The sequence below is a fragment of the Strongylocentrotus purpuratus genome, unplaced genomic scaffold (assembly GCF_000002235.5).
Source record: "Strongylocentrotus purpuratus isolate Spur 01 unplaced genomic scaffold, Spur_5.0 spur5_scaffold_11, whole genome shotgun sequence".
Classification (NCBI taxonomy): domain Eukaryota; kingdom Metazoa; phylum Echinodermata; class Echinoidea; order Camarodonta; family Strongylocentrotidae; genus Strongylocentrotus; species Strongylocentrotus purpuratus.
In genome coordinates this window covers 29907813-29979901 of record NW_022145596.1, presented here as the reverse complement: position 1 = coordinate 29979901, position 72089 = coordinate 29907813, and the positions used below count along the sequence as shown (strand labels likewise).

At 37.7% G+C, this 72089-nt stretch overlaps 5 protein-coding genes across 5 annotated transcripts in view; 2 read left to right on the top strand and 3 right to left on the bottom strand.

Moving 5' to 3' along the window:
* LOC586457 (PDZ domain-containing protein 8) overlaps nucleotides 1-7430 on the bottom strand; it is an 18726-nt gene extending 11296 nt beyond the window's left edge. The window contains exons 1-7 of the mRNA XM_786238.5: nucleotides 7344-7430; nucleotides 4906-5106; nucleotides 3976-4167; nucleotides 3385-3477; nucleotides 2638-2814; nucleotides 1774-1854; nucleotides 864-1080 (exon numbers count right to left, since the gene is read on the bottom strand). Coding sequence (XP_791331.3) covers nucleotides 864-1080; nucleotides 1774-1854; nucleotides 2638-2814; nucleotides 3385-3477; nucleotides 3976-4167; nucleotides 4906-5052 — 907 coding nt within the window. The 5' untranslated portion in view covers nucleotides 5053-5106; nucleotides 7344-7430. The remainder of the gene's footprint in view (nucleotides 1-863; nucleotides 1081-1773; nucleotides 1855-2637; nucleotides 2815-3384; nucleotides 3478-3975; nucleotides 4168-4905; nucleotides 5107-7343) is intronic.
* Nucleotides 7431-23310: 15880 nt separating this feature from the next.
* On the top strand, nucleotides 23311-35668 carry LOC105446782. Its single transcript, XM_030981143.1, has 7 exons — nucleotides 23311-23442; nucleotides 27596-27673; nucleotides 28475-28729; nucleotides 29637-29858; nucleotides 31904-32000; nucleotides 33391-33499; nucleotides 34064-35668. Exons 3-7 carry the CDS (start codon nucleotides 28558-28560, stop codon nucleotides 34385-34387), a joined length of 924 nt encoding a protein of 307 aa, XP_030837003.1. The 5' UTR covers nucleotides 23311-23442; nucleotides 27596-27673; nucleotides 28475-28557; the 3' UTR covers nucleotides 34388-35668.
* Nucleotides 35669-37006: 1338 nt separating this feature from the next.
* Nucleotides 37007-43148, bottom strand: LOC115922125 (uncharacterized protein K02A2.6-like). Its single transcript, XM_030980215.1, has 2 exons — nucleotides 43058-43148; nucleotides 37007-41088 (listed from the first exon to the last, which is right to left on the bottom strand). The coding sequence occupies exons 1-2, from the start codon at nucleotides 43146-43148 to the stop codon at nucleotides 37007-37009; spliced, it is 4173 nt and encodes a 1390-aa protein (XP_030836075.1).
* Nucleotides 43149-46087: 2939 nt separating this feature from the next.
* LOC586474 (thyrotropin-releasing hormone receptor-like) lies at nucleotides 46088-49456 on the bottom strand. The gene is made up of 2 exons (XM_030981142.1): nucleotides 49433-49456; nucleotides 46088-48497 (listed from the first exon to the last, which is right to left on the bottom strand). The coding sequence occupies exon 2, from the start codon at nucleotides 48290-48292 to the stop codon at nucleotides 47165-47167; it is 1128 nt and encodes a 375-aa protein (XP_030837002.1). The 5' UTR covers nucleotides 48293-48497; nucleotides 49433-49456; the 3' UTR covers nucleotides 46088-47164.
* Nucleotides 49457-57885: 8429 nt separating this feature from the next.
* LOC752702 (probable protein S-acyltransferase 23) lies at nucleotides 57886-70380 on the top strand. Its single transcript, XM_030981141.1, has 11 exons — nucleotides 57886-58065; nucleotides 59214-59365; nucleotides 60730-60851; nucleotides 61524-61656; nucleotides 62071-62141; nucleotides 63973-64178; nucleotides 65274-65370; nucleotides 66706-66858; nucleotides 68004-68176; nucleotides 68802-68967; nucleotides 69711-70380. The coding sequence occupies exons 1-11, from the start codon at nucleotides 57914-57916 to the stop codon at nucleotides 69903-69905; spliced, it is 1620 nt and encodes a 539-aa protein (XP_030837001.1). The 5' UTR covers nucleotides 57886-57913; the 3' UTR covers nucleotides 69906-70380.
* The last annotated feature ends 1709 nt before the right edge of the window (nucleotides 70381-72089 follow it).

The window sequence follows — 72089 nt, the reverse complement described above, 5'->3', positions numbered from 1 at the left end:
AACCGCAAACTTTGCTCACATATACACATGTACTTCATTTAGCACTCACATAAAGAAAACACAAGCAAGGTTTTTATGTTTAATACAAGGTGATAGGCAGTTTTATAATCACCACTGAATGTAACCATTAACTGTGCTGCCATGGAAACAACATATTATTATTTAATTTGAAATATAACATACTCTAGTACATGTTCCTGTATGTGGTTATTTGGACATGATAAATTGCTAGCCTATTAGGTACAATCTTGGGGTTTTAAAGGATGGAAATAAAGTGTCATGTCACCTATGGGGCTTGAAGATGAACCTCATTAGGACTAGTGGGTTGTAACTGACTCTGATGGGGGTCTACTGGTTTTTCAAGGTGACTTTCAAAGAGATGATTGACTTGAAATCAGCCTTCCTTGGTAGAAAGCCTATCTTAAAGGTAAAGACCAGTTTTGGAAACGCCCCCCTCTCAAAAAAATGAAATGGAAGCTCTTATTACCAATCATGTGAAAGAATATGTTTTGACTAATATGTGATCAAACAAATTTTGATGAGAAACTGCCTACTAATCAATATATTTGGTACATTATTATATCTATTTGGACCTGATAGATAAAACGCATGTGCCATGCATGTGTAGCATATTACCATAGGTATACATCTTTCTGTGTACAGTGCTTGTAACTTTACCAAGACTGGGCCAAATTTCTTATCATTGTGATGATTCCAGAACCTTGCAGTACACACCAATACTTATATGCTAGATGATTAACCTTTTCTGATCGATTACACAACAATTCTTTCACAATGCAATCGCATGACCATAACTGGTCTTTATCTTTAATCATAATTTGAATCAATTACTGCAATCTTACCCAGACATAGTGTGATGTAAAGCTCTGAGTTCATTGTCTCTTTACTAACAGGCAGACGACTGCATTCTATAACAGTGACCTGCATACGTCCTAAAGTGATCTTAGAATCATGGACTCTGAAGTCATTGTCTGAAGGTGGCGTGGGCTTTGGAAAGAACGGCTTGCTGCGAATCTTGTAGGCAGGCAGTGTGTGTTTCTTGCGCATTGTTTTACGAAGCTGAAATTGGAGAGACGACATGGAATCAATGGTTGTTCATATATAGATACAGATATAGACAAAATGAAAGAGTAATTATATTTTATCAGCTTCTAGCCAACTCAAGGAAGGCAAGAAACAAATTGTATTTTACAGGACCATATTCAAATTGAAGCTTTGTTCATTCACAAAGATCTAAAGTGACTGATCGATGTATATTCTTGTGCTGATGTCATGTTTGACCAGAAACACAACAAAATGAATGGTGCGATACTTGAAAACAAGCTCACAATGTCACTTATCCTCCACCCCCCCCCCATTTGCTATTCATTTAAAACATTAACAAGATTAAACTATTAGTATTTCCCATGCGAAATAGCTGATGCTACACTGTCCAGCAAAAGGTATATGTAGAATGGCAATTTCTTCATGTCATTTCTTTTTCAAAGACTATTAAATATAAGCTTATCATTCGTCTGTGAAAAGCAGATTAACATTTTTCAAATGTTTGAATCTTGCATAAATCTTTTCACCATGTGAGAACCAGAATGCTCCCCAGGGAGTGGAGAATGTGCATACATTGTGTGAAGGTAAGCCTGAATCCGATGACTGGGGTAAAAATATACCTGTAAAAAGCTTCGACACATCGTTGTATGGATGTATTGGGCGCTATATAAAAGCTGAATATTATTATTATTAATTTTATTGTGTCACCTGATTTAAGATGAGGGATCCAAGCTGATGGACTGTACGACCTTCAAAATGGGTCTGAATGTCAAACTCTAACTCTGGCTCCTGGAGGATAAGGAAAAAAAGTCAGTGAGTAACACAATATAGAAGGAGGCATGAAGTGTTTGAGTTAGGAAATATACCAGGTAAATGTGCAATATTTAGGTCTATTCTCAAAGAGTTCTAAATATGCGGAAGGAGTATAATATTCCACACAAGCAAAGATTCATCCATAGAAATTAGATCAGGAAGCTCAGTGATTTAACAAGCTAGATAATCAAGAAAATTCTTTCTCCTCTACTGCTCCCAAACAATGCAATAGGCTCCCTCCTCAACTTAAATCATCATCAACAGTAGAACGATTCAGTGTCAAGACATATCTATTTGGAAACCATTCACTGAACTGACGCGGTCAGCGTGTGTGAGCAATTTAACTCTAACACTGATTAGTGGATCGCATCTCAAAACCTTTTGTATCCAGTGAAAAAGGTGCTATTTAAATGTCTCAACTATCATAAATGCTTTAATATTTAAGTGCGCAACATCATTGTCTCAAGGTTTCTCTGTACAGGCGGATGCACCCATTAGTGGGATATTTTTAGTTTCCTTCAACAAAAGGTCAAATTTCCATCTACCTTACAAATACAATGAAACCTGTATAAAGACCACTAAAGGGAAACAAGAAAAGTGCTCTATAGTATAGGCCAGTGCTCTTTAAAGGTCAGTGATATTTATGTACAGGTTCCTTTAGTATGGGTTTCAATGAGCAACCACCTTCAAGGGAAACCCAACAAGTGGTCTTCATAGACAGGTGGTCACTAAAGCAGGTTTGACTATATTTAAACTGACCTCATAGAAAGAGAATGACCAGTGACTATATGGATTTCGTGTGAACTCAAGCCGGGCTCTTCCTTTCAGTTTTGTGACTGTCACCGAGACATACGCTGATGTTCCGAATACCAGGTCCACATCCACAGACACTCTGAATCCACCTCCATAGTCTATATCAACAGCTACATCAACAGTCTGTACAAAAAAAAGACAAAATATCACAAACAGGTTTTTTTTTCTTCAAATAATAATGAATAAACTGAAAGGGTACCAGTATCTAATTCTCTCTCAAAATTTTTTAAAACATAATTTGGAAGGTCTCAAGGAAAAATGATTAATTGAATTTAGTTGAAGGTGTAATTTAGCTTTCTCTGTTTCTCTTTGTTTTATACCTCCATAATTATACCTGCATATGTCCAATCTACATTCCTCCTTGTTTACAGGCAGGATGCAATATTTAATTAACTGAAATGTACAAATGTTCAAGCTTGGCATCTGCACCACCTGATGTTTGAACATTTCAATTCTGGTATTTTTGTGTAATCTACAACATGTCTATGCAAGCCACCTATGTACATTGACTTATGTACATTTCAATTCCATATTTCCTGTGTAATATACAACCTGTCAATGAAAGGCTTTCTGCCCTTGTGACCCACACATATACTATCTCCTTTCTACATATATAAGGTATGACAACGTTCTTTTAACTGCAACTACATTTTCAAGTCTATTCAGTACAATTATTATAAAGCCCCATCTTACCTCTGGCATATCAGTGCCTTCTACTGTGGTAAACTTCATCAGCGTCACACCCGTCAGGGTTGGAAAAGTGGGCCCAACGCAATAATCTCTCACCTGGAAATGAAAAAGGAGTATCTTGCATATATAAATCAATGCATATTGGGAGATTGATGAAGGCTCATTGATTCCTGAAGCTACCCGAGGCAATTTAGGAACAAGGAGATTGAAAACTGTATGTACGTCAGAGCACTAGCTCTTCGGTAAAACACTCTACCGGTAGTCAATTTTTAGAGACACTAAGCTAAGACTAGAAAGTAAATCCATATGACTTTTGGATACTATCAACATGCATACGCTTTTATCTGCATTCCAAGTGCTCAGGTAAAAATAAAGAACGGAGAGGCAAGAGAAAAGCAAGGAAAGGAAACAAAAACAAGAGCAGGAGATAGAGAAAGTCATGAGAAATACAGAGATGGAAACAAAGGCACAGAGATGGAAACAAAGGCAAAGAGAGGGGTAGAGGCAAGGATGAGAAGACAGTGGATGGGAATTAAACAAAAAGAAAGAGAGAAAGAGAGGAAGGTGAGAGGAAAGAGTCTTGTTCAAACTTACAGTGATCTGTTCCATTATTTTTCCAGCAGTCTTGGCATTCAAGAGTTCCCCAAACTCCACGTTCATCTTCTTAATGATCCATCTGCGTAAAGCTAAGGTGTCCTTAAGCTCATTGAAGAGGAAGGATATCAGTGCATTGGCAGTATTGCAACTCTCTTTCTTGAAAAGGATTGAGGAGGGATCCTGCAACTCCTAAAAATAAAGTTATTCATAAATGTCTGTGATTATAAACATATTCAAATTCTAATCATGCTATCCATAAGGTCTGTACTACATTTATCAACAAGTCTAAATTTTAAGAATTCAAATTATGATATCATCATTAATTTTCAGTGATTTTGAAGATTTGAATGAAACAGAGGTTATTTATTGAATATGCTTTGTACACAAGAGTGTGATTGCAATAAAAAAATTCAAATACCATGATGATATAACAAATGCATTTATAATGAAAATAATTATTTTTATTCACAGTTATCATTGAAGAACAAAACAAATCATTTAAACTGATATTTAACATCAGTTTTAGAAGTATACAATACAATATCTAAAATTACCCTGCCAAGTTTGTATCTCAATTGCATTTGTTTTCAGATATACCCAAGTATACTGTACAGATTACCAACTATATTAAGTTTTGTCTTTTGCAAAATGAGAAGTACAAATATTATCTCCTTGCTATCTAAAGGAACTCTCGCTATATCTGGACATAATTTTTAACATGAAATTCCAGACTCCTTTAAGCCAAAATGCAATGAAGTTTGCAGATGTTGCCATTTAGAGCTCGTTTCATTGCCTAGAAATATGTATGATTACTGCGTATTTGTAAATTGTTCCTGGGGTGATTATGAACATCACAAACATAACATTTGGTTTGTTATGTCTTCCAGTGAAATTACTAGACAAAATTAATTAAGGAAATAAACCTACCCCAACTTGTTGGACTCGATCATAGAGGTGCTTTCGGGGTACCTCTTCTTTGGGCTGGCGTTTAATGTACCAGTAGAGCCATGACGCCTGTATGGCCAGCATCAACACCCCACCAAACAAGATAGAGAGGAGGATGATGAAAAACATGTCGATAGGGACTGTTCTCAGTTCACGGCAAACACACTAGTGATTCATTGAATCCTGCAAGAGAATATGAAAGAAACAATTAGTGCTGAAAGTCAGGCGCCATGCACGGGTTCGATTCAATTCGGTGCGGCAGAGTTCGGTAATTTTGTACACAAACTTGGTTCGGTTCGGGGTTTGGTAATATAATAGCAAGCAGCATTATAGCTACGGCGGACTTCTGCCCACCACTCCTGATGGAAATCACTGCTTCCAACTGGCACAAATTTCACATAAAAATTGTTTAAAACGTAACTATTTTTGAAGAAAAGTAGTACTTACATTCATATTTCCGTCTTTAATCGTGTTTTATTTGCAATTTTACAAGAATCATGTTTTCAATTTGACAATAAATGACATTTTTTAAAGATTTGCCCATACAGTTGTTGTATAATGTTACGATTTATTGGATTTATACCTTTACCTTTACCTTTACCGCAAATACTGGAAGAATGCTGAGACAGCAGTCGAGCTTCCAGGTCTATCTTCTTGGTCTATCTTCTTTTACTCATACTCTTTAATAATAATTCTCATTATATGCAAGGGAGGCAGAGGGGCAAGAGGTTGCATCTTGACTGGACAATGTACCATGTACAATGTCCCAGGAGCAAAGAAATTGAAAAAATCAGTTCGAGTATTGAGAGATATGACACTGTTCCTTCCAGCAATGATCAAGCCTGGTTTTGAAGGCGTCTATGGTGGGAGCCTGAACTACTACTTCAGGCAGAGAGTTCCAGTCGTCAATCACTCTGTGACTAAATGCGTTCTTCCTTACATTTGTCCTACACCTCGGCTTTGAAAGCTTGAGACTATGCCCTCTTGTTGGTGTGTCTGCTAGTTGGAAGAAGTGGTCAGGGTTGAGTCTGTCATGCTCATAAATGATCTTGTACACCTGAATCATGTCTCCTCTCCTTCTCCTGTACTCAAGGGATGGCAAGTTTAGGTATTTAAGTCTCTCTATGTAAGGTAGGTGTTTCATTGTGGAGATCATCTTTGTTGCTCTCTTCTGTACTCTCTCCACAGCTTTTGCGTCTGAAATGTACCTTGGCGACCAGATTACATTTCCATACTCAAGGAGGGGGCGCACTAGTCCTTTAAACAGCTTGGGAATGGTGGATGTGTCATATTGGATTTACTGATGTTTAAGTTATAATACATAGAGAAAGCAGCCCAGGCTCGTTGATTACCGTTCTTATAAATGTTTATTTTTAATAGGATAAATACAAAAAATACAAAACGTCAATGCTATTACATGCATCTTACCTCTAGCGCTGCACTACGTTTATAGGCAGCAATTACACACATGAATAGTCAATACACAAATAACACACAAATGCACACAATGATACCAATGTGGCTGTAAGCAAGTTTGACAGTAGACTCACGATTTTAGTTTTTAAATAATTCTTTTTTAACATCGGTGAGTTGAAAAAATTGAATTTTACTGCTATTTTAGGTGTCATCAATTGTCACTGAAGTACAGATTTTGAGTGAAATCAGTTAAGTTTGTACAGTGGTGTTTGAAATGTTGAGAATCAATAGAACAGGTTTTAATACACAGGCAGGATAGTAATGCAGCTATGTGTGATGTGGGGTTGCTTGCCTGCGTCTCTCCCCTTAGAGGAGAGACGCAGGCAAGCCCGATTAACCATGCTTTACAAAGCCATCAACCACCTAGTCGCAGTACCAATTCCAGACTACATCCAACCAAGACTCCGTTCAACACGTCAGCAACACCGACACAGATTCATGAGACCCAGCTCCAACTCTGACAGCTACAGGCAAAGTTTCTTCCCAAGAACACTCCGGGACTGGGATGAGCTCCCTACCAACTTCATTGAACTGCCCTCTGTGGAGAAGTTCAAGGGAGCCATCAGCGCCTAAATCATAGGAGGATCTGTTTTTACTCGCACAACTTGTATATACGCACTATGCACTAATCAATCATGACCACTATGAGAGACACCACACCACAATATCCTCGTTTAGTTGCTGAAAAGGCTTTGGACGAGTACCAGCATAGACGTAGACGTAGACGTCATACACAATTGTACAAAACTCACTCACTCACTCAAGAACTTATGCAGCAACACCATTCCTAAGGTGTGGGCACAGTATTAGGCCACATACAGTCTACAGCCCACTTTTTTTGCGACACTTTTGTGCTTTGTCTTAACGCAAACCTACTTTCATGTAAGATTCATCATTCATCAACAGGTACCGAACATTCATGTACTTAATGTGCATATACTTACATGGAATTCATTATCTATTGCGTTGCAAAAAGAGATAACATCATATTTCTGAGCGATATGTGACGATCTTTTTTCCCTTCTCGACCTGGTAGCATATATTGGCACCAAGATTAACGGCGATATGAATATTCATTATTCCCTACGTCACAGACGTGCGGCGTGCGTACTCTGTCTATGGATCTGTCTTATACACAGGTACATGTACTGTACTAGTACAAGAGTACGTTCGCAAGCATTACTACATACATTGCTCCGGAATGAAGAGAATCATTATAAAGGACGAATTACTCCGTGAAGCCAAGTACAAGCAGGGAATTGAAATAGCAAACGTTCCTCGGAGCGGCTATACAATCCCTAATCTAGCTAGTTTTGTAATGACAGTTTATAGGAAAATGGACATTTAGTAGGCCTACTGTTTAGTTGTTCAAGAAAATCACTCAGTTTGATTTGATTCGAGATATATCTCATTAATAAAACAGTATAAAGGCTGTATGAGTCTCCGACGAACCATCGCCACTAATCTTGGTGCCAACACCGTTAATCTATGCTCCAAATTTAGTAATACATTTTGTGTGCCCTATAATGACCCGGGGTTGGATTATTTAGGAGAACAGAAGATTGATATTGTTAAGTTGTTTCATAACATCTCTCAGTTTGATTTGATTCGAGATATATTTCATTAATAAAACAGTATAAAGGCTCTATGAGTCTCACACGAACGATCGCCACTAATCTTGGTGCCAACACCGTTAATCTATGCTCCAAATTTAGTAATACATTTTGTGTGCCCTATAATGACCCGGGGTTGGATTATTTAGGAGAACAGAAGATTGATATTGTTAAGTTGTTTCATAACATCACTCAGTTTGATTTGATTCGAGATATATCTCATTAATAAAACAGTATAAAGGCTGTATGAGTCTCCGACGAACCATCGCCACTAATCTTGGTGCCAACACCGTTAATCTATGCTCCAAATTTAGTAATACATTTTGTGTGCCCTATAATGACCCGGGGTTGGATTATTTAGGAGAACAGAAGATTGATATTGTTAAGTTGTTTCATAACATCACTCAGTTTGATTTGATTCGAGATATATCTCATTAATAAAACAGTATAAAGGCTGTATGAGTCTCGGACTAACCATCGCCACTAATCTTGGTGCCAACACCGTTAAACCATGCTCCAAATTTAGTAATACATTTTGTATGCCCTATAAAGACCCGGGGCTGGATTGTGTAGGAGAACGGATGATTGATATTGTAAAGTTGTTTCATAACATCTCTCAGTTTGATTTGATTCGAGATATATTTCATTAATAAAACAGTATAAAGGCTCTATGAGTCTCACACGAACGATCGCCACTAATCTTGGTGCCAACACCGTTAATCTATGCTCCAAATTTAGTAATACATTTTGTGTGCCCTATAATGACCCGGGGTTGGATTATTTAGGAGAACAGAAGATTGATATTGTTAAGTTGTTTCATAACATCACTCAGTTTGATTTGATTCGAGATATATCTCATTAATAAAACAGTATAAAGGCTGTATGAGTCTCGGACGAACCATCGCCACTAATCTTGGTGCCAACACCGTTAATCTATGCTCCAAATTTAGTAATACATTTTGTGTGCCCTATAATGACCCGGGGTTGGATTATTTAGGAGAACAGAAGATTGATATTGTTAAGTTGTTTCATAACATCACTCAGTTTGATTTGATTCGAGATATATCTCATTAATAAAACAGTATAAAGGCTGTATGAGTCTCGGACGAACCATCGCCACTAATCTTGGTGCCAACACCGTTAAACCATGCTCCAAATTTAGTAATACACTTTGTATGCCCTATAAAGACCCGGGGCTGGATTGTGTAGGAGAACGGATGATTGATATTGTAAAGTTGTTTCATAACATCTCTCAGTTTGATTTGATTCGAGATATATTTCATTAATAAAACAGTATAAAGGCTCTATGAGTCTCACACGAACGATCGCCACTAATCTTGGTGCCAACACCGTTAATCTATGCTCCAAATTTAGTAATACATTTTGTGTGCCCTATAATGACCCGGGGTTGGATTATTTAGGAGAACAGAAGATTGATATAGTTGAAATAGTTGAAATATTTTATTGGTTACTGAATCATCATAGGTTATAACAATAATGTGACAATGTCTTTACATGAGTATAAAACATAAGTTAAATTACATTTCCACATTCAGTAAATCATAGATACATACGCTCGAAGAGGTGATGATACAGAAGGGCTACAGCCTAAGCGTGACAGCTTGATACGCTTGCAGCCCAGAAACATTTAAAATCATAACGATTGTAAAGTAAAGTAAATTACAGAACATAATTGGGGGAAAATAACAAAAAATAAACAGTGACTTGCAACCAAAAAAAAAAAAAAATGGGATAGAGGGTGCATGGGAGGGGGATTTTCCTGCTATATCAAGGAAATGCTGACAAACATATATGATATCATGTGTTAATTTAAGAGATTTGTCAATATTTGCTCAATAAAATTGATTTCACACTTTTCTTGAAAGTATATACTGACTTCAAGTTACGGATGTCAACGGACAGTGAGTTCCAAATATCCGGACCAGAATGTCTTATAGATTTCATAGCCATTGTTGTTTTAGGATTACATAAATGGTATTTATTTGATTGTCTGGTTGGGTATGTATGAATATTTCTATTCAAACAAAACATTGGTGGGAAGTGGGAAGGTAGGGAATCATTATGTAGACGGAACATGAACAGTGCTTTTTGTAAAAAGTTAATATCAGTTACTTTCAGAGTTTTTAACCTCGCGAATAGGGGATCAGTGTGATCGCGATATCCAGCATTGGTACACACACGAATCGCTTTCTTTTGTAAAAGTAGCATTTTATCAGTATATACTTTTGAGTCTGCCCACAGTATATTGCAATAAGACATGTAAGGAAGAATCAAGGAATTGTATAGCATATATAGAATATTCAAAGGCACATAATGTTTTAACTTATACAGTAAACCAACAGTGCGTGACACTCTCTTTGAAACGTAATGTACTCACTCCATTTCAGATTTTCATTGATGATAGTTCCAAGAAATTTAGTATTTTGTTTTTTCTCCAAATATTCACCATCCAAGACTATTTCAGGTATAGGTTTATCAGTTGCATTTTTCCTGCTTTGAAAATGAATATAATTAGTTTTTTTCAGATTCAGAGACAATTTGTTGCTCCTAAACCACAAAGACAGCTTAGGTAGCTCGGTGTTCAGAATTCTCTGAAGTGATCGAAAATCGGAATTGGAGCAAAACACATTAGTATCATCAGCAAATATAATATATTGTAATGATGTAGTTGAGTTCGAGATATCATTAACATACAGTAGAAACAATAAAGGACCGAGTATCGATCCTTGTGGGACACCACATTTCATAGGCAATAATGATGAATCTACAGATTCGTAGCTTACATATTGCTTTCTACCTGACAAATAATCATTAAACCAGTCAAGAGCAACTCCTCTTACTCCGTAAAAATGAAGTTTGCTTGATAGTACCTTGTGATCAAGAGTGTCAAATGCTTTGCTTAAGTCCATGAATACACCAATAACATGCTTTCGAGACGCCAAAGCGTTCGAAACCTTATCATATAATTGTGCAAGGGCTAAATCGGTTGAGTGGTATTTCCTGAAACCATATTGATCCTGATTCAGTAAGTCATTTTCTGTTAGAAAACAATATAGCCTATTGTATATAAGTCTTTCCAATACTTTGGACAAACTCGAGAGAATAGAAACAGGGCGATAGTTTGAGACTTGGGAAGAGTCATCCTTTTTGTATATCGGAACAACCTTAGCAATCTTAAATGCTTCTGGAAATGTACCTGTCGTCATAGAGAGATTAAAAATATGCACTAGTGGTGTTATTATATTTCCTATAACTTGTTTCAAAAGATATGTGCTTATCCCATCATGACCGTTAGCATAGCTTATTTTAAGAGAACGTGCAATATTCAAGATTTCAATCAAGTTTGTTGGTTTGAGAAATAATGACTTGTTGCAGGGAGTTTGAAGAAATTGTGAGAAGTCGACTCCGTTCGAAGCTATTGTATTGGCCTGATTGGGGCCAACCCCAACAAAGTAAGCATTGAAGCAATTTGCTATTTCTTTTGAATCAACCATTGTATTATTATCTTTGGTAATATGACACTTTGATTTACTCTTTTGTTTTTTGAGGGCTTGATTGATCACATTCCACGTTGATGATGCATTTCCATTTGCATTTTCAAACTGCTTGGCGAAATACATTTGTCGAGACTGTCTAATAATGGTGGTTAGTTTGTTCCTATATGATTTGTAATTATTCAAGCTTTCCTCTCCTGGGTGTCGAAGACTATATTTATATAATCTATTCCGTTTTTTAATAGAGCAAAAGATACCTTTAGTTATCCATGGCTGCTTGATTCTATTTCTTGCCGATCTTTTTTTAGTCATTGGGATATGTTTATTTAAAAGAGAGGAGAACAAGTTCCAAAAAAGTGCATATGCCTTATTGGTGTCAGTACACGCGACCACGTCATTCCATGTTACTTTGAGTAGTTCGTCATTAAACATGGCTATTTTTTCAGCTGTGATTTTACGTATCATAGCTTGATTCTTTTCGTCCTCAGGATAATTGCTATTGTTAAGTTGTTTCATAACATCACTCAGTTTGATTTGATTCGAGATATATCTCATTAATAAAACAGTATAAAGGTTGTATGAGTCTCGGACGAACCATCGCCACTAATCTTGGTGCCAACACCGTTAAACCATGCTCCAAATTTAGTAATACACTTTGTATGCCCTATAAAGACCCGGGGCTGGATTGTGTAGGAGAACGGATGATTGATATTGTAAAGTTGTTCCATAACATCACTCAGTTCGATTTAATTAGAGATATACCTCATAAATAAAATATATATATATATATATATATAAAAGCTATAGTCTCAAACTAACTTACTTGTACCCCATTAAACTTGGTGCCAACACCATAAAACCATGCTCCAAATTTAGTAATACGTTTTGTGTGTCTGCAAATTAAAGACCCGGGTTGGATTATTTAGGAGAACGGAAGATTCCTATATTGTTAAGTTGCTCTAAAACACAGGCGCGGTTCCAGGGGGGCAGCGCCCCCCCCCCCCCCCGCAAAAAAATTGTGTAGGAGAACGGATGATTGATATTGTAAAGTTGTTCCATAGCATCACTCAGTTTGATTTGATTCGAGATCTTTCTCATTAATAAAACAGTATAAACGCTGTACAAGTCTCAAACGAACCATCGCCACTAAACTTTGTGCCAACACCATTAAACTATGCTCCAAATTTGGTTATACATATTGTGTGTCTATAAAGACCGAGGCTTCCCAGGATCATTTAAGAGAATGGAAGATTGATATTGAGAAGTTGTTCGATAACATCACTCAGTTTGATTTGATTGCGCATTATGTCTCTTAATAATGGTGTAAAAGTCTCTAAAGAGAAGAAAATAAAGAGAGAAAGAGAGAGAGAGAGAGAGAGAGAGAGAGAGAGAGAGAGAGAAGAAAAAGATGTGAAAGGGAAAGAGGAGAGAAAGGAAAAGAAAGAAGGGGAAAAAGAAAAGAAAAAGGGGGAGGGGAAGAAAGAGATCAGGGGGAGGGGGGCCGAAATGGGCCTTGCCTCCCATGATGTTGCTTCCACTTCCCCCTCCCAGCAAAACAAAAAGAGAGAAGAAGGAAAGGGAAAGCAAAAAGGAAAAGAGGAGATAACGGAAAGGAAAAAAAAAGAGGAAGAAGATAAGAAAAGAAGGGGAATATCAGTTACTATTTTTTCCGCCAACAAGTTGTGGATCCGGGGGGGGGGGGGCAAAAGGCCCTTGCCTCTTCCCCCCCCCCTCCCCCACCGCCAAAAAAGAAGGGGAAAAAGGGGAAGGGAAAGAGGAGAGCTAAAAGGGAACAAAAAAGAGGAAGCGGGGGGGGGGGGGGGGGGGGGGGGGTAAGAGGACACTTTTTTGGGGGTCTCGAAATTTGAAAATTTGACATTTTGTTCCGTAGGGGGGGGGGATGTTGAGGTCACCTTTTTTTAGGACAGCCAATTTAAAAAAATAATTAAAAGAGGGGGGGGGGGGGGTTGCTCCAAGATACACACATAACAAAAAACCGAAGAACAGGGAGGTTCAACCCAAACCCCCCCCCCCCCCTCCGTACGCGCCTGCTCTTCTGATTACAGTTTTCGACTCTAATCCTCGTTTGTTTTCAGTCCCCCTCCCCTCCCGCGCGAAGCGCGGAAGCTTGTACATTTCATTAAATCATTAGAGAAAGAAGACGATTCGTTGTACCGTTTTCGACTCTTAATCCTCGTTTGAATTCAGTTCCCCCCCCCCCTCCTATCCGCGCGCGCGAAGCGCGGAAGCTTTTACGTTTCATTAAATCTTTAGAGAAAAGAAGACGATTTGTTGTACCGTTCCCGACTCTTAATCCACACCTCCTGCGCCAAGCGCGGAAGCTTTGACATTTAATTCAATTATTAGAGAAACGAGACGATTTGATACCTTGTCCGCCCCCGGAAACTCATGGGTTGAAGGCAAATTACGGTCAGATAAGTATTCAGGGGCCGCCTCAGGGCCCCTGGTGGGGGTCGAGGGTGCGAAAACCCCTGAATCTCAGGGGTTTCAGGCATTTGATTACGGTCAGATGAACATAATTTTTATACCTTATTTGTGAAACTGGTGGGACACTGATTTGCGTGAGGTCCAGCGAGCGGAGCCCAAAGAAGCTCAGGGGTTTAGGCATTACATTGCCGTCAGATTAGCATCCAGTAGGGTCTAGGGGCAGAGCCCCCGGAAGCTCGGGGGTTTAGGCATTTGATTACGGTCAGATGAACATATTTTTATACTTTATTTGTGACACTGGCAGGACACTGATTGGCGTGAGGTCCAGCGGGCGGAGCCCCCAGAAGATCAAGGGTTTTAGGCACTAAATTTTGGTCAGATGAGTAGGCAAGGGCCTGCCCAAGTGCTCTTGGTTGGGTCCGGGGACAGAGCCCCGGAAGCTCAGGGGTTTTAGGCACTAAATTGTGGTCAGATGAGTATCAAGGGGCCTGCCCAAGGGCCCTTGGTTGGGTCCCGGGGACAGAGCCCTCGGAAGCTCAGGGGTTTTAGGCGTCTAATTACGGTCAGATGAGCAATTTTTTGATACCTTATTTTGTTGTGACACTGGTAGTTAACTATTTTTTCTTTCTTGCTCTCTTTCTTTCTATTCTCTTTAAAATGCTTTTCCAAAAAAAAAATTGGGGGGGGGGGGGAGCTGGAGGCTCCCGATCCCCGCCGTTCAGCGGGCCCTGACATGTAGGCATCTCAAGAAGCATATTCTTGCCTGGCTGTTAATTTACAAACGCATACAAAAGTATAATTTACTAAAGAATGAGGACAAATCTCGGAAAATTATGTCATTTCAGCATTATTTGTAAACCACCGTTATGGAATTAGAAATAAACTACGTTTAAATTTTATTTCCCCAGAGCCCCTCCTCGATCAATACGCCAGTTCCCCCCCCCGATCTACTCTTTGTTGGCGGAAAAATCGCAAACTGATCTCCCTTACCTTTCTTATTTCTCTTTTTTTCTTTCCCTTTCTCCCTCTTTCACTTTCCATTCCCTTCCTTCTCTTTCTGTAAGATTTTATGGGGGGGGGGGGGGGCGAGGGGGAGGTAAGGTCATTTCGGCCCCCACCCTTCTCCACATGTGTTGGCGGGATTAACTGCAAATGATCTATTTCCCCTTCTTTCAGCTTTTTTCGGTCCCTTTTAGCTCTCCTGTTTCCTTTTCCTTCTTTCTCTCTTTTTTTTTAGCGGGGCAGGGGAGGCAAGGCATTTTGCCCCATCCCTGCCCCGATCCACAACTGGTTGGCGGAAAAATTGCAACTGATACCCCTTCTTTCTATTTCCTTCCTTCTCTCTTATTTTTTTTATGGGGGGGGGGGGGGGGGGGAGAGGGGGAGGCGAGGCTCTTTCGCCCCCCCCCGATCACTTCTTCCCCCTTTCTTTTCTTCTTCCTCTTCTTTCTTTCCCTTTCTCTCCTCTTTCCCTTCTTTTCCTTTTCTCTTTCTCTTTCTTTTTTTGTCCTCCTTTTTTTCCCTTTTTTTTTTCCTTCTTTTTTGTTTCCCTTCTTTTTTTCCTTCTTTTTTTCCACAGGGGAGGGCGCCCGGGCCCCCTGGATCCGCCACTGCGGCCAGGCACTAGTGTAGGAAAACTTCAAATGTTAATCAGTTATATGATAAAATAAATTGTCTGTGGCCTCACGAAAAAGTCAGGCCTAAATTGAGTTGCAAAACAATTATTGTGTTAAAAGGAAAAAACATATTTGATGACATTCGCAATACCACAATTGCCGATACAATTGGATTACTCGTTTTTGTTCTTTTTCAAAACTTACTTGCTGAGCCCCATGAAACTCAGGGATTTGAGTCATTTTATAACGGTCAGATAAGCATTCAGGGGCACACCTTAAGCCCCGGAGGCTCAGGGGTTTAAGGCATTAAATTACGGTCAAATGAGCATATTTTATACCTTATTTGTGACACTGGCAGGGTCACTAATTGCGTGGGGTCCAGGGGGCGGAGCCCCCGGAAGCTCAGGGTTTTAGGCGTTTAATTAATACGGTCAGGCAAGCGCGTAGCTAGGATTTTATTTTAGGGGGGTCGGAGCACGCGATGCGTGCGAATCACTTACAGAGCACGTTCACTGGGGGGGGGGGGGATGCAGGGAGGGGCGAGTTCCCCTCCCTCATACGCGAAGCGCGGAAGCTTTGACGTTTCATTAAATCATTAAAGAAAGAAGACGATTTGTGTACCGTTCTGGACTCTTAATCCTTGTCTGAATTTCAAAATTGTTCTTTGTCTGCTCCTTTTTCTTCCTATGACCTCTTCCCTTTTCTCCTCTCTTTTTTCTTTGGGGGGGGGGGGGGACTTATTGTGACACTGGCAGATCACCAATTGTCGTGGAGTTCAGGGGGCGAGGCCCCCGGAAGCTCAAGGGTTTTAGGCATTAAATTAAATGAGTATCAAGGGGCCCGCCTTAAGGCCCTTGGTTGGGTCTAGGGGCAGAGCCCTCGGAAGCTCAGGGGTTTTAGGTGTTTAATTACCGTCAGATAAGCATTCAGGGGCCCGCCTTAGGGCCCTGTGGTTTGGTTCAGGGGCAGAGCCCCCGGAGGCTCAGGGGTTTTAGGCGTTTTATTACGGTCAGGTTAGCAATGTTTGATAACTTATTATTTTGTGACATTTGCAGGACACTATTTGGCTTGGGGTAATGGGGCGCGAAGCCCCAAGAATTACAGGGGTTTTAGGCATTAAATTACCGTCAGATGAGCATTTAAGGGCCGACCTTGGGCTCTAGGTGGAATCCAGAGGGTAGAGACCCCGAAAGTTCGGGGGGTTTAGGCATTTAATCACGGTCAGATTAGCATATTTTGATACCTCATTTTTTCTGTGACACTGGCAGTTCACTATCTTTATTTCTTGCTCTCTTTAATATACTTTTTCAAAAAAGAGGGGGAGGGCGAGGGAGCTCGAGGCTCCCGATCCCGACCGTTCCGCGGCCCCGACATGTAGGCATCTCAATAAGCATATTTTTCTTGCCTGACTGTAAATTTCGGAATATGTCATTTTCCAACAAACGCATAAAAAAGTATAATTTAATAAAAAGTGAGGAACAATCTCGGAAAATGATGTCATTTTAGCAACATTTGTAAGTCACCGTTATGGAATTAGAAATAACCCCCCCCCCCCCGAACCACAACTTATTGGCAGGAAAACTGATATCCTCCTTCTTTTCTTTTCTTCTTCCTCTTTTATTTCCCTTCCCTTTATTCCTCTTTTCCTTTCTTCCCTTCCCTTTCCTTCCTTCGCTCATATTTTTTTTTTAATTGGGGGGGGGGGGCGGGGAGGCAACAGCCTGGAAGGCAAGGCCATTTCGGTCCCCCCCCCAATCTCCTTCTTCCCCCTTTCTTGTCTTCTTCCTCTTCTTTCTTTCCCTTTCTCTCCTCTTTCCCTGTCCTTCTTTTCCTTTTCTCTCTCTCTCTCTCTCTCTCTCTCTCTTTATTTTTGCGGGGGGGGGGGGCGCTGCCCCCCTGGAACCGCGCCTGTGTTATAGAGCAACTTAACAATATAGGAATCTTCCGTTCTCCTAAATAATCCAACCCCGGGTCTTTGCAGACACACAAAACGTATTACTTAATTTGGAGCATGGTTTAATGGTGTTGGCACCAAGTTTAATGGGGTACAGGTAAGTTAGTTTGAGACTATAGCTTTTATATATATATATATATATTTTATTAATGAGGTATATCTCTAATTAAATCGAACTGAGTGATGTTATGGAACAACTTTACAATATCAATCATCCGTTCTCCTACACAATCCAGCCCCGGGTCTTTATAGGGCATACAAAATGTATTACTAAATTTGGAGCATGGTTAAACGGTGTTGGCACCAAGATTAGTGGCGATGGTTCGTCCGAGACTCATACAGCCTTTATACTGTTTTATTAATGAGATATATCTCGAATCAAATCAAACTGAGTGATGTTATGAAACAACTTAACAATATCAATCTTCTGTTCTCCTAAATAATCCAACCCCGGGTCATTATAGGGCAAACAAAATGTATTACTAAATTTGGAGCATAGATTAACGGTGTTGGCACCAAGATAATTAGTGGCGATCGTTCGTGTGAGACTCATAGAGCCTTTATACTGTTTTATTAATGAGATATATCTCGAATCAAATCAAACTGAATGATGTTATGAAACAACAATATCAATCTTCCATTCTCCTAAAGAATCCAACCCTGCATGGGTCTTTAGCATATAGGGCACAAAAAAGGTAGTACTAAATTTGGAGCATAGTTTAACGGTGTTGGCACCAAGATTAGTGGCGATCGTTCTTGGAGACTCATAGAGCCTATACTGTTTTATTAATGAAATATATCTCGAATCAAATCAAACTGAGAGATGTTATGAAACAACTTAACAATATCAATCTTCTGTTCTCCTAAATAATCCAACCCCGGGTCATTATAGGGCACACAAAATGTATTACTAAATTTGGAGCATAGATTAACGGTGTTGGCACCAAGATTAGTGGCGATGGTTCGTCCGAGACTCATACAGCCTTTATACTGTTTTATTAATGAGATATATCTCGAATCAAATCAAACTGAGTGATGTTATGAAACAACTTAACAATATCAATCTTCTGTTCTCCTAAATTATCCAACCCCGGGTCATTATAGGGCACACAAAATGTATTACTAAATTTGGAGCATAGATTAACGGTGTTGGCACCAAGATTAGTGGCGATATGGTTCGTTCGAGACTCATACAGCCTTTATACTGTTTTATTAATGAGATATATCTCGAATCAAATCACACTGAGTGATGTTATTTAACAACTAAACAATAGGCCTACTTAATGTCCATTATCCTAAATAAACTATCATTACAAAACTAGGTAGATTAGGGAATGTATAGCCGCTCCGAGGAACGTTTGCTATTTTCAATTCCCTGCTTGTACTTGGCTTCACGGAGTAATTCGTCCTTTATAATGATTCTCTTCATTCCGGAGCAATGTACATGACCTAATGCTTACGAACGTACTCATGTACTGAATACATGTGTATATGACAGAGTACGCACGCCGCACGTCTGTGACGTAGGGAATAATGAATATTCATATCGCCGTTATTCTTGGTGCCAATATATGCTACCCCTATTCTTCTTCTTCTTCTTCCATCAATCATAGTTGTGTAAGCTAGTCTCCCTATGTACACAGTCAAAATCAATGCTAATGATCATGCAAGAATAAAGGCAAAAATCCTTGCAATATTGTTTTCTTTTATCATCAACCTTTATTGTGTACACTTTAAAAGACGGTAGATCTATAGCAATAATTATGTAAAACAACAAATAGGCCTACATGTTCCCAAAAATAATTAAATCAGGGGGGTGTTTAATTCACTAAAATCGAAATCAGGGGGTGGATCTAGGGGTGAGTGGGCCCCCCTTTTTTTACCTTCATTTTAATTTTCATCTTCCATCCCCCCCCCCCCCCCCCAAAAAAAAAAAAAATGAATTAAAAAAAAATAAAAAAATAAATGTTTAGTTTACTCATTCAGAAATGCCTCAGAATGTACCCATAGACACATTTATTATAATAATATTTCATTTTTGCTATGCTAAAGCCGGGGTAATAATTATAGAGTGCCAGGAGTGTCAAGTATATTCTTTAATTTGAAAACACGTTTAGCCATTATTAACCTAAATTTGTTCGTTAAACCTCAAAAATGGTAAATTTTTGTTACGAAAGACTAAATTGATAGGAATATTTATAGTTGTCTTTGAAATCGTCTTCTTTAAAAAAAAAAAAGTGAATTAAATCCTGTCTTCAATATTCCTGCTTATACTGAATTTGAAAGTTGATTGATCTCAATTTTCTTTATTATTCATATATATATATATATATATATATATATATCCTTATATCCCCTTAATATATGGAGTTAGGTTAGTGATAGGGTTAGGGTTAGGGTAAAATGACTAAAAAAATGACCGGTCTTGCAGCGGGGTCGAGTTGTCCCCGGGCCCTAGTTAGCCCGGATCCCTACATGTATAACTTTTTGATAATTCACCTGTATTATCTTAAAATTAGCTATCAGTAGAGATGTCATGGTCGAGTGAAAACGTCGCCGGACTGTCGATCACAAGGTCCGCGGTTCGAGTCCCGCTTTGACACTAATGTCCTTTGGCAAGACAATGATCTACATTTGCCACACTCAACCCATGTGAATGTGAATGGGTACCTGGCGGGAATTAATTTTCTTGAAACGCCGTAATGGCAGCCGTGTTAAACCCGGGGTAATGATCTCCCTTTGCGCCTCAGAATAGTTTACCAGATCGATGGCACAATACAATGCTGGAGTATTATTATTATTATTATTATTATTATCATCATCATCATCATCATCATCATCATCATCATCATCATTATTATTGTTATTATTATTATTATTATTATTATTATCATTATCAATCACAATCATTGAATGTCTAGTTATCTGCTAATGAAATGAATTCATCGTGTAGCCGGAATTTAATTTTGTCCATACACATTAGCTTGTGTTGATTTATTTATATTTTGTTTATGAGAAGCATAAGATGCAGATTAATAGATAATACCTTTCTTAATCTTCGGGGAACGAAAATACAAATATTACAAGATGGCGCTGTTTTGATTAAGCCTTGCATAAACTATACCTCATTAATTGCTAATATATCATTCGTTGACTCGGAGAGGTTCCCCCTTCCCGATCTTTGTGTTTTGTGTTCAGGAATTAACAAATCAAACAACAAATTATTGTGCTTTCACGGCCCTTTCAGTCTAATCGTCAATACTATAGTCTATTACGTTATTATAAAAAAAATATTTTCCTATATACGGAAGTGGTCAATTTATTATCAAATTGCCAAGTTATCATTGCACTTTTTATTATCTATTTGGACTACCAAATTTTGGTAGTATATACGGTTTATGCCTGAATTACAAGTTAAAGATAATCATTTAACCCATTGACTAATGACATTTTTTATTCCCATAAGTTTTGATATATAGAAGGTTTTATTAGGTAATGGGTTGCTATGAAACGTATGCTAATATTTACACGACTTTGTTATCAAGTGCATGACATATATATATTTTTTTTATTTGGAAATTGTTTTACCCACGGCCGTCAAAGGAAAAAAAAAGAAGGCACACGAAACCACACACACAGAAATCACCCCCCCCCCCCCCCATCGAAATGGCGATATTCTGCCCACTAATAAGGCCGCATGGCTTAGAATAACTCAAAAATGTAAAGATTATTCGCTTTAATTTCCGAGCAACTATAATCTTCATCGAGTGAGTTTATAAATGCTACTACCGAGAAGAAATTACCCCTCCCCAGGGAAATTAGTCCTTTGTTCGTCATTCCGTATATAGTTATGATTATGGTATCGGATCATAATGACGTCTGATATAATACTACACGGAAGTATAACATGTAGTACTCTCATATCATCTCATGGTAACTGCACCTACCTAGAAATCATGGAGTCGGGACATTACTTGGATATAATCATTTTCTTCGGATTCTTACTACTACTACCATGGAGCAATGGTAACCGTAAATATAAATATTCGATTTATTACAATAATGCTCATTCCTTCGATTCCGCCTTTTTTTTTACTTTTCCGTGATTATGTATAAAAAGTAATATGAATGTTTGTACTAATTTTGTTTAAAATGTAAAATAATGAGTTAACTATGCATTGTGATGTTTGCCAAAAAGTAACAACAGTTGTTTAAAAAAAAATCTTTACACGATAACGTTATATACATTAGTATGCATGTTTTCTAACAGGAGAAATGATCAGCTTAACTTGCAATGAAACGAGGAGGCTTACATCTGGTAATTACCCCAACAAATATGACTACGGCGTAAATACCAAGTGGAATATCACAGCACCAACAAACAAGGAAATCGCCGTCGTCTTCGAAGATTTCAGTACCGAACAAGCGTATGACGTATTGGGAATACTGGATCCAGAGAGACACTTCAACAGCCGAAACTATTCTGGACAAGGCCTGAGTGTTCTTCCCTTCTTATCAACAGGAACCTCTCTTGTTGTCACTTTTAAATCAAATGGATTCACCTCTTACAAAGGTTTCCGTCTGGCACTTCATTGCTATGATAAATCAGGTGTGTGCTCATTCCATTTAGAAATAGGGCGGTTTGTGACAGGATCAGTAATGTCCAGAATTAGTATTCTTTTAAAAGGAAACACAAACCAAAAAAAAAATCAACATTAAGGGCTTTGGAGAATCAGCTCATTGAGAGCCGTATATGAATCAATGTGAGACTCTAAATAGGATTTTGTTTATTGAGGATGAACTTCATAAAATTGTATAGTAGTAATGTGCTTTATAATCTATACTTTCCCTTCTCTTGTGGAATAGGGGTTTCCTTTCATATTATGTCTCCTCATTTTCTGTCAAAAATAATCTATCCTAAAACCATCCTGTGCCACATCTTCGATATGCAGAATAAAAAGCAAGTTTTTTCTCTATACATGCAATGTCCTAAAAGTGAAACTTATTTTCATATCCTTGTAAGCCAATTTAATACCATTATAATTTTTTTACTGATCATACTCGCAAAAGTGGACCAACATTTTCAATATGTATACTCATTCGGTACGAAATTGATAGATTTAAAAACTATTACTTGTTGATAAACATGGTTCGAAGAAATGTAGCAGGATAAGGATGTTTTTCTTTTCCTTTTTTTCATGTCGAAAATTTCATAATCTTGCATTGACATGACGGATCAAACTCACTCAGTGCAAAAAGTAGGGAAGCTATATAAGTTACATATTCACTTCGTTAACCGTTATTGTGAAGTAGATTGGTAAATCGTCCACATCAAGCAAAGTTGCAGGAATGTAAAAGTTTTTAAAAGAGAGTAACAATTTGAATCATTATTTTATTAAAAAATTGCCTAATAAAAGTCAATTGTCTTTAGTGATCGACCCACGCGGTTTCCTTTTATGTTCAAACAAAATTTGATAACATGATTCTGATCTTTTTCTTCATCAAATCAAGTTTTTCGCTTTACAATTCACAAATTCTGCTTTGCTCATTATCTTTAATGTGAGGATGAGTATAGCTTTAATTACATTTTGTACTTATTATTTGCAATCCACTTCAACTTCACTTCGATTTTAACAAAGATTTGAATGTAATCTAATCGTGTAGAGAGAACAAGCAACATGAGACTCGAGAACAGCATTGAAGCTAACGAGGGAAGCTTGGAGGTTTATATCCAAATCCCCTAAACCAGTGGCTACCTGTTTGCAATGAAAGTTGGAGTTCAAACCTGGCGGAGTTCACCTGTAGGCAGTTGGGATTTCCTGGAGTCTATCGCTTTGGAAGTGAGGTAGAGGCACAATATAACAAATCGGCTTGTGCAAGCATTGTTTGCGATTATTGTGAGTAAATTGTATGAACTGTTATTTGATGAAATGTAAATTTTTCCCGAAAAAACTTAAGTAAATATTTGATATTCAATAGTCATCGGAGATTGATGGCCAATCAGATTTCTTTTCGATCAAATCATTTGATTTTTATTCTACTTCCATATGTACACTCGTTTCTTCTTTGTCCTGCTTTCTTCTACCATGTACACTATTGTTGGTGGTGCCTAATCCGGGTCGTAGAGAAAACCTCATCCCAAGAAATAACTTTACTAATATTTTGAGATATTTATTATATTCTCGCCCATTAATCTACAAGATTCACCACTAAAGTGTATAAGAGAGGCATAAAGCAAAGTCTAAGCACGACATGGGGCATCGCCATTTTCCAGGCGCGGATCCAGGATTTCTTAGGGGAGGGCGCCCAACTTTTTTTTTTTTGCTCCCGAAAATTTGAAAATCGCGCCGGCCGAAAAGCACATTTTTTTTTTTTTGATCCTCAAAAAAATTTCAATTTGCACCCCCCCCCCCCTTGAGCGCCAGGGGGGGGGGGGGGGCCCAACCCCCCAAAAAGGTAAAAATCACGTGATTTTACATGATTTTTTTTTCTCAAGGGGGGGGGGGGGGCTCGGGCCCCCGGGCCCCCCCCCCCCCCCTGGATCCGCCACTGCCATTTTCTATATAACGTGACGTACTATGTGAAGTCGTTTATCAAGTAAATGTATTAGTTATGGATGCTTCCTTTCCAGGTGAAGCAATTTCCTTTCCAGCTGAAGCAATTCATTCACCTGCTAATTGCATAAATAAGTTGGTGCTCTTCTGGGGTGACGGTTTTTCATAAATGAAATAGAATTTTCAAATGCTTTATTTTAGTATTTTTTATTGAACTCAATACAATCGTTCCCCTGTTATACGTTTTTCACCAAATATTATTTCTCAGCTACAGCGCTCAAAATACACGGGGGCGGTGGGCGATTCGCCCCCGTGAGCTACATAATCGCCCCCGTCAGGTTGCTCACGGGGGCGATTGCAAAATAAAAAATCGCCCCCGTGGAATTATAATATAAAGATTTTCTTTTCTGGTATAACTTTAACACGATATTGAGTTTCAATTTTCAAATGAAATGGAATTTAGATTAGCGTGCAAGATTTCTCGTTCTATGAGTAGGCCTATTATTACCGATTCAGCTCACAGTGCAGTGCCGCCGTCAGCAGTGGTTATAGGCCTACTGCGCCCTTAGTAGCGGTACGTGTGCACGCTGCCGCGCTATGTCTGCTGGAGCTGGAGGCGATCGCGCAAGGGCAGAAACATGGTCATGGAGAAGTTTTTCGTTGTGAAAGCGTTAACCCGCTGAAATCTGGTGATTTCAAATGAATAGCAAATAATGAACCTCGACCAGTAAATCAATATTAGGGACCTTTAGATTTGCACGATGGGAACGTGGACTGAAACGTGTGACCTCCTTTTAAGGCAGTGCCAGTGCTTAAAAGGACGTGACATGTGACTGCCAGTGCCTTAAAAGGACGTAACACGTCCACGTCCACGCAAATCTAAAAGTCCCTATTGAGAAGAAGAGGAAGACCAAGATGTCGTGGAATGATATGGTAACATGGGCAGATCTACGGGGGGGGGGGGGGGGGTTAGGGGTTTAACCCCCCTCCTCCCACCCCCGGCCCCCTTGGGCTGCCAAGTGAAAATGTGATATTAAAGCGGGGGGGGGGGGGGGGGTGCTGGAGAGGAGGACTACTAATCTATTTTATTTTTTTCATGGGGGGGGGGGGGGGGGGAGTGAAGCGCCGTTTTAGCATGACTTTCTTTTTAACTCTTACTTTCACCTATCTCAGATAACCCTAAGTTTTTGGTTGCTGCTTTATATGTAGTTGATAATGCATGATTAAAGTAAAGAGAGAGAGAGAGAACCACCATCATTTTGCAATGGTTCAGGGTTCGTGTAATGTACATTTGAAACCATTTCTTAGCGTCTCAACCCTAACAAAATGGCAAAACTATTTTTGAGGAAAAGCATTATACTGAATTAAATAAAGAATAATAGCTTTATATTGCATGATACTAATACTGATACGGGCTAAAGACAATGTGGTATTTGTTTAGAGGTATTCCAAAATGACATTCTGATAATCAACATTTGTTCTGGTATCATAATGTATATACGCATAATACAACTGATCTTTATGATTTCTTAACGTGACATAGCTTCTTTTCCCCCTGCAAACAAAAAAGAAAACAAGGTTATTTAATAAAAGGATCATGCGACAAATAATCATTGTGATTCAAATTGATGCAAGGATTTTTTTTTGAATAAGCAATGCTTTTCACCAGAATCTTCTTTGTAAAAACGACTTTTACAAATCTCAGCCATGCAAATCTGCCACTGTGTTGTAAGATCACTTTCAGATTAGGAGAAGTGTATTCTTTAATGAGTATTTTACATTGAATGGAACGTCTCAACTCAGTAAGCATGACTGAGATTTGTAAAAGTTGTTTTTACAAAGAAGATTCGGGTGAATAGCAGTGCTTATTCAAACAAATATTCGCATCAATTTGAATCACAATCATTATTTGTCGCTTAATCCCTTTTAATGACCTTGTTTTCTTTCTCGTTTGCAAGGGGAGAAGAAGATATGTCACGTTAAAGACATCATAAAGATCAGTGTTGTATGCGTATATATTATATACACAGGCCAGTAACAGCTACGGTATGTAGCTTGTAAATTTGTAAGAGGGAAAATGCTGATTGGAATGATAATGATGAAATAGCAAATAATTGAGGAGTATCATAGGTACCAATTCAATGGATATTTGTATAAAAAAGAGCCCCCGTCAGTACTAAAAGAGCCCCCGTGAGAAGGCTCACGGGGGCTCTTTTTTGGGGGGGGGGGAAGAGCCCCCGTGGACAAAAAATTAATTTGAGCCCTGCTCAGCTATGACTTTACCTCTTTGAAAAGTAACGATTTCATTATTGATTTGAAAAATTCCAACCCAAACTTGGTGCATGATTCATGTACAACTTCAACTAGTATGCCTACGTCACATTATCAACAAAATGGTTGCGCCTATGCTATGCTAAAAGGCATCTCATCATGCCAAGAATATCTTTATTTATATATCTCTTGTGCATGTACATATTTGTAATGAATATTGTTAATCAAAGGGCATCATGAATACACCTCATTATTCACAACACCTTAAATCATTCTTTGGGATGAGGTGTCCTTTAATCCCTTTTTTTTCCTTTCTAAACCATCAGTTATCAAGTTATCAATTTTTCCAATGTTCTACTTTCCATTTTGACTATTGGAGACAGATCTTGCCATATGTAATAATACTTCTATACTAGAATCGTTAAAATGATCATATATGGAGTTAGTCTTGCTGAAAACCTCATACATTGCACACACGTGGCATATAAATTTGGTACAAAGATTTCCAGTCATATTGATAAAATGGATTGATCAATATAGAGATGGTATAAGGAAATAAGGAACAACCATGATATGTTTGCGAGAGTGAAAGATTGGATACCAGCCTGACAAATCAAAACCATGATTACCAAATTGTTATTAAAGGTAAAGACCAGTTTTGGAAACGCCCCCCTCTAAAAAAAAAAAGAAGCTCTTATTACCAATCATGTGAAAGAATATGTTTTGACTAATACGTAATGATACAAATTTTGCCGAGAAACTGCCAACTAATTGATATATTTGGTAAAATAGTATATCTATTTGGACCTGATAGATATAGGGTAGTGTCACATACATCTTTCTGTGTACAGTGCTTGTAACTTTACCAAGACTGGGCCATATTTTTTTAAAATCATTTTGATGATTCCAGAACCTTGCAGTACACACCAATACATGTATTATGCTAGATGATCAACCTTTTCTGATCGATTCCACAACATTTCTTTCGCAATGCAACCGCATGACCATATTAACTGGTCTTTATCTTTAAATAAAAAGTGAACTTTATAAATCAGCAGCAGCAGCAGCAGCAACACATTGAAAAAATACATTGCTATTAGAATATTTATATATTCACTTCAAGAATCAGACATAACCCTCCCTGACCTGCAGTTTAGCTTGATAAAAGACCCCTAGTTTAACATAAATTAGTGATTGCGTACTCTTTTTACTCCTTTTCTTTCAGCCAACTTTTTGCTTCAGCAGTGCACTTGGAATGTTAAGAGGGAAGATGCGGTGAAAGCAAGCAGGTTACAGTGTTTCAGTAAGTACATATAGCAATTTAACTTCTCATATTTAATCTTAATACATCCAGTTCACAAACCGCTTTCACGTTATCACTCGTGATATTTCGACAACGGGTTTCAATTAATTTTACGAATATACTAACAAAGTAAATGATAACAACGTACGAAATATAGCATGTCAAATAATATATTGAAAGTTCGTCAAGGTTATTTCTATTATTCCCCTATGGATTTGATTTTAATTTTATTTACTAACAGCAATACAGTAATAAATTTCATACAATGTGTTTACGCATACAAGAAGAGAAACTATTGGTTGGTAAAAGGGGCCAGATAATAATTCATGTGCTAGTCGAACCTAACCCCTTAAACTGCTAAACAAAGCATTTTGCTACAAATCAGTTTAGAAAACGTAACAAAACAAAACATAATTTTGTTTTCATGAATTTACTATTACAATCGATACTTTAAAAAATAAGAATACCTAAAAATGTCTTACAATATACAAACTGATAATGTGAAATATATCTTTTGTATATATATATATGCAGACTATTTAACTTGAAATTTCATTCTTGCGTTCATTCCTGGCAGTGTTCACGCAATCCGCATGACATACACGTCGTTAACCCTATGATAATGTAATGTAAGCCGTTGCCACTTCATGCTCATTTCTTTACTTATACATGTATATGGTCCTTTCTATACCGTAAAATGTGTCGATGATTTAAAAGTATCATTTACTGCTGGATTTGTTTTGTGAATTTGCATTTGCGTGAGTATTGCAAGATTAAAGTTTTGTTTCATATGCTCCTCAGATTTTGCATATCGTGGATGCTTCCCGCTTCCTCGAAACTTCCCAACATACCAGAGATCCACTGACACTGATGTTGGTGACTGCATGTACACGTGCTCCTCGAATTCATTTGAGTTAGCAGCAATCATGTGGTATGGATGCTACTGTTTGAACATCTCTCAATCTGTAATTCACAATGTAATTCAAGATAATTACAGATGCGCTCTAGAAGGTGACCACAGCCTAGGAACATATTACTGGGCCTTTCATTACGATGGTATGAATCATTCGATATATTTTTTTAGTGGATGATTGCTGGGTTTACGATCTATGCTCCTCCGGCAATCGCCCGGTTGTCATTATCCTACATTAACCCTGAAGCAGACATCATATCTCACCCTAAAAAATTCCGGTATAAAACCTACTTGCATCCCTTACCGCATTCCTTTATCTTTGTCGAAAAAAAGTCCGGAAAAATGACACCGTGCTTGCCGTGCTTGCCGTGCTTCCACTGAGCTTGTTTCTGACTCAGTACTCCTAATAAATAAAACTAAAACAATTCAAACAAAGAGAATATTTTTGCCATAGACATTATTTGATTTTACCATAACATTATCAGTCTGTTCAATATCTTCCTTACGCCAGTGCCACTCATTCGGAGATTTTGGCCAATCCGGTTCTAGTCGGGCACGATATGGCGAAGAGTGCTTTGTTGGGCGAGCACAAAACAAAAGAAATAGCGCCAAGTGCCGTGTAACTAAAAACCAAGTTGGCCGAACTCTGTAAAAAAGATTAGTAGATGGTCTGCCTTCCGCTATGGTTGATGGCTAACAAAATGATTTTACCGGGTATCTTTTCATGGTCGGAAATACTAAATCGTCCGGTTCTTTCACAGTGGGTGCAATTATGGCGTATGATTTTATTTAAAGAAAATTCACATGATAACCTAGAAATACGTCCAGTCCACCATTCATTCATACTTTATATTAATCAATTATAAATCGTTTGATTTGTAATATCCTGAAAGTGATGTATGGTGCGTTTTCCTACTCGTAAATGATTGGTACAGGTTTATTGAGTGTAATAGCAAGAAATACTTGTAATTTCGTGCTGGCATTTGGGAAATGATTATGCTGAGTGACTGTTTGAATTTGTTTATTAAATCACCATATCGTTCATTCAAGTCACTGGGTCCTGTGAACACCCTGGAGACGTTGCTAATGGCTCGTGGTCATCAACTAGCACCTACCTTGGATCCAGACTCACCTTAACATGTCAACCTGGTTACGTCATCAATGGTAGCAAATCAATCGACTGCAAACCGAATGATGATGCCCACAAGTCAGACTGGGACAAGAAGATTCCACATTGCCAGTCCCTCCCAAGGACTACATTGCAACCTCCAGGTGAGGTTACGCTATATGCGTGTCCATGGCAAGCCGTTTTAACATTTATTGCTATTTCTTGATATCAAGAATTCAATTCTTGATATCAAGAATTACCATTGCTTTAAAACAACAAAAAAATCATTTCTTGATATCAAGAAATAGGAATAAAATGTTAAAACGGCTTGCCAGGGACACGCATGATCAGTGGACGTTCACGCCATTGTCGTCCACTCAATTTAAAAGTCCCTAATGGCGATCTAAGCCTGAGACCCGGGTTCGATTCCCGATGGAGATATTTTGTCAACCTTTGCACAAATTTCCAAAAAGGAAGGATAACAATGGGGAACTTTGGTTAAAGCTATACGCAATTATTATTCTCTATTTCCTTCCGCACTATATAAATTATATATAGATATTTCATGTAACACTTTTAACCGGCACATATCGGTAGTTGTTATTCCAGTGGGCACATTGACATCAATCCCATTAAAATATCAGAAGAGCACACAGATCACTACATCCCATGAAGTGTAACCCTAAAGTGGTTCGTCAACATTATTGGTATAATATATTTTACCTAAGTATTTATGAAGATGTAATTTGACAATTTTGTGTAAACAATGTTTGAACAATTCGTTCCTATTTTCACGAAGTGACGGTAGTGAGGAAAATCCGCACGCAAATTGTATGCGATTTTCATTCACTACCGTCACTTCGTGAACATAGGGACGAATTGTTGATGAAGCTATCATAATTTCTAGAAGCAAAGTGAAACCGAGAGTAACACAATGACTAAGACAAGGACTAGAAACTTGAAGCGTCATTTATTTTGTTCAAATCACCAATAGATTTCATTCACAATGCTCATCATCACGGTTCATTTAAAGGGCAGATCGACAAAAGATACCTCTTGAAAATGCCTCCCTCTCTCTCTCTCTCTCTCTCCTTCTCTCTCTCTCCCTTTCTCTCTCCACTCCCTGTCTCTCTATCAATAGCATTATATAAAGTGGACAGTAAGAATATACTTAAAACAAATTGTAATATGACGTAGAAAGAGAATGATATAGCAATCAGCAAGAACCGCTCCCCCTTTTTTTCTCGCTCTCTCTCGACTTTGGCGATCATATTATTCCTCAACTCTCTATTTATGCTATTTCTACCCTTCATCACGAGCTCCTTTCCCTGCTCTTTCATTCCTCTCTCATCGAGCCATCTATCATGACTACCAGAGACTATATTATAGTGGACCGTACTGTACATACCATCATGCTGTATAACTTTACAATTATACAGCCATGGAATGGATGTATAGTTTTTACCAATCAGAACGTAGGAAACTATACATCCATACAACTTTACAACTATACTTCCATCAAAGCACTCGTGAACACTTCCTCTATTCCTCATTTCTCACGATCTTTCCGTTAAATTTCAAATTCTATATCAACTTAGTGGTTAGAACATGAATATTTATTTCGCCTTCACCTTTCATGATATCAATTTGTTATTCACCAGCATCCATTGATCCCTTGCAAATATATGGGATTCATAAACTCTGATCGACCGTTCTGTGGAAAGAAACAAATAAATGGGAAAATGGAAATAGCATTCATTAATATTAAATAGAAAAGAGCAGAAAAGAATATCATTATGCACACCTAAAACGGTATTGTTTCTTATAATTGGTTCGATATCATTTTGCAGCAACGTGGCAAAAATCACAAAGTGGCTCCCATCACCGCACGCTAACGTTTTACTAATTGATTAATATACATGTCGTAGGAGGTAAGGACTAGTATTGCTATCATTCTTATTATTTAAATTAATCATTTATGATCACAAGGTCATCTTTTACTACCAATGTCGGCATTATAATGTAACTAAAACTGGTATGACCTTATTTCTAGCATCGTTCATAGCTCTTTACAATTCAAATTATTCACTAATAAATTAATAACATTAACCATTAACCAGTCAGAAGGTAAGTATTGCTGTATGAATTCATACAAGATCATTAAATGAACTAATTGCTCTCTGTCTGTTTTTGGTTTATTCCTTCTTAGCATCCGAAGTACATGTTCGGAAAGGCCGATCAGTGTTTGTTCCCACGCTTGTCATCTCCGTTGTTCTTGTCGTACTCCTTGTTTCTATTTTGATGAGGTACGAAGATAATAGAAGTGATCATAAGAGGGATTTCTTTTATTAATACACCTGTGTCAGCAGGCGCGTACGCAGGGGGGGGGGGTAACCCCATTCAGTTTTTTAGTGTATGTTTTTGGGGAACCCCACCCCCCTCCTTTTGAGTTTTGAGTTTGTTTGTTTTCTTAAAGTTTTTTTTTAAATAATTTTTTTTTTAAATAAACAAATCCTAATGGATGACCTAACCCCCCCCCCCCCCCAAACGGAACTGAATGTCGATCGGTCAAATTTTCAAATTTCGGGACGGAAAAAATAAAAATATATGTCCACTTCTCTCCGCCCCCCCCCCCTCTTATTCAGCGGCTGGCTGAGTCGTTGCGGAATTTTGGCCCGATTTCAAAATGTTAACCCCCCCCCCCCCTTGAAAAAATCCTGCGTACGCCACTGCGTGTCAGTACTTTATAACAAACATGTACAATTCTGCTTGAAGAGCTAGACATTTGAAAATCCACATTCGTTTAAAGAGTGACAATGAGTCCTCTGCCCAATAAACAACATTATTGTCGCGTTTTCATGTGCCAACATGATTACATTATTCTACAGTGAGCATGCATAATAATAATAATAATACATAACATTTATTAGGCGCTTAATACTGATGTTTCTAAGCGCACAGTGTTCTGATTAAGAGAAGACTATAACCCGTAGAATTAAATTAGAAGAAAAAGCAAAAATACAAAAGTAACATAGATAAGGTAAGAAAAACAGTGGCAATCAACTAAATAAAGACAAATATGGTGCGCACCTCCATTGACCGACGCACAACTGCAATTTACAATTTGAAAAGATAGGTTTTGAGTAGAGATTTGAATTGAGATACAGAGGGGGCGCAGTGAATAAAGGCGGGCAGTTTGTTCCAGAGAGCGGGGGCAATAACTGAAAAGGCGCGGTCACCATACCGGGTGTTAGTGCGGGGTCCAGGTGTTAACAGTAATGTGGAAGATGAACGAAGTGTTCGTGACGACGTACGGGAACGTAAGGATATGAGATCGGAAAGGTAAGAGGGGGCTAAGCCATTGATAGCTTTGTAGCACAGGAGAAGAATTTTGAATGAGTCCTCTGCCCAATAAACAACATTATTGTCGCGTTTTCATGTGCCAACATGATTACATTATTCTACAGTGAGCATGCATGATGAATGCAGGATTGATCAACTTTAACCATGTTATTCTTCGTATAAGTTACTATGGCTCCCAATTTAATTCGTGTATAATAATCATTTTGAATCTGTGGTTGACACAATAATGTCCAATTAAACAACAAAAATGCCTAACGAAGCAAAGCAAAACATGGTTCGGTTAAGAAATATCAAGATTTGTGGCGAAACAATGATTTTCCTTTTCATAATCAGTTGCAGATACTCTAAGGAAAAGCGATGCAGAACAGCGTGCAGGAGAAACGAAGACGACATTAATCAAGTAGAGAGTTCGGTTGCATCTCCATCACCAGAGGTATCACAGGTAAACAGCACAATCTGGGTATATTTCTCAAAATCCTATAAGAATTGACGAGTTAAGGGGCATTCCCTAAATCGCTTATTGTTAGCAGGGATGGGGTTCGTTACTCTAAGTTGCGTGCTGTGCGTGCCGACGCAATCAACGTCGAGGTTTTTCCGACCTGTTGTAACAACGACTGCTAGTTCGGCTTGTACTTAATGGCCAGAATTCACAAAGGAGGTTTGTCGACAAACCTAGGTTTATGTACGTCATATGACGCGTTTTGACGCATTTTTTTTTACAAACCTGGTTTGTAGAAACGCGTCATATGACGCACGAAGACCTAAGTTTGTCGACAAACCTACTTTGTGAAATTGGGCTTATAGCTGTGAGCACTCGTTGTTTTGGTCCCGCTAGAACACTGTTAGAATCTTCCAGGTTTCACAAACTTAAAATGTAAAAGTACGATGGTCCCGTGTGTATGCACCTTTTATTATTCATTCACTACAATGCTGTTTAAATCTGTGTTCATCTGTAATCAGAGGTAGCTTATATATCCATGTACATTGATATTTTTTTTAATTACAGGTCATACATACCTATGCAGATATGAGTGACATTCCAACGAGGGAAACCGATGGTCCGAATGCATCCAGGTTACCCAGTGCTTCACTATCTTTAAGCAGTGTCTCATCTAACCTACGACAGACAGCCAGGATGATGCCAACAACTGCCGTGGTCACTGATACCGACGTTGATGACTATGGTTACACTCTACCAGGGAGTGAATCAATGATGACTTCAGCGTCGGCAAGCATGGTGGATCGATGTCCAATTGATGATGATATTGACGAGTATGGTTATCAAATACCGAGAAAACGTGAAGAAAGTTACTATACAGAATTGATTTAAATATTATAAATTTATGCCATAAGCATTTAATCGGTTGTTAGTATGATGAGGTTAGTTGTTTGTGGATTATCCTCGTTTTCTTTTATTTCAAAATGTTTATTTTGGGGGTGGTATTGTGCTACCTGTCCTGTTGCATACAAAATTCCTTTGATGGTAAATTTGCCATCAATCTTTCACTCAAGAGCCAATCAAATCAAGGTTTCCATGGAAGTTGCAAAGGTACCATCAATGATAACAATTTATGCGACAGGGATCAGGTCACATAACTGGTAATATATTTTTTCCCCGTTTTATTTCAACAGGGTAGCCTCATCAGTAGTTAAAATACTGTTAAACTTGGGGGCCCTGCATAACATAAATATACATATAAAGACATATATATATACACGAAAACATCATTACAAGGTGAATAGTGAACATGATTCACCAGAAATAATACAGGTTATATTTCAAATGTAAATGTAACCTCAGCAAGTAAAAAAAAATCCAAACAAATCAAGTCGTCAAGAACATAAAACGTAAACAAATTTTGAAATCAAATCCTTATATCGTAATGAAAAAGCATACAAGCTGAATAGTATTATAAACATAAGTAAACATTATTTGTAGTTTGTAGAATAATTGTGAGAAATAAAGTAATCTGTAATTGGTAACAACTAGTTTGTATACTCAGTTTATATGAACAACGACAACAAATTATAATAACAAGTTGGCCACCGGAGATCTTGCCATGTATATATGAAAATATGTAAATGTGAATACTCACCAATAGCGCTTTGCTAGCTCAGTATATGTTTCATCGATGGCCGACGTGTTACCATGAAAAGGTAGATCGTGTTCCTGACTGTGACGCCAGACATGCGTCACATACAGTGTACACATTTTTAAACAGGGCATCAATTACGTCATTTCTAGCTTTCTTTTGTGCAATACTAGAAGGGAGAATATATCTGTATTCTACGTTCAGTCAGCTTTCCATTGATATAAAGTTGTATTTCCATCGGATATGTCCTTTAAGAATAAAAACTGAACAAAAAGTTGAGTTCAGAACACCACTTTATGCTTGGCTCGGTCGTAAATCTAAACATGCAGTCTAACCTTTCGGTCTTTTTGTCAGATTTGGTGAATGCCTTTTGTTTTTTGTTACTTTATCTCTCTTACGATTCTCATCTGCTCATTTTCTACTTACGATTCTCGACCGCCAACATCGTTTTTTTTTTTGCTACTCTGTACGATTCCACATATTCGTATAATAAATAATCAGAACTTTAATTTTGTGAACGAGACGTGTTATTTGATTGTTTGTTCACCTACTCCTGTCATTAATTTCATGGTAACAGGGTTGTAGCGAAAAAAACTCAGCACACTCATTTCTACTGTTTCTACATCTTTCATTACTAGATGAGCTTGTATATAGGCATGTAATATGAGTGGATAATGGAATTTTGTTTAATGACCAACTCTCCCATTGAGTTTCTCCATGTGTTATGTCTCGATCAAAGCGTCAGATCACCTAATTCGTCTCTGTGACGAATTCAATGTCTGGTTAAATTTTGTTGTAATTATTATTTTCATTATTATTGTCATTTTTATTATTATTATTATTATTAATAATAATATTATTATTATTATTATTATTATTATTAATAATATTATTATTATTAACATAAACATGATTGTTATTGTTGAAAGATCAGATGAACGGATAAATAAGAGATCACTGTAGACAATGTTCATGTATAAGTGGCCATCTTGAAAGTGCTTTATTCCCATATCCTTCCGCCAATCGCGGCCTCATTACGCACATCAATGAACTATTGGTGTTGTTCATATAGTACCACAACATCCCCCTTCTTTCAATGTCAAGTTGATAGTGCTCTCCTTAACCAGTTGTATCTTCCCTGCTCAATATGCACTGTGCATGACGGAAATTATCCACTAAAACAGTAACACAATTTAGAAATTTCAACAGGAGGAAACATTCCAAACATATTCTTTCTTTTTTTTTTCTTTTTTTTCTTTTTTCGAGAAGCACAGTACTAAAAACTGTTCAACTAAAACTTACAAGTACCTTTCAACAAGAAAAGCAAATTTTAGAATGGTAAAATAGTGTCCTCCACTATAACAGGCATATTTTGTTGCTGAATCGACATATTTGTATAATGTAATTCAACTTTTTATACTTTACATAACTTTTGCTGGAATAAACTAAAGTGATTCCATATTGCTTTCTGGCAAACAGTTATAAACAACATTTTCCTTCGAAAAAACGTTTTTCATCCCATTTCAATTAGGACTTAGCAATACGACAAATCTGCGTAACAAAACTATAATTCCTGGTATTTGTGTGGAGAGTTGAAATATCATGCACGAGCACGGCATACAATTGCTAAATTCGGTTCTGTATACAAAAGAGATTTTCTGTTGAAAGATAACCAATATTAAGCGTGGCAGTTATATAAGACATTTTGGTTATACATGTATACTGATTAAGAAATTGAATCACCTTATGTCAAATATGAGGTTTTACTATCATCAATGTAATTCTACCGGATATGCTAAATCATTAAACAAATAAAGTATAGTTGTTGTTTATCAATCTATTAATCGATGAAGATTTTATTCTTGATAACGAGATGGGGGATTAACCTTGCGACCATATCGTGTGACATAGGCAAAAGAATCAGAACGAGGGACTGAACCATCGAAATCCTGTGTTCCTGCGGGTGTTGTGCAGTTGTCACCATCCTCTCTTGGAAGATGCTCTGTCCCTGGTGGGGGTGCTGTTGTCGTCTCTATTTGTATCGGCATCTCTCTAAGATGGGACCTGTTTCTCCTTAACACCCTACCATTGGGTGTTGTCACTTCATATGATCTTGGTTCTGGGCAAACTCTTGAAACCTCAGCCGGCAGCCATGTGTTGTCTTCTGGATGCAAGGTTCTGACTTTCTGGCCGACCTTCAGGAGGGGCAGTACCCGGCCGGCATGTCTGTCATGGTCGCTCTTCATCCTATCCCTCCTTCGCTGGAGCTGGTCGTGGACATCGCTCATCTGTCTGTCATGGCGACCTGGAAGTGTTGTCTTCATTTGCCTCCCAAACATCATCTCGGCAGGAGATGGCAGGTCGGACTGAGGCGTTGCTCGAAGGTGGAGAAGTGCCTTTTGGACATCTTGTCCTGTCTGTTTGCACTTCTGAATCATCGACTTTATGGTGCGTACCATCCGTTCAGCTAGGCCGTTAGAGCGCGGATATCTCGGCGATGAGGTGGTGTGCTTGATGTTCCATGACTCACACATGTCTTTGAAAGCTTTTCCAATGAACTGGGGTCCGTTATCAGATATAACTTCGGAGGGCACTCCAAGGAGGCTGAAAGTTTCTTTCATTACGGTAGCAACTGAAGCACTTGTGGTGCTGTGCATTTTCCTGATCACAGGGAACTTGGAATGATAGTCAGTAATGAGTAAGTATTCAGTTCCGTCAAGAAAAAACAGGTCTGTGGCTACCTTTGTCCATGGCGTCATTGGAACTTCGTGCGGTTGTAGTGGTTCCCTTTGTTGCCGATCCTGGTTCTCCTGGCAAGCAGGGCAAGTCTTGACAAGGTTTTCAATATCCTTATTGATGCCTGGCCAGTATACCGTGTCCCTTGCTAGTCTACGAGTTCTCTCTATACCCATATGACTCGTGTGTAGCTGCTCCAGGATGTCTGATTGCAGCGTTGAAGGTATCAACACCTGTCTTCCTTTGAAGATAATGCCGTTGGCGACGCCCAGTTCCTCTCGGTATGACCAGTGAATCCTTGAGCTGCTTGGAACCTGCTTAATCACGTCTGGCCATCCATCGTGAATAATTCTACTCAGCTGCTTCAGGTTCGGATCGCTTGCTGTCTCTCTCTGCAGCTGTGTCTGCTTCATAGGTGTAAAGCTTGCCAGATCAGTGTCATGATTCTCGTCTAATTCCATGACTTCATCTACACGGAGCTCAACGATGACGTCTCCTCTCTTTCTGGGGTTTGGCAACCTACTGAGTGTGTCTGGTAATGTCATCTGACTTCCGGGCTTGTATAGGATATCACAATCATAGCCCTGTATTTTGACGAGAAGTCTCTGTAGTCTTGGAGGCGCACTCCCCAGGGGCTTTCTACAGATCGTTTCGAGTGGCTTATGGTCAGTGTAGACTGTGAACCGGTTGCCAAACAGATATGAATGGAAACGTGTGATCCCAAAAACAAGTGCCAATGTCTCTCGCTCAATGTTTGAGTAGTTGGATTGTGCATCTGACAAACTCTTCGAGGCGAATGCGACTGGTCTTTCATTCTGAAGGAGGCAGGCTCCAAGTCCTTTGAGCGATGCATCTACCTCTAGTACTGTTGGGACACTGGGGTTATAGTACCGTAGACACTTTCCTTCTGAAATGTCTGATTTCAATCGTTGAAAGCATTCCTCATGGTCCTCCTGCCAGGTAAAGGGAACATCTTTCCTCAGAAGATCACGCAGTATTGCTGACTTTTCAGCATAGTTTGAGATGTATGGTGATAAATAGGTCATCATCCCTAACACTCGCTGGAGATCGTCCTTGTTCTGTGGTGTAGGCATTTCTCTGACATCCTCCAACTTGCTAGGATCTGGTTGTATGCCTTTGTCTGTGTACAGTGAACCAAAGAAATTGATGCTTCTCGCCTTGATCACACACTTTGTACTGTTGAACACCAGACCTTCTTTTTGTGCAACTCCCATCAGTCTCCAGAGATTATCATCATGCTCCTGTTCAGTCTTGCCAAATACAGCTATGTCGTCAGCTATACCTTCACAGCCTGGCGCCTGTGCAAGGATTGTGTCCATCCTTTGTTGAAAGATGTCTTGACTCACCGAAAGTCCAAATGGAAGTCTGCGAAAGCAATACCTTCCAAATGGTGATCTGAATGTAGTAAGCTCCTGCGATTCTTCGTCCAGGTGGACTGACCAATATCCTGCCTTTGCGTCCAATTTCGAGAAGTACTTGGCCTGTGAGAATGCGGGATTGAGCTCCTCTAGAGTTGGAATCTTATGAGGGCATCTCTTCAGGTTTTGATTGAGCCTTTTGGGGTCAAGGCAGACTCGCAATGACCCATCCTTCTTTAGGGCTGTGGTGAGGGAACTGCACCAATCTGTGTGATGAGTAACTTTCCTAATGATGCCGTTTCTTTCCATCTGATCCAGCTCTTTCTTGAGCTTGTCCCTCAGGTGGATGCTGCATTTTCGAGGCGCATCAATTGATGGAGTTGCATCCTTCTTCAAGTGCAACGTTGCCTTGCCACTGAAGTTCCCAATCTGGTCAAACTGGTCTGGGTAAGCCGCCTGTAGGTCTTTAGCTGACCTGATGGGAGGAAGATCATTTGGACTGTCCAGGCCCATCTGTTGTTCTACTGTGTGAATCGTAACAATCCCTAGCTTTCTGGAAGTAGGAAGTCCGACAATGACTGGTCCCTTTACGTCCGCAACATACCATGTTTGGTCTACGACCCAAGGCGACCCTTCATACATCATCGACATCATCAAGGTGCCTAAGCAGCGTAAAGGTGTTTCTCCATAGGCAGATAGTCGCGTAGTGGTGGGACGGATAACATCTTTCCATCGAGCCCTGTACATGTCCTTCAGCGTCCGCAGTGGCAGAACATTACCGCTGGCTCCTGTGTCAACCTTTGCATTGAGGCGATGGTGACCCCTCAGGTCTGGACATATGATATTGATACTCGCATATGCTTCGGTCTGCTCCGAGTCAATAGAGTTTAGCGATATATGTATCATGTGGAATTCACGTTCCTCACTGTCCGGTTGGTTTGTGTCGTCCGGTCCAATTTCGTCAACCTTACGCTGGTTCCTGCTATGAAAGGATGTAGACCTATACTGCCTGTTTCTGGGCTGTCTCTGCTGTGAGCTCCACCTGTCTTGTGATGGTGGACGTCTAGGAGGGATCGTCGATTTGACCGGATCTTTCCTCTTTCGACACATCTTCGCCCAGTGTCCTTTGACGCCACACGCATTGCACAGGTCCCCGAAGGCTGGACACTTCTTTGGAAGGTGTGAAAGACCACAGTTCCTGCATTTCTGCCTACTGTCGTGACTAACAGCATCAATGTTCCCACTTCCAATGGTGTGGAGCGTCTGCAGGCACTGTTTACCGACTTGAATGGCCTCATATTTGCGGCCCTCTTCAAGAAGCTTATCAACTGAGAACCCTTTTTCTTTGTCGAGTAGGTCTTTCTGAAATGACTCGAGTTGTGTAGACGAAATCACCAGCTCTATAAGTCTTTCACTCAATTCCCCTTCGGTGAATTCGCATTCCTTTGCCTTACTCCGACATCTATTGACGAACTCGTCGATCGTTTCTCCAGACATCTGCTTGTATCGCATTAATTCGAGACGATGAATCCTGAAGTTCACTTTGACATTCAGTTGGCCTTCGATTAGGGCCCATAGCTTGCCTGGGTCCTTCTGATCCTCTACGCTGAGGCTAGAGGCGTTTATCCTGCGTAACCCTTCGTTCCCAAGAGCTATCTTTATTTTTGTTGCCTGTTTTGTAGTATCAGTTATCTCATTATCGAGAAGGCAAAGTTCCATTCGCTGTTGAAATAACGTGAATTCTTCAGCGAGACCACACCGAGAGTCCCACTTCATCTCTGGATAGCGGGCCATGGTCCTGGTTTCTACAATGGGGTCTTGGACTACACAGGTAATTACATGTAATACATGAATTGTGACTTAGATCGACATGTAGGCCTACAGAGCAATTAGCATTTACACTATAGACTCTATGTACAACTTCAAAATGCAGGTTCAAATGTATCAAAATATATAAAGTCTAGATCCATAGACAATTGGACCCCCTTGTGTAATTGGTCTAACATAGACAACTGGTCCTGGACCTGCTTTAAGGGGATACCACAGACCACTGTTTGGTCTAGTACCAGTAGAGTCTACCACTAGATCTATATCTAGATCTAGTAGAGTCTAGTAGTACATCAGCTCTTCTACATACATGTAAGAGATGTGTATCATTCATTTAATTAGGACAGGTCCACATGTAGAAATTGGACTCGTCAAGGTCTAAAGTAAACACATCTAGAAATCTAGACTAGGCCTAGTCCAGATCTGGTCTAGATCTAGACCAGGTCCAGTAATATAGAACAAGGTGACAGTAGATTTTGATCAAGTTACACCTTCTTAGTCATACTCATTCTCATACTCGGTCTAGTCTAGATCCATAAGTAGAGTCTAGACTAGAAAAAAAAGTGTCTAGACTATCTATCTAGGCTAGGTCTTGATCTAGACCCCTAGACTAGACTAGTCCAGTTTTATACGACAAAGCACATTAATTATGGTTTAACTGTTTCAAACCGAGTCCAAACATTATATGTCTGCTTAGATTATAGTCCATTTGATTAAGAGTCTAATCTAGTTTTCATTCCACAATCACTGAATCAGATCCGACCAAGTCCAGCAATCAGTCCTGGATCTACTTGCACGGTCCGCAACACGACGCTCTGGGTCCGAGTGGCGTAGGCTAGTTCCAAAACCAAAATGCAGTGCAGGGCTGGAAGTCCGAGGTAGCGGCCTATAGCTGTACTGTTCCCGGTCCCGGTCGAGCCTCTAGGCTCTGGTTAGGGTGTCTGATCGCGCACCCGATGTTGTGTGCTAAAATTCTTCCCATAGAGATTACACGCATCCCTATGCAGCCTACGTGCATTGCGCGACCATGCAAAAAAAGTCAATTTTTTTTTTTCAAATCGAGATTCAAACCTTTATCAGTTGTGATCCTGAAGGTGATAATCAATGAATGAGGTGTCATATGAAAGAGCAGGTGAATTCCAATATTTCCAAAGGGGCGTAGCCCCCGAAATTCTAAAAATATCTTGGTCAAAACAGCAATTTAAACATTGTGTCCTGGCTAACTCTGAGGTTTGTCACTTTTGAGATATGACGCCCCGATCGATAAGTAGTCCCAGTCCTAAGGAACAATTCTATGTGATTATATTTTCGCTAGCCCCCAGGGATCACAACTGATAACAGTTTAAAAATACCCTTCTCGCTATTTGGTGGATCAGCTAATTAGGGGGCGTGCGCTCCGCTCAGTCCAAACCATGGTTACATCGCGTAACATCTCCGCGCACGAACGAAACCCCAAATTCAAGTGACTGAAATTATGGTTGGAAATTCCCTCGATAAACCCGGAAGTGAATACACGTTATAGTCAATGGCAATATCGCGGAGATTGTCTCCGCGATATTGCCATTGACTATAACGTGCATTCACTTCCGGGTTTATTGTGCGACGAACGCCAACCATACTAGTCAATCGCACATGTCGCGGAGACAGCGTAGCTCAAGCTGCAAGTCGCGGATTGGCTTAGCAGCATGCGTACGATATGCATACGCTTGCATATCGCGCGATACAGCTGTTTGGCTAAATTTAGCAAAACAACATCACTCTGCGTGGACGTCTTTTTCGACGATTTTGACCAAAATGATATGAATATACCAGCGTGTTGGAGGGGCTGTAACTTTTGATAGAAACATCGGTGAGACTTGAAATTTGAAATGTATTATTCTGATAACATTTTTTATTCAAATATCAAACAAAAATGGTGAAAAACGATCCCAAATTGAAAATTGAAAAATCGTTCAGACACCCTACTCTGGTCTTGTCGAGCCTCTAGGCTCTTCTCCTGACGAGCCTCTAGGCTCTGCTCCTGGCGAGCCTCTAGGCTCTGGTTCTGCCTCCGCATCAGTTCTGGTCCTGAATGTAGGGCTTTAGTCTGACAGTCAATACACTAGTCTACTCGTAGTGTTGCCCGCGTAATACAGTGCGCAACCTTACGCCGACACAAAGTCATATTGGAGACGCGGCTGTGAGTTTACTCTGCTGGCTGTGCAGTGTGATTGTCGGCAGTTCAAAAACCGTCCCTATCAATCTTTCATAAGTCATTCAAGATTATTGCTGGCCCTATGTGATCTGCAGTTCCATAGTAATAGATATGGCAATTCTTTTGACCGCTGCCACCATGTTGAAAGATCCGATGAACGGATAAATAAGAGATCACTGTAGACAATGTTCATGTATAAGTGGCCATCTTGAAAGTGCTTTATTCCCATATCCTTCCGCCAATCGCGGCCTCATTACGCACATCAATGAACTATTGGTGTTGTTCATATAGTACCACAACAGTTATTATCATTATTTTTTTAATTTTATATTCCTATTCTATTATTAATATTATCATTGTTACTATTGTTGTTTTTACAATTATTATTCATTAACACATTGAGATCTCAACTAATTCTCCAGCATGATAATATTGGACGTTTAATTCACTAGAGAATTGGAAAAGTGCCTCTGGGCGTGTAAATGATTTTAAAGGAACGGGTGATTTTTTTTTTGGTGAAGCAAGAAGGGAAGAACTAAATATACTATATTTAACTGGTCATGGAGGTTTTTGGGGGATCTACAATTTTAATAAGATCGCGTGGATATTATTCCACTAGATCATGGTTGTTTATAACGAGTAGACAATTACAATTATCATTGCACATCAAATTTCATCCAATCTAACTCGTTTCATATCCCCCCTTCCGCCCATCACCCTTCTCTCTTTCTTTTTCTTCCTCTCTTTACATTTGTTTTGCTCTTTCATTTCCTATCTCTCATCATTCCATCATCCCGCTCACTGTCATCCCTCAAAGTCACCCTACCTTCCCTTTAGCCTCTTTCTCGCCCCACCCCTCCCCCTCTCTCTCTCTCTCTCTCTCTATCTCACACACACACACACACACTCTCTCTCTCTCTCTTTCTCCCTTTTTCCTCTCTTTCTCTCTCTCTCTCTCTCTCCCCCTCCCTCTTCATTCCCATTTCGCCCCTCTCTCCCACTCTTTTTCACATAATATCAAGTGTTCTCTTTGAATATCAGAGTGATTCTCAGCACGCGTGGATGTAATGTAATCGCAAACATTTAACCCCACCATTTGCTAAACTTTTCACATCAGCATTAAATTTGCTAATAATGGCAGACATGCAACATCTATGGTGCATATGTTTTGCACCAGAAATTATCCCGCTTGAATAATAATGGAAAAGCAATAACTATGACCAGGAAACATATTACATCTTTAATTAACACAAATTTGATATTTATTCAGTCATCAATGAATAGTCGTGTTTTTTCTCCAGCAAACGCCACAAGTAACGTCAAGCCACACAAAAGGCGGAAAAAGAAAATACGTCATATAGATTTGAGCAATAGTAAAAACGAAGTACATCAATATCCATCACTTATATCACAATATATGAAAAAAATGCAATAACCAAACTAAAAACAACTCAATAACAGTGTTCAGTGCGCAAGATGGATGGAATTTTACAAGTTGAATTATTGATCAGACTATCAATCTATAGCCTTATTCAGTAGATGCATAAATGCACTGCAATTTAATTTTTCGTTCGACTCAAATTACTAGGCTACCTATCATGAGACCAAACACGAAAGAAATGTTAACAACAGTTAAGATCTACATCACGTTAATATGAATGTAATCGAAAAATCGATGATTTCTAATGTACATTTTTACAATATTATCATTTCAATTTCCTTTTAAAATAGATTTTCTGATAAGTTATTTACACTTCCATTAAAAAATACGTGTAATCCACAAGCAATACCACGGGTATATACACAAATACTTTCACATGCCTAGATCATACAAATTTTATCTGTAACTGGATCTCCACCCCCCCCCACCCCCTCGCTCAATACATCTACTATCTATCACAGTAATATGGAATAATCATGGAACACAGCTTCTAGTATTTTCTAATATAGACGATGCTCATTTTTGTTTGTTTGTTGTGTTTGTTCATTACCGGGAAAAGAGTATTTTGATAATCATCATTGTAAAAATCGCTCAATGTGTTGCCATGGTAACATATCAGTATGTAGGGTTGTATCATCGAACGATGAGCCTTTTAATCTTTCTACCGGAAAGTACAAATGCTGCATTTATAAAAGTGCATACAATTGAATATAAACATAATGATTAAAATCATATCTTTTTCCGATAGGCATCAAAATAGAATAAGCATTTACACATTAGAATAATTACGCAACATAATAAACAGAGAATTATTAAACTACCAAATCAAAATCAATATAAGTAGTATATATCAAGGGAAGCGATAGTAGTAACATATACTATCAATGGTATAGAGGAGGAGGAGAAGGGGAGGAGGAGAAAGGGTAGTAGTAGTAGTAGTAGCAGTAGTAGAAGTATTATTAGTATTGATAGTAGTAGTAGTAATAGGAGGAACAATAGTAGTATTCGTCGTAGTAGAAGTGTAGACATAGTAGTAGTAAAAGTAGTAGTGATAGCAGCAGTAGTAGTAGTGATGGTGCCAGTAGCAAAAGTAGAAGTAGCAGTAGTAGAAGTGGTAGTAGAAGTGGTGGTAGTAGTAGTAGTAGTAGTAGTAGTAGTAGTAGTAGTAGTAGTAGTAGTAGTGGTGATTTGATTTGATATTATTCGATTTATCCCCTTTCAATATGAGCATAAAAAGCATGCACAAAGTACATTTAAATTCAATATTTGAAATATGATAATGATATATGATTGTAAAAAAAGAACAAATATAAATATTGTAGAACTGAAAATGTAAATGGAACATTGTTGTCCTAAATGTATACAATGAAAATGAGGAACAGGCTAAAGAGGCAAGAAAACCCCATACAGGCAGTTACAAATCATTATTTATGTCAAATATTCCTGTTGAAAAACTTCATAATGTATTCTACACTGTAAATTCTACTATAATTTAGCCCAATGACTACTAAATTAAATTTTGAATGCAATGAATACCATTTCTGTTGCAAATTTATTCAGAATGTATAATATTTTCGACATTACAAGTACTTTCATTTGTCAATTCACAGCGTAAGCCAACTAAATTATGCCGTCTTAATCAATTATATAGAGATATATATGTTAGGGAGTCACAACAACCACCAGAAATTGAATAGGCCACTACATTCTGTAAATACAAATTTAATGGCATATAATCATATCATTGGGCTGCAAGGAAGGAAAAAACTATTCGTCAAAAAAAATCTAAACCTAAAAAATACAGGCGACATGTTATGAAATAGACGATTGGATGTTCCATGCGCATCACGGTATTGGGAAAAGTATCAATGAATTTAAAGACAAAACCAACATTGTACATGATTTTGCGTACGTAATACAGACAAATATAAACGGGAGATTAAATCTCTGATTCTTGAATTCCAACCACATATCACTTAATCGTCATTTATTCCTCTTTGATGCTGAAATTTGCTTCTAACATTAATATCAGAATTATAATTATTATGATGTTAACAGTATCAATTTACTCACAAAACAAGCATTTTGCTTTTCTTCAATGGCGTTGTATACCAGGGTCTGAATAAACTGAGATGTAGAATTCGCTTGATCATGTTTTATTAGAATATATTTTCAGAAACCAGGAGCTAGTAAATGCGTTTAATAAAAGAGTAGACCAAATTGGAATAACTAAACAGGTACCTTAACGGTGATTTAAGGGAAAGGGAGATAAATATGGAAAATACCAGGATATGAAAATAGGACCGTGAGCCAAATAAAGTTGATAAGTTTTTTTTCGTCTTGGCATTGCATTTAAGTGAATCTCTTCAAATTCATATTGTAATAGGGTGCATTGGTTCAATCTTTCAAATGCTGCATTTCCCAAACAAAATAATATTTATCGTACGTTTTTAGAAACGGTACTCACTGAAGGATCTCTCGATAGTTTTGATTTAAGTCCAAAAGCCTCCTTGAAAGCATTAAAATATCTTTTACAAAAGACTGTGTAGATGATCGGATTGGAGAGAGAGTTGAGGTACGTGAGTGTACGTGCGATGTAGATATACACCGTCAGCGTTTTACCTGGGATGACGATACCGCCTGTGATGAGGATGTTGATCATGACGAACAAGGAGATGAACTCGAAAGGTGAGAGGAACACGAAAAAGAGAACGCTGTTGACGACCAGCATGCGAACAGTCTGGCTGTGGATCTTGGCGTCACGTTCGCTCCGAGATCCGTCACCCTTGGTTTTGCCGAGAGAGCTGCTCAAACCCTTCAGGGTCTTGTGATGCAGGATGAAGTTTACGACGAGAGTGATGAAGAAAGGGATCGTCTGCGCACCGCTGGTGTAGCTGTCTGCGACCAGTGAAAAGGGGTTACAATGGCTCGTCTTCTTTGGCCAGTTCTTGTATGGCTCGACGTCTGGCCACTCGTAGCAGCTGTGTTCGTATTTACCGTAGCTGGGTAGAAATGTGCCGGAGACGAGGAAGGCGACGACCCAGGAGACGATGCAGACATTTCTTGTAAATGACCAGCGCTTCGAACCTTGAGCCTGATGCATCTTCAGCGGATTGCACACCGCGTTGTACCGCTCGACGCTCACTGCTGTAATGAAACACATCGAAGCATTGTAGGCGGCGCTGAGAAAGAGAAATATCACCATGCAGCCTTCGAGACCAAGCCCGGAATCGTCGAAAGAAATCGGTGACGTGAAGATCTTGATGATCTTGTGGACGACTGCGAAGGTGATGAACATCATATCCGCGAAGGCGAGGTTGACGAGGTAATAGTTGGTAATCGTCTGCATGCTCTTGACGCGGTATACCACGAAGATAAAGGCGCAGTTGTCGAGCACGCCGATGGTCATGACAATGGGCAGAAAGATGGTATTGAATCCCCATTCTGGGCCAGAATAGGACCAACCCCATGCGCTCTCCTCCGATACGTTCCTGATGTCAGCTGTCTCGCAGTAACCGAGATCGTCGAGGTGATCATCGCTTATAATCCCCGGGAAATCCGTCATTTTCAACTTCGAAATTAATCATATACTGTTCGGAACAGTCAAAGGTATCACCACTTATAACTTTCGCTAACAAATTTTGGCTAGGTTTGAAAGGTGTATCCGTAACAGTATTTATCATACAGCATATATCGCATCAGATTAGGCTGTACAAAAAAAGTAAAGCATGACATGTGTGATATCTCGTCCACTTCAGGAATTGTTGAAACTGTTAGAGAATAGAAAATAGAGAAATTATGATTTACTAATTACTTTCAGTTATACTGTCATTAGACTGTTTGGTTTAGGTTTGGTAGCTTACGTTGTAACTGGTAAGACGCTATTATGGAATAGTTTGAGTTTGAGTTTGAGTTTGAAGTTTAAGTACATCAATATAACAATCATCATCATCATCTTAATTATTACTATCATTACTTTTATTGTTTAAAATAAGTATTTGAACCTAGCAGAATATGTAAAGCTCCTATCTGTCCATCATCTTAAGAGAACGTTTTGAGTAGCTCGTTAATATCAAAGGATATGATTATTGCACGGAAAATAATCACAACATATACGTGAAAATTAAGAAAACATTTCAGATTATGTACTATAAAGCACACGAGCATTTCGATCTGATGTCATGTAATACTGCATTAGTGACAAAATGACCGCCCTAGTTATTATGATTAGATATTACGGCTGGATATAAGACTTCAACATCAAATTGATATTCTTTTCACCTCCGATATAGGATTTGAAAGCTTTTTTTAAAGAACTTTTGACAGAGAACAAAATGTCGATTTAAGTTCAATTTCTCACGCAAAATCCATTTTGTATTTAAACACATTGATTGGAAATGCGTCCTTTTGTGTATTTCTATATGCTCAATAAAGCTGTCAGTGTGGTAATTGTGCAAAGAAAAAATTCAAATTATTTGAAGAAAATTACAACTTCCGTCAATTAAAAGCAAATAGGTATTTTAACGCTTTCCCGGTAAACGAGTCTAATAAAGAGCATTGTTTGTATAGTATATCCCCTGTCTGAAAATGTTTAGTTCATTTACTCTAGATTGATAAATGATATTTGGAGAAAACATATTTAATTTAGCAATACTTACAAAATAAAAAGACGTTCAAAGTAGATTAACAAAGTAGATAAACTTACCTCCTCAGCATCCAGTTAATCGATGTAGTTATAGTTGTTGCAAGCGATCACTCTGCTTTTTATATATATATATACTCAAGAAACAGACCACGCCCAATTCCAAATGCCATTGGACGCCGCGTCAATACAAAAGCATGCTTGGTTTAAAACGAAAGATGAGCTTAGGACGAGATGGTTTCCGCTTCTTTGAAGAATAGATACGGGTGTTCAAGGGTCTATTGATAATGCTGCTCCTTGTCGGTCAATAAAAAAGCGTTTTGAAAAGACAGGAATCAATGTTTGCCCGGCGTCAAGTCTAAATTGCGTCAGTGTAGCGCGAAAGAATATTTATTATTATTAATTTCTGCGGTCATCTGGCATCGCTTTCAGCTTTCCCACACTATATTTCTAATCGGTTTGTAATCCTTGGATTTTAAGTATAGATGTGTTGCAATTGAATGAAATATCGTTCCATTAACATTGTCAAGCCAAGTTTTTACAATAAGTGTTGCATATAATTATGTTACCGGAAGACGAGATTAACCTTGATTTATCCATAGATTCATTGATTGATAGATGTTCATTTATTTTCCATGTACACCATCACAAATATATGAATTTTGAACATGGTCACATACAAAATCATACATAGAAAAAAGGAATAGACAAAGGCACAGTTTGGATTGACGTCTTCGTCATAAGTAAAACATGTTCCTACAATATATAAACAGTGCGTAATGTAATAGCGGCTGACCGACAAACAAATAGAAAGAGAGAGGGAGAGGGAGAGAGCTAGTAATATATTATGACCGTGTTCTTCTATCTTTGTCATGTAAAGTACTGTCTTGTCTCGTTATCGTCTCTGTTCCCTCTCCCCTTTTTCTCCCTATTTTGTAGTTCCTTTTGTAGTTACGGACTTGTTAATTTAATTACTCATCATTCCTAAGTATCATTTGAGGTGTCTACACGTGTATAACTACAAGCATTGCTTTTTAGTGGACCCCTCTGTTTCCAATATGTATTTATACATTTGTTGTAAATATTTATAATTGATTTGTAATGTTTTTGGAAACATAAATAAATTGAAATTGAATTGAGAGGGAGAGAGAGAGAGAGAGTGGGGGAAAGGGAGAGAGGGAGAGAGAGAGAGAGAGAGAGAGAGAGCGAGAGAGAGAGAGAGAGAGAGAGAGAGAGAGAAAGAGAGATATATAAAATATTATATGCTATAAAAATTATATCTGTAAGTTCAAGTACAAGTTTAAGTTCCTTGACTAATACAGGCCTATATTGTTATTGTGTATTTTTAATTCACTTTTTTAAATGAACTTTGATAATAAACGATCAGAGTAGATCGAAACCAAATCAAATCATCAACGTATATATACTACAGCTGCGTTTCGAAAATCGGGACAATAAAAGTTTTCTTAATAGTTTGAACATATTTGTGGCTTACACCAGGGACTTGTTAGTTGTCCCTGCTTACACCCAGTAAATAAAGTTTTCTTTACTTAATTGTCAGAAATGCATAACACAATCGTCCTTTGTATGTTTCTTACTAGACGTCAAGCAGTGGATATGAGCTGATTATGTACTGGGTCAGACTTATCTTGACGTAGATAGAACAAGGAGAGTCCAGGAGACTTAGGAATAACTTTATAACCACCTCTGTACATGCACTATTGCAAGTCATCACTGACATTTTCTAGGTTTTCTTCAGGAGCTAGTGAATTATATGATTCCCCTTTTATCTGTCATGAGTGCCTCTCCCATTTTCTCCCTGCAAAGAATGAAACAATACTGACAAATTGTGAAAAATCAAATGATTTCCCTTTATCAAGTTACATGATTGCAAATTGCAATTCATTACTCTTTCGACTACCCGCCAACCAAATTAACCGATTGCAAAAAGTTCAGAATGCTGCTGCTCGCCTTGTAACTAACACCAGAATATCATCACATATCACTCCTATCTTGAAATCTCTGCACTGGCTCCCTGTTCAACAGCGTGTGATATATAAAATTCTACTCTTAACCTATCGTGCACTAAATGATCTAGCTCCAGAATATATTTCATCCCTTCTATCACCCCACTCTGCAGGTCGTTCTGGTTTACGTTCATCACATAATATTAGACTTAAAGAAATACGTACCAAAAGAAATTGGGGGGATAGAGCATTTGCATCAGCAGCTCCTTCTTTGTGGAATAAGTTAACTTTCTCTATTCAGACGGCCAACACTCTCTCTACTTTCAAAACTGGGCTTAAAACTCACCTGATGCTCAATGCATATTGTTAAATTTCAATGTTCTTTTTATACAATTCATGCCAAACAAACAATCGCACTGTGCCACATTGTATGCACCTTGGCACCATGAAGTTGTATGATCTAATGCAAGTTAACATTTAATATTTCTTTAATCTTAAGTATGTTAAATATTAATTTAAATTATTTGTATGCGCCTTGAGCATCTCTAGAGATGGATATGTTGCGCTTTATAAATATTGTTATTCTTATGATCTTAATTGATCACTTCTTAAAGTGACAGGTGTCTCTCGACGAGCCGATGTTTTTTGTTGTTCCGAATGTTGAGACATTAGATACACGCACACCTACATTCAAACACACGCACATCCACCTACACACACGCACACTGAATTTCTTATGAAGCCCTGTGAGCAAAAAATCGAAGTGATAGACGTTTCACGTAATCATTTACGTTTAATTTGTTTTTATACATAAAAAGCACAGTTATACTTCCAGGACAAAGCAGACGGTCAGTAATTTAATTTTTTTTTATTCTTGTCATGGGATCTTTCTTTTCTTCTAGTTCATTTGATTCTACTTGGCATTATTACTTTGAAATCATACTTAAAGTATCTACTAGAATGATATGAACGATCAAGCCAACATTCCTTGATGAAGTAGTTATAGAAATAAAGATTTGACCAAGGTAGAGAGAAATAGCGAATCGGCCGTTTGTGTTATAGTTCAATCTGGAAATAAAATAAAGGAAAAGGGATGTACATAGCTACCTCGGTAAAGGTTCATACGGAGAAGCATTAAAATGACTGAGGTCAACTTCCAATATAAACGTATCGATGTTTACTCATTTTATTTAAAGCGTGTAGGAAAAATTACATTGGATTACGATCTGTAGATCTATATAGTCGGGAACTTCAATGACAATTCTAATTTCGTTCACGGGCAGTTTAATCGATCATATCTGTTTTAATTCCTTTTGATGAAGAAACTTCAGTCCGCTCAAAAAATTGCTAACCTTGAGGAATGGTTTTATCATAGATGTGGCTTACCACACCTACCTGAAGGTCTTGAATTATCTTGTCATGATCATAATAAAGGATAGAAAAAAACACTTTTCTCCTTGTATCGGCTTCTATTATGACTGGATATCAAGGAATACATAATTTTGATAACCATGGTGACGCCATGCGATAGCCTTTTTAATTTTACGAAGAGGAACGATGGAAATATGAAACTCCGGATTATACTTCGCCGTGTAATGAATAGATAAAAGGAGGCATTCATTTTTTGAAACAATTAAAGTATAGGCTTTGGACATAGGTTCCGTCTTTGCGTGTGTTTGAGTGTTTTTCTTTTCTTTTCGGCAATTTACATCAATAGGCAAAAAGGGCGTCTGGGGAATTGAAATACGGAAGAATACGTCTGAAGCAAATGTCGAAGTCTTAAAGCTTTGTATTGTGAGCAAAATAAAAATGCAATTAGACAACTGGGTTTAATTATGTAAACAAAATCGTTGAAATCGATATGCATCCTTGACTGGCTTCGAGGGTACAGAAAATTCTAGTTATGTGTTTCCGAGTATTGCCAGAACGTATTAAATATTATGATGCAACATGCCCTCTGTTCAGTACGCAAATACAATGTAAAATGAATAAATTGTAGACATAAAGGTTCGCTTTTAGATTTATATCATAGTATTCACAATTTGAGTTTCATAACTAATTCTACATAGGCCTATGCAACGAAAGAGTAAATAAAGGTAGCAAACTGAAATTTCAGATTGAGAGTAAAAAACTTGAAGATGATAACGAAAATATAAAAAAGAGGGGAAATTTAAGGAAGAGATCATAAAAAGGATAGAGGAGATGATAATGAGAGAGTGATGATGAAAATGATTTAAAAAAAAAGAGGAGATAGCCAGGAGAGAGAGACAGACAGAGAGCGAGAGAAAGAGAGAGGAAGAGAGAGAGAGAGAGAGAGAGAGAGAGAGAGAGAGAGTAAGAGAGAAAGAGAAGGCGTGTAAATAATAACGATCATGATTATTATTACTATTTCTTATTATTATTATTATTATTACTATTATATTATCATTATCATTATAGTTATGGATATTATCATTGTTATTATTACTATCTTTGAGGGTAGTCATACTATAAAGCTTTGCTTACTTTGTCAACCCTCCTGTTTGATGTTTTTGATTAGTTACAGCCAGCCTTACTTTATTCTACATTATATTCTTTTGTCATGTGTAAGTTTGCAATATTTGTTTGTTATATATTTGTAAAAATGCAAAAGAAAAAGAAAATCAAACAGAAATAAATAAATCAAATCAAATCAAATCAAATTATTATTACTATTATTATTATTATTATTATTATTATTATTATTATTATTATCATTATTATTATCATCATCACTATCATCATCATCATCATCATCAGCATCATCATCATCATCGTCACTACTCTGTTATGAATACTATCATTATTATTATTTTTATTATCATCATCATCATCATCATCCCCGTCACTAATATTCTAAGTATTATTATTATTTTATCCTTCTTTTTTTTCTCTCAATATTATTATCATTATTATTAGTATTATTATTATTATCATTATTATTATCATCATCATTATTATTATCATTATTGTTATTATTAATATCATTAACATCATCATCATCGTCACTTCTATTAAATAATCGTTCATTTAAAAAAAAAAACTTTCTTCTTCCTTTCTTCTTCTTCTTCTTCTTCTTCTTCTTCTTCTTCTTCTTCATATTATTATTATTATTAGTAGTAGTAGTAGTATTAGTATTAGGCTATCATCATCATCATCATCGTCACTACTATAACAAAATATAAATCTGATGTATGTTTCACATTTTCAAATTCCAAATTTGATTTCAATGCAAAACTTAAAACAGCTGCCACTATTGCTCTGTTAGAAGACACATGTTATGGCCCCATTAATTTTTCCCGTCATCTTCATTTGTATATAGAGCATCGCTGTACTAGTCCAACTTATAGTCGACGGCTCTGATCAGTGGCTTACAAGCTAGGATGCCCTCTGATGAAAACATATACATTACATTTCAAAATAAATATATAGTACTACATGTAACAAGAGGTGGAAACAAATTAATTGGGCTTATAATAGCATAGAAGAAAGACAGAAAGAAGGTGATGTGAGAGAGAGTGATAAAGAGAGAAAAGATGGAAAGATAGAAAGTCAGTGAGAGAGAGAGAGAGAGAGAGAGAGAGAGAGAGAGAGAGAGAGGGAGAGAGAGGGAGAGGGAGAGAGGGGGGGGGGAGGATACTAATTCGTATTTACATCATAATGCTGTGTGGTGACCGGTTTATTGCCTGTTCGTCTAGTACGCATTTTCTGACAAATTAGCAAGAACTGTTTTCCTGTCTAAAAATAAATTAATCATTGTGTAGCATTGGAAAACAAATAATTAATATATAAATAAAACTACCCAGCGAGGTTATCACAAACAAAAAGTAATTGTTATTGTCTCGAAGAATAATTGTTGACAATTTGTGATAAAGCGCATTTAGAACCGTTTTTTCTTCACCCCTCCATCCATTTTCCTCCTTTACCGTCTCTTTCTCCCTCTGCTGTCGTTATTTTCTTTCTCCTCTCTTTGCTCTGTCTTCTACTTCTTCCTTCGCCATTCGATTGGGGGACTCAGGGGCACGTGCCCCTAGCTACATACGTTTTCATATAATGGAATAGTTGTCAACTACGACTACTTGTAATACATTATAATGTAAGCAAGTAGTCGTAGTTGACAACTATAGAAGTATGGTATTAATCATAATTATTAAAAAGCACATACAGCATTCATGTTTCTACTCAGTCACCAAAGAGCCGAATAATTGTACAAGAATACATTGTTTTATGATATGTGTAACCCCCCCCCCCCCCCCCTCTTTCCGGCACCGCAAGAAAATCCTCGTACTACAAAGCTGATGTATTCTAATTATATCAAGTCTGCCCCAATTGCCTTAATTTCTTTCTCACTCGATCTCCTTTTCTCTCCCTGTATCTTCCTCTCTCACTCACTCACTTACTCTTTTTCTTTCTTTCTTCTACGCTAATCAAACTAATTTACTTTTTTCCACCTAGTTGTTACATCGATCGCTACTATATTTTGAAATGTAAACTATTTGCTTTCCCCAGAGGGCGTCGTTTGCTCAGAGTCGTTTATGTATACATAATTGTGTAAGTTGGACTTCAGTGCATTTTGCTTCGTTAGGCAAGCACGTTCAAAAGAATAATTACATCGGAGAATGTCCAACTGAAGCCGAGTTGACAAAATTATGGTTCTGTTCAAGGTTAGGCTTATGGAAAATCGAAAATAATTATCATAAAAAAAAACGTTTTCCACATTTTCAACCGCTTGTGTTTCTTAAAACTTGCCGAAAACTTGTTACATGTTATGCAATGCATTTTAAAAATCGTACTACAGTAAAACCTGCCTATAAAGACCATCCAAGGGAAGGGAGACGACTGAGAAACATGGTCTTTGTAGACAGGTGGTCAATAAAGCAGGTTTGACTGTACAACAGTGGAACATTTTTTTGTTGCGATCGGTTCATGCCTATTTTGTCACTAAAAGACTGAACCACAACACGTTTTTTAGTGTGGTCACGATGGTTGGGCACGGTTCTAGGACAATTACCCCTTGGACGTAACCCATGGAAAATTACCCCCCGGAAAATTAGCCCCTAGAATAATTACCCCCCTCCCCCCTTAAAATTACCCCTCGGACAATCACCTCCTACCCCCTCGGACAAAATTACCCCCGATTAAAAAATATTTAAAAAACCATTAACTTAAAGGGATAGTTGAGTTCTTTGCCTTCAAAGTGCATGTTTATCGCTTTTATTTTTATCTATGACATCTCTAGTGCCCTTTGAGGACCTAAAATTGCTATGAAGGTAATTTTAGACCCTAAAATGTGTGAAATTTGGCCAATACGATCGTACCAATTCGCTCCACTTCAAAAAAAAAAACGGTGACCATTAATAAGGGAGTTTACAGATACAATCTGCGCATGGGCAGATAAAGGTCATTTGTACCAAAATGGTAAAACCCACAGAGATGAATACTGGCGGGATATGCGCTCATGAAAGTTATGTAACATTATTCATTGTTCTATGATACGCAGGTGGAGTATTCTTTTCAAGAAGTCAAACAAAAGGTATTCATGAAGCACATCTAGGACTTTGGCAGTTATTATTCTAAGATGCTCAAAGTGGAACTTCTCCATGTGTAAAAGATCTGTGGATATTTGGGGTCATTTTGTACCATGTGCTATCTGTAAACTCCCTTAATTAATTAATAATAACAATTAACACATGGGCCGGCTGGTTGAGCTTAATATAACCAACACGAAAAGCCAACAAAAAAAGCCAACATCAACATTGGCTGAAATGCAACGTAAGAGGCGCTATTTCGTCTTTTCAATGTTTTTTTCTTCAAATTATGGAATATTAAATTGTGGTGGTACACAAAATTAGAAGTCGTTATGTATTTCAGCAGTCTCTGACCGATTTTGATCAAACAAAGATGATTTTGTCATTTAATTTGTATGTTCTTTCAAATTTGACACTCAGTTTTTCATTAATTATCTCACAAAAATGTGTGTAGGGCCCTCTGCAACAGAACTCAACTATCCCTTTATTATCAGGGTACGCAAAGTAAGAAAATACACCGAGAGAAATATGGTGGCCTTTGCAGAAGAAGAAGGGTGGACTTCCCCTTTCAATGGCTTTCATGAACGGGTATTCGCAAGGGAGGGGGGGTGGGGGGGGGGGGTCTGATTTACCAACGGGGTAATTGTCCTCGGAGTTGGTTGACCTTAGGGGTTACTTTCCAGGTGCTAATTTTCCTGGGGGTTAATTGTCCTGATAGTACGGTTGGACACATCATGGGGGCACCGCAACATTTTTTATTTATTTTTTTATTTTATTATTATTATTATTATTATTATTTTTTTTTTTTTTTGGGGGGGGGGGGGTTAGTCCAATCGAAAGCATGGTAACTTGAGCCTATGATGACAAATTTTTACTTATAAGTAACGTTCTCTCTGATTTCGATGCTCATGTTCCATATTATTGATTAGTTTTTAATTTTGAAGGTACCATACTATTTCTGAATAAAATTACCGGCTTATTTTCTGTCGATTAATTAGCAATCCGCAATTTAAGTGGTTATTTCAACCAAAATGAATTCTCACCAACAAACTCGAGAAAAATCGCTCCCCCAAAATGATCCTGGAAATGAAGATCATGATCATGTTCACGATGGTAAAGGTTGCTGTTCCGGGAAACAGGCTCTGCCAAAGCCGATGGATATGTTTCAAGCTGTAAAGTCTGGGTAAGAACAAGAAATGGTTCATTTTGTCTCGTCACTAAAAAATGGACCCTGGGTGTGACTCAGCCGTCCCATGTATTCGATATTGTGTTTGTCTCAGCTCCTCTCTGCATGCAGAGAGTGTGATTTCTGTGACCATACTTCCGACCCGTGACCCCGCCGTAGAGATACCCTTGTATAACATACCACAAATCAACATTTGGTTAAATAAATATTGGTCATGATTTAAAAGTTGAAATTTGTTACCTTTCTTACCTGTTTTGTGTCATTTTTCTTGTCTATTTTGGAGTATTTTACTATTTCCCCTCAAAACAGAGACATTATCAGTAGGGGCGCGATCGTACGGTTAAAAGAGGATATCCTCATAGACGCGGACAAATTGCGTCCTTAAAAAAAAGTAGACCTATCCATACTTTTTTTTCTTTGGCGCTCAGCGGATGTAGGGTTCCTAATCCGCGCGCTGCAATGCGAAAACAGATCCTGCGTAATAAAATACCCCCAGTTCACCGTCTACTTTTACGGGTTGTCCGTCTTCCTGAAGATTTATCGTTCATAACGTGAAAATCTCTAGAGGTCTATGCTGTGTCAATGAGCATGGTGAGAAATTCATAATGGAGCATCATCGCGGAATCCATTTTTCGCATGGCCAACACGCGGATCATTAATCGGGATCGTCAGCGGACGTAATTTGTCCTCGTTTACAAGGATGTTCCTCATTTCTTGTCTATGCGGAGGAGCCCTATTCTCGGACCAGCACAACATTTCTGAAATTCTTCTTTACAACATTCCGATCAAATATTTTTGTAAAGACATAATTAAAAATGTTCTCTTATTTTAAACACTGCATGCTTCTTTTAGTAGCTGATAATTACCTAATAATCACAACAAGTTTTGATACTAATAGCTGTTGCTAGGCAAGTTGTGCTATGTGCTATACACTTCATTAGCTGTATGTAAAATGCGTGCCGGAACAAACCAACTAAGGTAATTTTGAGTACCCGGTAGTTGTTTTCTTCTCGTAGTTTTGAATGATTTCTTTGTACGATCATGCATATTTATTTGTGTTCGTTTTGCTGTGCCTGTCACTTCGGAAAAACTATAATTTTAACCTGGAGCCTTTCAGTGTATGTGTATATTTGATTATTTTACAGGTATTTGATGAGGGTTCAGGAGCTGTTAGAGCAAGAAGGACCTAGTCTCTTCACAGAGCAAGATGATAAAGGCCACACACCGGTCCACTGGGCCTGCCTCGGAGGACTTGCAAACATTGTTAGGATCATGGTGCAGTGTAAAGTTCCATTGGGTGAGTATATTTATAGCAGTGGCAACCCGTAGTATGAAGGGGTGACCAAAGTTCGCGCAGATCTTAGAACATGTTAAAAAATGTGATATTCGATCCATTTTTCCCTCATGTTCTACACAAATTAATTATTCTAATTATTATCAAATGGACGGCAAAGTATTTTACTACCAATTGGTTCAACTAAAAAAATTATCGTCGAAGGATTAAGGAGATATCGCGATCCAAAAATTTGATGTCCGATTGTGCGTGCACGCTGTATTTAAAAAAGTTATAAAAACAATGAGACCTAACTTAACGCACGGGGGGAGGGGGGGGGGGGGTTTCAGCTGATTTATACAAAAATATGATCCATATAAAATAAGGTAATTTCATAATTTGCCAGGCAAAATATCATAAAACGAGAGGATATCTGCTCTCAAAATGAAGATTTCCAGACCCTTATCGGTAAGTTGATAATTTTTCGGAACGGACGCAAATAACTGCAAACTGGCCAATCTTTTGTCCATATTTTCACAATTTCGCACCCAATTCCAAAGAAAATTTCGTTTCTGGGTAATTTTATGATCCTCTTTCCATTGGTGATATCAAATTTTCGAAATCTTTAATACTGATTTTTTGAGAACGCGAACTTTGGTCACACCACCATACAGTCTCTGCTTTGTGAGACTAGGCTGACAGCGTACTAAATAGGCTCTGTACTTTAGATGCACCAGACACAACCAGATACTGTCAGAGCTAGGCTCTGCTCATGGCTTTAGGTTTTGTGATAAAGAGTCAAATTAGAGTCTGTTCCTGCAGACTACATGTAGGCAACCCCTGTTCTTCAACTCATGTACATGTTTGTATTTGGATTTATAGATAAAATGTATAACTCTAGAATGATGAGTGAACACTTGATACTAACAACAAGAATTACATTCTCTTGATATATATATTTGTATTACTGTGTACATATATGTTCACTTGTAATACTTATTCTGACAGTGAATTTCTTCCTTCACCTTTGATATTCTTTTAAAATAATCTTGCTCAATCTTTTTTATGTTTAAATTAATCAGCTTATAATGGATACAATGAATTAAGTTGCAGAGTAGAACAGTACTATTTCTGTTCCGGAATGCTCCAAGAGAGTTAACTGAAACACCCAGATTTTTCTCACCATTAGATGTCTTTTATTCTGGATGAATTATTCTGTTTTCCTTTTACAATCATTTCAAGGTGTTTGATCTATACAGGTATCCCAAGTCCCTGATCTTTACATCTAATGTTGCGTTAATTCACTTAGTCTTCAAGTACCAGGTTTTTTTTTACGTGAACCTTAGAATAACAATTCAAGCATGCTGCAAATGTTTTCTATTCTGCAGATACCCAGAGCAAGAATGAACTGGGTGCAAGGCCGGTCCACTGGGCATGTGTGAACGGCCATATAGCTGTAGTAGATATTCTGCTTCAGGCTGGTGTTAATATTGACACAGTAGATAACAAGGTAAGTCTATTGTAAATAAAACGTACAGTAATCCTGGTGGTAGACTAATCCTTTTGATTAGGGTAAACACCAATTTTTTTAGTATGAACACCACTTACCTAATGTGAACAGCCGCATATCTCTAGTAGATAGTCTGCTCCAGGCTGGTGGTATCATTGACACTGTAGATAACAGGGTCAGTTTTATGTAAGTAAACTTAGCATACCAATCACCCAGAAAATGGTTTGTGTGTACATGTCTAATGTATAAAATCAACCCACAAGAAACTTTACCTAGCATTTTATTTGTAAATTATAAGAAGAATGAAGAAAATTTAGAATAACATAAAACCATGCACACACAAAAGTTTAAATTTCAGATTGATTAGAAGTTCACATCAATTTCTAACCCCCTCCCGCCCCACCCCTCCTGCCCCCCCCCATTTCTTGTCTCTACCTCTTTCTTCCTTCTCTTCCCATCTTTCCAATCTCTCTCTCTATCTCTCTCTCTCTCCCCCTTTTCTCTTATCTATCAATCTATTTCTATATCTGCATGTAAAATCTAAATTATTCATACACATCGTAAAGTTGATGTTTTTTGTATTTTTCGCAACTCAAAAAAAAAAAATGTCTGTATGATGCAAATTTGTATATGTTTTAATGCTTTATTTACTCTGATTTTCATATGCTTCAGGGCTGTTCACCTCTCCTCATTGCTTGCCAGTACGGTCAGACACAGCTCGCTGGCTATCTGATGGGCAAGGGAGCAAGGCTTCAACTTACAGACAGAGAAGGGGACAATGCACTTCATTGGGCAGCATTTAAAGGTATAAATCAGTGATCTGTAAGCCTTTATATTGATTGCTGTTAATTATTCTTTCTAATGTGCTGCATGCATAACACTTGAAATGTGTGTCTACAAAGTCTTTCTTCTTCATGTTTTTTTTTTTTGGGGGGGGGGAATTCTCATCAAAAAATCTTTAGATTATTAAAGAAAAAAAAAACCCAACAAATAAATATGTATGATTCATGAAATAAATGACTCATACTGCAGGCCAAAATTTAGAATAATTGAAGATGCAGTTGCATTAATGTAGTAGCTACAGTGTACATTAAAGTTTAAATGATTTATGATAAAAAATTGTCTTCTTATGGAACTAATACATGTACAGTGTATATCTATGAATGATGATAATTTGTTTTCATACTTTTTCCTCTGTTTTTCTCTGTGTATACTTTAGGTTTCTGTGAGCTGACAAGATTACTAATTTATTCAGGTTTCAACCCAAGACAAAAAGATAACTATGGTCAGGTAAGAGGGACTACAATATCTGTTCTTGAATATTTGAAGAGTAAAAATTAATTATCATTGAAATGCTCAAGAAATACTAAAGGGTTAATATCTGTCATAACAAATTCAATAGGAGATGACAAATTGAGTATTAATAAATTGATCTTCTTTGTCAGCATTTGCCTAAGAAGAAAAAAACTGTATATGTGCACATTTTTTGTTCTTTTGGTAATTTATGTACATTTTCTTTACTCTTTCATTGGAAAAGTCGAATATGCATTAAAAAAAAAATAGTTTCATTACCAGAATGTAAGGTTACCCTTTACAGTATACAATAAAGTACATACTGTATGTCTCATTAGAGTGTTGATGCAACTTCAAACAGATTTTTTGGGGGTCATGTCCTGGCATCATATATAGAGTCTGTTTTAATATTCGAATGATACCTACAAAAACACTACTCTAAATAATTGTATATTGAACCAGAGCCCTTTTAGGGGATTACATCTGTGAGGGATTAATGTACCAGTACAAATAACCATTGTGTACGTAAGTTGATGTAAACATAAACCGAGCCACAACCCACTGACTAACAACACACAATACAGTTAGTCATTTGTTAGATACAAAATGGTTTAATACTTAGACATTGTTTATTCAGTCATCAGTATAAGGTCTGATTAATTATGCAATCATTAGCCAGCCTCAATTAGTTCACATGTTATATCCTTTTTAGGATCAACATTATTTTTATGATTACTATATCATTTCTTTTTTTCTTTTTTTTCATTTACATGTATGACAATTGCAATGATTGCAAGTGTTTTACATAAACTAATTTGATTTTTAATCAAGGTTGCACACTATGTGGATCGTTATTTTTTATTGGTCTCTGTGCATGGCCTCCCAGTTAAGAAGCTTCTTTTTTTTTGGGGGGGGGGGGGTAGGTCCAGAGTAAAATATTTGGCACCCTTGCGGTATGAACCCTGTTAATGTCAAGCCCTTCCCAATGAATTGTAATGATAGCTTTTATGTTGAAAAAAAAATGCCCCTCATATTCTATTCAGACTTCCTAGCCTGTTTAGAAGTTCAGACCAAAGGAAATTTATACAAACCGTGTATAAAGAAACATTTTATAAAGAATCATTGTTTAATGAAGGAGCATACAGACTAGAAAACATATAGAAATTAGTTTGGAAGAGGTTTAATGGACCATGGTAGCTGGCCAGTCATCATTGTGCACTCAGGAAAAGCCCTGCCTAGTAAAATGATTTTCATACTGAACAACATTCAGACTAGACAGGGACCCTGATTCATTATTGAGTTTTCATTTGAAATGCTGCATTCTGCTATACGACGTTTCTTTATATGAAGTTCAGACTAGGAAAACGATAATTACTTCTTGTATAGCTACATGTATAGGATTCTTATATAGTGTTACAATAAATTCTGTCTGTTCCAGTCTTTATGTTAAAGGGATCCATTTACTTTGTCTCAGATTCTGAAACAAAATCATGGATTTAGCTCATCCTGCAATGATAATTATAAACCTCCAAGTCAGTCAGGAACCCCATGACTTTTAAAAGCCGATAGCCTGTCTGATTATCAAAATATTTATGATTGGAAATCAAAACCAAATTTTGCTTTTTCCTAACGGTTTTCATAACACTGCAGTCTAATGGGGAAAACGAGTAGTTAAAACCAGTCACTCATTTTTGAGGCACATTTTTTTAGGGCTCCAATATTACACCATATCACAGACACTGATAACATGTAGGGCCGTGCATCTCAGATTTAACATTGTTAAACGATGCCTTTAACCTTTTTTTCCCTCTATTTTTGTTGGCTCCAGACTCCCCTTCACCTTGCCTGTATCAACGGTGACCTTAACACCGTTAAGATGTTATGTGAGCAGGACGGCGTAGAGGTTGACTTAGAGGACCACAACCACAAGACACCGCTCCTGCTGGCCAAAGGTCGTAACCATACCGAGATCATCAGCTACCTTGACAAGGAGACTAAGAATATAAAGAGTGTTATTCCCAGAATAGACCTCAAGTGAGTCTAGTCATTCAAGTATATTCCATGTTTTATAGGTCACGGGTAGCATAAAGATAAACTTGAGTTCTGGTAAATATAGAAGAATTCATTGAATGTTCATGATTTCAAATAAATGACATGTGCCAAATAATTTTAGTAAAAAATGTGTAGTGGGCGAGTAATGAGCATAGAAAGATAAGGATATCTGGGAAAGTAGGCCCGACACCATGTGCTTAACACAAGTCACTATGTGCGAATGAGAGTTGTGGTTTTTATCAAAGATGATGCCCAGTAAGTTTGTGTGTGTTTTTTTTTATTCACTGGTTCAAACAACCAATCTACTGCAGGATAAACAATCCAGAATAAATCATAACAATTTTCTCTCAAAATACGTTTCCCATACCAGAGCTCAAGATTAGCTTTAACAAGGTGAAGTGGCACAAGTCTAGAACGAAAAAGACATAATAGTTATAGCGATGTATGATAATTAAAAGTTGTGTTTTTGACATACCTGAATTGAAATAGTAATATAATTACCAGCTCCATATCCGAATGATGTCCTGCTACCTCTATGTGATTATGTATGATTTCCAACAATTATGCATTTTGCATGTCACATTTCAATAAGCTACCTTAATGTATGCTTTTAATCTAAAAATGGGCTGTGAATGTACCTGACGTTGTAAATGACGGAAGAAAATGAGACAAACAGTTTAGTGGAAGTTTGAGCGAAAAGCGATCAAAAATAAGAAAACTACAAATTTTTGAAGGTGCGATCAATCCAAATTAAAATTGTTGCCAATTTGTTTTTCACTGATGAAAATTAAAAAAATTACCTGACGTTGATAACAATCATCCCATACATTTCTATGTAATATGTGACTTTTTTTTAATCACTAAGGAAAATTAAGGAAGGATATTATCTCATAGTGAGAAAAAAATATCTTCTTTTATCATTACTGAGCTGGTGTACTTTAAAGATAAATATAGGAGCATCATTATTTTGAATACGTATAAGTCACAGTTCCTGTTTGACATTGTTTCTATTTCTTTTTCTGTTATCTAAAGTTTATATTTCCTCAGTGAATAACAGAACTCTTTCTTTCTTTGCAGATCTATCATGTTTGGCCCACCAGGCAATAGCAAAGCTCCCTTCCTTTTCTTTGTAATCAGTGTACTCTTCTGGGGTTACCCCATGTATATTATAAGGGTAAGTATTTTATATATATATATATATATATATATATATATATATATCTTTCTATTTTTTGCATGTGAAATATATGAAGAACTATATTTTGTGGTATAATGGGACAGACTACGAATCCCATCTTTTAAAACTGTATGTATCACAACTGTGCAGGAGAATGATAAATGTTTTTAAACACAATCAGTGATATTAGGTCAGCTTTTGCTTTACTGTGCAGAATGATAAATGTTTTTAAACACAATCAGTGATATTAGGTCAGCATTTGCTTTACTGTGCAGGAGAATGATAAATGTTTTTAAACACAATCAGTGATATTAGGTCAGCTTTTGCTTTACTGTGCAGGAGAATGATAAAACGTTTTTAATCACAATCAGTGATATTAGGTCAGCTTTTTCTCTACTGTGCTTGTGCAAGCTTTTTGAAACTTAGGGCACAAGCATAACCTTTTCTGTATCTGGTAGTATGACAGTACGATGGATTTGGAGAATGAAAATGTTCGTCAAAGTCAGGTAATATTGGGTCTAGTCTTCAGTGGTCGTTCTGTTTTGCTCGATGTGGTATAGCAGAGCCTCTTTCAGACTGTTGTACTGTTATAGCACCAACTAGGATGATATATTATTGTTGGACCATCAATATGTCTGCACTCGTATCATCTTTAAAAAACTTGTAGAATCACAACAAGCAAAAGCCCCCATAATTGTAATTGTACTGATGTATATTCGAAATAAAAATAAAGTAAACTTGATCGTTTAGTGAAAAATTATAGCTGAACTATTATATAATTGATGAGTGATTGTTTCTTTTGATAGAAAAATGTCTTGATTTGTCTGTCTCTAATGAGAGGAGATTATGTACATGTACAAATAAATCATTTGTATAATGTGATGGTTTTTTCATTAATATGCCTAGAAATACTGTTAAAACATTGTTTAATGCAAAGCTAAATCACATTTGTCAACTTCAGGAGCTAAAAAATTTAAGCTACGGCGTGCTAACATACTCCTGGAGGTATCTAACAAATTCATGGCAGTTGAAAATTGTATGCAAACCAGTTTAGTGAATCATAAAGCGAGACTGCACTACTTGTAGCTTCTTGCGCCCTCTATATAGCCAACAATGCCTAAGTGGTACCCGTTGGTCCCCCATGGTCCCCCATGGTCCCCCATGGTCCCCTTTTTCTTATGTTAATTGAGAGCTGATTTGATGAGATAATCACCTGCCAGTGACCATGCAGGGAGGTCTAACCCCCCTGGCCAAAAGGCTTAATATAGCACATGTTTGAAAGAAAGCTAACAGGTAGTCTTGTTTGACTTATGTTGTCAATTTTCTCTGTAGTGTTTTCCAGCAACATTTGCATCGTACCCGGGTCTACATATGGCCTTCTTAGCAAACAACGTCTTCATGTGGATTATGTTCTACCAAGCATACACTAGAGATCCTGGTTTCTTACCCAGAAACTCACCCGAATACGACCAAGCTATCAGACAGGTATGCACCTAATAACCATCCAACAAAACTGATCATTGGAAAATCTCTTTCTCTTCAAATTGGCAATACTAAGAGAAGACTCCATTTTGAGTTTGAACGTTTGGACCTGTAATGATCATCTTCAGGAACTCTGTTGAAATTCCAACTCACAATATCTCAAATTCAATGCATGAAGTCTTTCGTCTACGGCTGATTGTCAACGAAACAGAGTTAAGTCTTTAGTTAATTTTGTTTGTTGATATGGCAGGCAGCCAGTGAAACGAATTTGTTTGCTAAAATTATGGAAATGCAAGCACTACTTTAAACAAACAGAACTTTTTTATTCCTAGCTCATTTTTCCTGATTGAGGTGTCATACGAAAGGGCAGAAACTCAACTTTCTAGAAATGTGATTTTCTCTTTGAAATTCAGATATCGTCCGTCAAATGACTTTTTGTTTTCCTCTCTTCAAATTGATTTTAATCACTCATGCGTGAAATATGCATTATATGAGTTGCATCAAATGACAGAGGAGGATCTAAGCTTTACAAATATGTGTCATTTATCAATTATAATTGTGATTAAGTTATGATAAAACATCGATAATTCTCGGTTTCGTTTTTTCTGGGACGCACTGTATTAGAAACTATAGAAATCTGTATATGACCAAATTTGATACAGCTACAATGAATTTGACACACCTTGAGCAATTATATTGGCTATTTTTTCTTGTGGGATATTGTTGTCTTAAATCTTCACCAAATCCTTATATTTTTTCTTGCCGAAATCCTCAAAGGTGTACTAGCTGAAAGGATGATAATATTCTTGAAAGTCTTATTGAACAGTCTTTTATTTACCTGTTGTCGAGGATGTACTGATGAGTGAGAAGAGGGTCATAAATCTGTGCAGACATCTTACCCTTATGTTCATGCCCAGGTTGCACAGTTTGATTAGTGGAACATGGTCATAAAGTTGTGTATTTTATATAAACATTACTATGAAACTGCCCAGTTTTCACAGTTTGATAAGTGGAACAGGGTCATAAAGCTGGAATTAAGGTTCATGTCATAAAAACTTTACTGTGAACTACTGCCCAGGTTGCACAGTTTGATTACCCTCCAAAGAACCCAACTGAAGCATAACATTTTCCCCTCTGCTCCTTGCCAGGTTGCTCAGTTTGACGAGTGGAAGCAGGGTCGGAATCCTCTTAGTAGGCTCTGCCATACGTGTAGACTAGTCAAGCCGTATCGCACCAAGCACTGCAGAACTTGCAATCGATGCGTCCTTCATTTCGATCACCACTGTCCCTACATATACAACTGTGTTGGTCTAAGGAATAGGTAAGATACGAGCCAGGATGATGGGGACAAAATGTTGCATTTAGGGGCTTGTTACTTCGTGAATGTGCCTTTGAAGTAGTTTTAATAGAAAATGATATTTTTTAAGATGGCATTTCCATACGTGTGAAAATTTGCAGCATGATTTCATTACACTCTAGGGTCATTCATTTGCAAATTTGGTAACCTTTGTCCAATTACACCAATACACCCATAAGTTTCTTTGGTTGGATTTGTCCCCAAAGCAGAGAGGAGGCCCCTTTAGTTAAGCCAGTTTTGTACAATTCATAATTTAGCCATTGCGTCATCTACATAATACCGGTATGTTGAAAGGGCCTGCCTGTGAGACTGAAGACATCGATGCTTGAAATTATGTGTACTATAAATAAATCAGCAATTAAAGATCCTTTCAATGGAGAAGTTTCTCTATGGACTGTACTCTAAATTTTGTACCAGTGCGTGAACTGATAGATGGTTGAATCATTTTATATTTTATGGTCTCATCTGTCAAACCTTTGTAGTCTCTTTAAAAAGTGAAGGCGTATTACAATTGTTATCATATTTGAGTACTGCAAGTATTTATACATATATATTTTCCTGCAAATCCTTCCTTATTGTGCTGTCGCAGAACGTACTTCATGGGTTTCACAACATCGGTATCAACGATGATGATAATGGTGGTATACTTTGCTGCTATATTGCTGAAGAGTGAAGGATGGAACTGGCTGTATCTCATCGGTATCATAGAAGCTGTCTTCTTTGGCATCATTGCTTCTGGTCTCTGCTCAATAGGGGTGAGTTGAGGTGCCTCTGTTAAGGGAGAGGGTAGTCAGTTTTCCATGTGCAGAAGGCCATAATTCGCCGACACCAGACTTGGTGAAAATCCAATCAATGGGTGTATAAAGTCTGCACACGGCAAACCTGTAGTCCCATCAAGAAATAACCCCTAGTTTCACAGAGTCTTTCGGTTGAGGGGAACGTAAGATAATGCCTTTACCATCTGGGGGAATGGATGGAATATTAAAAGCGTTGCTTAAAGATAAAGTTGAGTTTGGGTCATGGGATTGCACTGTGAAAGAAACGGTGTGGTATCGATCAGAAAAAGTTGATCATGTAGCATCAGGAGGTACCAGACATGACTTTACTTTTATATCAGTGTGGACATTGTCAAAATTTTCTGTCATCATTCAGCAGTCCGCAAATTGTTTATTTCATGAACGTGCTGGGAAACTAAACAATTGTAATATAAGATGTTTTTCGAACCATTTTGTTCCTTTTAATGTATGCTCATGATATTGATATTGCAAATATGACCATAAGTAATGTTTGGACCTCCCCTGAATTGCTTAATTATCTACATTTGTTGAATACAATGTTGGTTCGTATGAATCAGACTATGAGGTATTAAAGCAAGTATATAATCAATTACCGGTAATAGCATTTTTTCTGTCTCTCGGTTTCTTCCCCTCTCTCTCTCTTTATCATTCTCACCATTACCCCCACCTCTTGCTCTCTCCTTTATCCTTTCTCCCTCCAGTGGTACATGGCTTCTGTAAACACCAATACCAACGAGCGGATCAACTTCAAGCGATACGGTTACCTCAAAGACGCCAGCGGTAACTTCCACAACCCTTACAACAAAGGTCTCGTCCGCAACCTTGATGACTTCTTTAGGACCAAGAACCATATGACAGATGAGGAGGTGGACCAGTCCAGGATCTATGTTGTATGATTCCTGGTTACACAATTCTATTTAGTCTATTCTGTTGGACCCGTAGTTACTAGATAGTATGTTTTTACTACGCAGTTTTTTTTTTAACCTAGTAGAAAATATGTTGGCATCCCAGAGACAATTGTTGTAATCCTTTTGTTTTTCTTCTACAGAGAAAGGAGAGAGAAAAAAGGGGGGTGGGTGGGGAGCAGGGTGAGAGAGAAAACTGCTCTCGAGGACTGTTTCCACACTGCTCTCTCAACTTAATTCAATAATCATATTTCATGATTTGATGGATATACATTGTTCTTTAAACCTGTGATATCGGTGATAAAAATTTTGGTATGAAGAGCGAAAATCTCCAGACTGATCCACTAGTTTTCACAATTATTTCTGTTTAAATATAGTATACAAATATACACTGTCTTGAGAGGTTCTGGTTAAAAGATGACTTCAATAGTACTATTTGCTGAGGGGCGTAGCTCCGAAGCAAATGGTACTTTTGGAGTCATCGAGGCCCATAGTTTTAACCAGTACCTCAAATCGAAGGCATGGTATATTTGTTTTATATCCTGCTTCAAAAATGTATTTAACAAAATTTACAATTTTTATCTATATTTATAATCTTGTTTTCATTAAATTAAGATTTGAAAAAAAAAAAAAAAATCTTTTCAAATACAAAATAGTACTCTCATATAGTATTGTTTCAGAGCAACCTTAAAATAGTTCAAATATTTCTGGTCATGTGACGAGCTCTCAACCAATCAAAAACCAATAAATTTTTGATGCTTGATATAATACATCTTATTGGAAGGGCAGTGTATTTTCCTGTCCCAAACTTGCAGAGTTGTTTCTTTTGTACTTTAAATGAATAGAGTTTGTATACTTCCTGTGTTATTTCATAACTATGAATTACTGATGAGAAATTTAGAAATATGTATCGAGATCATAATGACAAATTAAGTTTGAACCTTGCCAACTTACAATTTCTTTTTTTTATTTTGTTAATTTCAGTCCCAACGATTTAAATTGTATTCCTTATTTATTTTATACTTTATATGCACCAGGAGCTTGTGCAATTTAATATAAAAGGTTGATCTAATCTTTACTAACATGAAATTAATCAAAATGAAATTAATCAAAACGAAATATATTTTGTAGAAGAAAAGGTTCCATGTACAATAGTACGTGTATATTACTGTAATGACATGGTCAAGAACTATTTATTTACAAAGATTCAAACACTTCCCTCAACAAGTGGAGTTGTTGGCATGACATGCGTTTCTTTTGTCCATCAAATGCGCAGACAATCCAACCTTTGTAACATGGTTATATTTGTATGAAAGCAGAAAAATAAGAGAAACGGAACTGCGAAAGTTTGACATACTAAATCTGGACCATGATAATAAAGTTGTGAGTGTTTGAAATACGAGATCACTAAAGCTATGGGAATCTCAAATCAAAAATTTGGCTAATGCATTGCGACATAATCGCAGATAACTCCCGTTTGTTGTCTATAAAAAAGTTATTAACTATGCCTGTTTTTCTCCTAAGCGTCTTCTCTCTTGGGGCACTTCTCAAAATATATCGTGGATAGCAAATTAAAGGTTTTCTAAAAAGACAAAGACACTCTTAGAGTTGTACATTTTGACAAATTTAGTAATTTTGCACGTTGGAACAAATGGGAAAGTTGTCTCAAAGTTTGTCATAGTGACATCACTGATTCAGCCTATTTGAAGTGCCCATAATTTCTTGTTATAACAGCTTTCGAAAATTCATGATTTCCTTATTTTTTTGTCTGATTTTGCTCAAACATTCACCAGTCTCCCTCAACTATTTGTTCCGCTTTCGTTTTATAGTAGTTTGCTATAAGGGTTGAATTTCCCTTTACAAGGAGATACTTGTATGGTCCTGTATTTCGTGTTTTGTTATTTTTTTCTATTATTGCAGATACATTTATTATGGTGCCTTCAAATAAAAAAGAAAAGAAAAGAAAAATAACTGGATCACAAGTATATTTTCCTATGAAAATAATGAAATGTATTGCTATGGGTTTTATGAACATCATAGCTTCTACATTAAATCTCATTGTGATTTAGTCATCGGTGGAATTATGTGGATAATGTTAGGTTTACAGAAAATTGTACTGATATTTTGATGAAATTATTTGTGTACATAATGGAAATACCTGCAATATTTATTCTT

Excerpts from the sequence above, each read along its gene's own strand:
- LOC105446782 (XM_030981143.1), top strand. The coding sequence starts at position 28,558 with ATGTACACGTGCTCCTCGAATTCATTTGAGTTAGCAGCAATCATGTGG. Across the intron at positions 28,730-29,636 it reads CTGGGCCTTTCATTACGATG|TCACTGGGTCCTGTGAACAC; the intron begins GTATGAATCATT and ends CGTTCATTCAAG. Across the intron at positions 29,859-31,903 it reads GACTACATTGCAACCTCCAG|CATCCGAAGTACATGTTCGG; the intron begins GTGAGGTTACGC and ends ATTCCTTCTTAG.
- LOC586474 (XM_030981142.1), bottom strand. The coding sequence starts at position 48,292 with ATGACGGATTTCCCGGGGATTATAAGCGATGATCACCTCGACGATCTC.
- LOC752702 (XM_030981141.1), top strand. The coding sequence starts at position 57,914 with ATGAATTCTCACCAACAAACTCGAGAAAAATCGCTCCCCCAAAATGAT. Across the intron at positions 65,371-66,705 it reads ACCCCATGTATATTATAAGG|TGTTTTCCAGCAACATTTGC; the intron begins GTAAGTATTTTA and ends TTTTCTCTGTAG. Across the intron at positions 68,968-69,710 it reads CTGGTCTCTGCTCAATAGGG|TGGTACATGGCTTCTGTAAA; the intron begins GTGAGTTGAGGT and ends TTCTCCCTCCAG.
- LOC115922125 (XM_030980215.1), bottom strand. The coding sequence starts at position 43,148 with ATGCGGAGGCAGAACCAGAGCCTAGAGGCTCGCCAGGAGCAGAGCCTA. Across the intron at positions 41,089-43,057 it reads AGAGGCTCGACAAGACCAGA|TCCAAGACCCCATTGTAGAA; the intron begins GTAGGGTGTCTG and ends TTACCTGTGTAG.